The sequence below is a fragment of the Cetorhinus maximus genome, chromosome 1 (genome assembly GCF_964194155.1).
Source record: "Cetorhinus maximus chromosome 1, sCetMax3.hap1.1, whole genome shotgun sequence".
Classification (NCBI taxonomy): Eukaryota; Metazoa; Chordata; class Chondrichthyes; order Lamniformes; family Cetorhinidae; genus Cetorhinus; species Cetorhinus maximus.
The window spans coordinates 240219008-240291096 of NC_135879.1; positions in this window are offsets into that span (position 1 = coordinate 240219008).

Here is a 72089-nt window from a genome sequence, read left to right on the forward strand (position 1 = left end):
GGTGGATACATTATTTTTTTGTAATTGCAAAGCTCTGAGCCAGGCCCCTGAGGTGCTTGTCTGATAGTTGGCTTCCTAATTGTATTATTGTGCCAGGGAGGTTGTCTACGTCAGCTTTTTTTTTTCAATCTTTCTTCTGTTTAGAATGCGTTTGTTTTTATTTTATGCCTGGTTATTTGCTGCTCGCCTTTCTCTGTTTCAGCCCCCTCACTCCCAGCCCCGACCCCACCACCCCCAACGCAGGCTTTCCTGAAGGAGCCGATTGCTCATACACAGGGCTGTTAATCCACCCCAACTCCCAACACACACACACCCAGCTCGTGTACCCCCCTCCCACCCCCCCCCCACCCCAGCCCCGTGTTACACACTAGCCCATAGGTCAAGCCCTGATGGTGAGCGTTGTTCCGTTTTGTGACACGTCATGGCTACAGGAACAGGAGGAGGTCATTCAGCCCGTCGAGCCTGTTCTGCCATTCAGTTAGATCTTAGCTGTTCTCTGCTCATAAAAAGGATCAAGAACGAGAGGGCACCGATTTAAAGTGATTTGCAAAAGAAGCAAGTGTGACGTGAGAAAAAACTTTCTCACACAGCGAGTGGTTCGGGTCTGGAATGCACTGCCGGGTAGTGTGGTGGAGGCAGATTCAATCGAGGCATTCAAGAGGGCATTAGATGACAATGTGCAGGTGTACGGGGAAAAGGCAGGGCAATGGCACGAGGCCATAATGCTGATTTGGAGAGCTGGTGAAGTCATGATGGCTGAATGGCCTCCTTCTGTGCTGTTAAACTTCTGTGATTCTGTATCTTAACCCGACTCACTTTGCATTGCCCGTCCCTAAAGAGCTTTTCCTATCAAGAATTCTATCTGAAACTTGCAACTGATCCCAACCTCCCCCATCCAAGACACCAAAGGCCTTTTCGGGAAGGGAGTTCCAGATTTCCATAACTCTCTGTGTGTAGAAGTGCTTCTTGATTTCACTCCCCAGAGGTCTAACTCGCAGGTTAGGACTTTGTGTCCTGAAGTTTCTCCATCAGAGAGATTGGTACTTCTCCTGCACCTATCCCGTCAACTCCTTTAACTACCCGAGTCTAATCCAGTGCCCATGAGCACTGGGCTCCATGGCTCACCATCAGGAGTTACGAAGCTGGTTCTCCCCACCAACCATCCACCGCCGCCCCCCCACCCCCGCCACACCGCTCCCCCACCAACACCACCCCCCCCCACCCCCCACCCCACCCCATGCCACCTCCAAGCTGCCCATCTTGTAGTATGCCAACTGCTACACATGCCTATAGCTCGCACTTGCACTCACCGTTCACCCCAGTGGTCCATCAGCTACCATAAGCCATTGGTAAGCCATTGCAGGACAATTAGGGATGGGCAACAAATGCTGGCCTAGCCCATGGATGAATCAAAAAAAAATCAGAAGGTTGTGGGTTCAAGTCCCCACCCCAGTGGTTTGAGTGCAATGTCTAAATGGTTATGTCTTCTTGGCCAGAATTTTACGTTGATCAGGCAGGCGTGGGCCTGACCCGAACGCACGTGAAATTGCGTGAAATGGCCGAGCAGCATTGAGGTCAGCGGGCACAAGTGGGAGTTAGTGCCCCACCCACCGACAATTAAAGGGCCAATTAAGGCCGTTAAAAAGCCTATTGTCCATGATTTTACATTGCCCGCACGATTTTGCGCTCGTCGCACAGGCAAAATGGACAGGCGGGCAGCCCGTTTTTAACCCAAGGGCAGGATAAAAAGGGTCTGGAGCATTGCCATTGTGATTATTGAGGAGTTTAGGAGATAGTTTGTTGCCGGTTGCTTAGTGAAACTTGACAGCTTTATCTCTGTTTTGAGCTTCAGTCTTTGCATTGCTAGCCTTCATTTTAGGATTCATTGCTGTCTCCAAGGCCCCTGGAGGATTTATACCATGTGGACCCTTTCAGTCACCAGACAGCCTCTGGTAATGGGGACTGTCTACGCCACTGTGGTACCTCCTCTGAGGAGGAAGAGAGGGGCAGAAGAGAGAGAGGGTCAGGTGTCCATGGGCGGCATCCAAGGGTGGAGAGGCACAGGGGGTATAGGGCCAGCAGGGAGTCCAAGGCGGAAGGAGCTGCAGAAGACGCCCCTATCGTGCTGCCAGGGTTTACAGGCAGCAATGCAGCTACCTCAATATGTCCGAGGTGCAGTGCCAAAGGAGGCTCTGCCTCTCCAGGGAGGCTGTGACCTCCATATGTCAGATGATTGGGCCTGAAATCATCTCCAACTGTGTGGGTGGACACCCCATGCCAGTGGCTCTGAAGATCACAGTGGCCCTCAACCTCTATGTCTCCAGCTCTTTCCAAGGGTCAGTGGGGGATCTGTGTGGAGTCTACCAATCAGCTGTCTACAGTTGTGTGAAGCTGGTCTGTTCAGGCAGGTACTGACATTTATTCATTTCCAGACAGACGAAACCAGCCACGCTGAGTGAGCCAAACACCTCTCTGCGATTGCTGGGTTCCCCCGCGTCCAGGGTGCTATAGACTGCACACAATTGGTCATATAGGCGCCAGTGGGTCAGCCGGGTGCCTTCGTCAACAGGAAGGGGATTCCACTCCATGAACGTGCAGAGATTGTGTGATCACAGGATGCTGATTCTATAAGTCTGTGCAAGGTAACCGGGCAGCTCCTATGACACATGCACTCACAGGTGCCAAGGCTGTTCATAGTCCCAGCTCGCCTGGATGGATGTCGCTGGGTGACAAGGACTATCCATTGAAAAGGTAGCTTATGACGCCTCTCCAGCACCCAATAACAGAAGCAGAGCAGAGGTATTGTAGAAGTCAGACCTCCACAAGGGCGGTGATAGAGAGGACCATAGGTCTGCTGAAGATGCGATTCGGGTGCCTGGACCATTCAGGGGGTGCACTTTAATATCCCCCAGAGTGTCACTGATAGTGGTTGCATGCTGTGCTCTCCACTATCTGGCTCTGGTAAGGGGGGACCCACAGGGGGAAAAAGATTTCGAGGCAGCTCCACAGGCCACAGAGGATGAATCCAGTGGGGGATCAGTAGAGGAGCCCGGGGAAGAACATGGTGAGGACGTGGAGGCAGAACTCTGGAATCTTCAGGGAGGCAGGGACACCAGGGGCGCCTTGATCCAGCTAGGCTGCCAAAGCACTGCTTCCACCTCATGCCAGGGGTGCCACCTCCATCCCAGATGTTGAAATGACCCTTTCCATTGAACCCAAAGTCCATTCAGTGCCTGTGCAATAACGTTCAGAGCCACTCACGCCCAGCAGGAGATCCAGGCGTGTCCTGCACCTGCAGAACAAAGTGAAGCCTACTCAGGCCATTAACACAAAAGCAAAATTTATGCAATGTTGACACTCACAGAAAATGAACATAACAATATCTGGTGTTAATGGTCACAGCAGCAAACAAATTAATGAAACATGGCAGAACAGAAGATCACCCGTGAAATGTCCCTCTTGTGCTCACAGTGCCTTAACTTTACGTTTGCAAGTGCTGCGTCTTGGTGCCCTCCCCACCCCGTGCTCGCTGGCAGCAGCATTGGAGACAGCCTGCTGACTCTGCTGTCCTATTGGCCTTGGTGACCTTGGCGGGCGTCCTCTGGCCAGTGGAGCCTGTGCTGGCCCCGCCTGAGAGGGAGCAGCCAGTGCCACAGCTGGCATCTCCCCAGCCGCCGCAGCCTCATCAGATGCCACAGTCACTGGCAGAGGGGTTGAGGAACTGCTGCCATCATCCGGAGCGCCCTGAGAGGAGCCCACAGAGACGACAAGAAGCTTGTGCGCCAACATGATGTCAGTCTGGACCTCCCTGCTCATCATTGATGGACAGGCACCTAGCAGAGATACAAGGTGTCTCATCCATCTCTCACACTGGCAGAGACCTCCTGAGGTCATTGCCCGTGTGAGGGATTGCAGGCCCGAGCGCAACCCTTGGAACCTCTGATCCTATTCCCGGAGCTCCCTCTCCATGAGAGTCACCACTCTCTCAATGGAGGAGGCAGTACCCTCGACCATGACGGTCAACACAGCACTCGTGCCTCCGCATGGACCCCTCCATGTCAGAGACAATGGGACGCAGACCCTCAGGAATCTCCGCCAGATTGTTCCGCATATCCCGCTGGACATCCAGCATCTGCCGCCCAATGGACAACTCCAGAGGCTCATCACCTGCCTCGGACTCAGCATAGTCCTAGTCTCTAGAAGTCCACTGACTGCCAGCGCCCTGGACACTCTCTGCCTCTGCTTGCTTCTCATGTGACTGTGCCGTGCCCTCACCGCTGAGCACCGAGAGTGCAGCTGACAATCTAACACCCACCGAGGTTCCGGCATCTGTGCGAATGCCGGGTGCAGAAAGGAAATGGGACGCAGATGCATCTGACGGGCACTGATCCTCTGGCGTCACGGGTAGGTCATTGAGGTCCTGCAGTTGTTTGCTGGATGGCAATTCTAGGGGAGGTAAACAACGTGTAATTAATATTAGTCATCACACTGTCACTGTGCATGCTGGGCGGGCTGCTGAGACAATGGAGATCTGTGTCACAGTGCCATCGTCTTTCAATGAACAATGGGGATTCCAGGTTTGAGGTTTCCATTGCCGACGAGATGACACAACAACATTTGCACACTCAGACACTCTCGTATCTGTGCACTGCACTCTTACCTTCGTCAGAGGCCCCCACCTCTCCATGGCTACTGGAATGAACTGGCCATGGGCACTCCATCTCTAAGGCATCCATCTCATTTCTCGTCAATATGAGCAGGTTTGGGGATACTCCACCTGTTCTTGACCTCTCGATGTTGTTATGGCTTTTCTTCTGAAAGGACAGAGGAGCGTTGATTGGTTCACTCTCTACCTGCAGCGCCCTCGCAGCCTGGCCAACCCCATCCTGAGTTACACCTTGCAGGGCACCCCCGAGTCGTGGCCCTCAACCTGCAAAGCAATCAGACCGAGCAGCCATAGCTCACCGCCTTGGCCGGCGCCAATGTCAGTGACAGTTGGCACTCAGGCTCTTACACCCCTGGGCACCACGGGAAGATGGCCAGCTGTTAACACTTCCCCACACAGACCCATGCCAACTCAGTACTCACCCTCGCCGAGCGCAGCAGATCATTGAATCTTTTGCGACACTGCGCTCATGTGCACTGCACTACATCATGGCCACTAGCCTGGGCCGCCACCTCTGCCCATGCTTTCTTGGTCAGGTGTGGTGGCCTCCTCTTGCCATCCCTGGGGGATGAGGGTGTCTCGCCTGGCACTGACCTCCTCCACGAGGATTCCCAGGCACTCATGCGGGGGAGGGCCGTGTGCCTGCAGGCCTTGCCCTCCTGCCTGGCGTGCCCAGCAGGTGCAGACGCCATTGCAGATGAAAAAAAAACGTTTCGTCAAACAACCCCAAAGCTACAACGTGTCTGGCAGCCTTCAGGGAGCGCTCAACCCTTTTAACCCCCCACCAGGTCACCATTGGACCTGGCGCCCAACAGCCTCCGGCCCCTGCCCAGCCCTTCTGACCGTTGAGCAGACACATTTCACGGCCTTTAATTGGCCACCCAGTGTGAAATAGGGTTGGAAACGTGACCTCGCCTGGGAGTGGATTATATGTCCGCTCCTGGGACTGGCAACCTGGCGCTAACGCCAAGCGTAAAATTCAGGCCCTGGCTTCCATAATTTTGAAATAACCACACTTTTAGACTCATAGGCCGGAATTTTCCGGCCCCTCACGCCAGCCGGATCTTCCGGTCCCGCCAATGGGAATGGAGATTTCAATGGCTTGGAGGCCCCGCCAAGAGGGAACCCACCACTGGGGCGGGGGTGGGGGTGGGGAGGAGGACAGGGGCTGGAAGATTCCAGCCATAACGCTGGAACTTAATTCATCGAGTATAGTCCTTGCCAATTTTGACTGATAGAATTGTTATTCAGTACATGACTGCAATGAATGTGGCAAAATAACAATCAGTTCCTTTTTACGAGCAATATCACAATTTATTTATTTACTCATGGGATGTGGGTGTCGCTGGCTAGGCCAGCATTTATTGCCCATCCCTAACTGCCCTTATTCAGAGGGCATTTAAGAGTCAACCACATTACTGTGGGTCTGGAGTCACATGTAGGCCAGACCAGGTAAGGACAGCAGATTTCCTTCCCTATGGGGCATTAGTGAACCAGATGGGTTTTTACAACAATCAACAATGGCTTCATGGGCATCACCAGGCTTGTTAATTCCAGATTTTTATTAAACTCAAATTTCACCATCTGCTATGGTGGGATTCAAACCCAGGTCACCAGAGCAATACCACTATGGCACCGTCTACCTACAAGGTAACTTTGACCAACACTTAGCTGTAGTGCAGTACTGAGGGAGTGCTGCACTTTCTCACCATAAGTTTCCCTGAAAGAAAGAGGCTCATTGTTGTGAACCTTTAAAGACCTCCTCCTCCAGCCTCATTGAAAGCCATGGGTCTAGGCCTCAGAAATGACACGTAGCTCCTGGACGTGGCCTCTTGCACGGGATGCAGCTCCTTCAGCTTGTGTCCAATTGTTTTGTTTTAACTTTGTCTCTCTCTCTCTCTATCTCTCTCTATCTCTCTCTCTCTCTCTCTCTGTCAGTGACCGAGCTCTTCGTTCTGTCTTTCACCACCTGTCCTGAGAAAGGAGGGTGGATGGGAGCTGGGTGCATCGATTAAGCCTGCAGTTTATCAACTATAACTTTTGTGAGCACTGATTAATGCAGGCAGACGGGAAATATTCAGCGTGGAGTCAAGGATCGTCCTTCCTTTAATCAGAAGGGAAAAGCCCCCAACAGATCACCATATTGACCTTAACAACTATTAAGACCTGACTGTCGAAGACCTGCCACACCAAGGGATAGGGAGTGGGGAAGAGGGGACGGGATCTCTTGTAGAGATCCGTGTGTTGGAAAATTCATTACCAGTTCATTCTTTTCATGCTGAGCAATCCAGTCACCCACGTTTGACCCCCTCTTAACCTCTCCCTCAGTTAACTCTAGGTTTGACAGCCCCCAAATAGTAGCCAGATTCCCCAGCCTGGTGCGATTCTGCACAGTGCAAGTGACAAGGTGGATTGTTGCTGGGCACTTATATATCCTTATATATACACTATGCATACACCAGCTCATTCTCTCAGTCCTTTTCATCCTCCCGCTCCAGCCTTCAGGGCAAGCCATTGTCCTGTACTTTCTTTCAGTGCCACACTGCAATGACATGCTCTCGGGCTGCAGAATCTTCCTTCCCACTTTTTAGAAGGAAGAGTCTTGCATTTATTCGTCCCAAAGCGCTTCACAACCAATGACGTTCTTTTTGAAGTGTAATCACTGTTATAATGTAGGAAACATGGGAGTCAAAATACACACAACAAAGTTCCACAAACGTGTCTCTCTGCCTGTGACCCTCTTGATGTTTTTTTTCTGCTCTCTGTGTCTCTTTCGTAGGCTGTTATCCTGAACTTTTTTATTACGGCGCTCTCTCTCTCTCTCTCTCTCTCCCTCTGTATCCATTTCTCTCTCTGTCACTCTACCTCTCTCACAGAATCACAAAATGCAGAAGGAGGCCATTCCGCCTGTCATGTCTGTGACTAGCTCTCCGAATGAACAGTTAACCTTGTACCATTCCCCCACCTTTTCCCCGTAACCCCTTATATTCTTCCTTTTCAGATAAGCAATAAATTACTTCACTGAGAGCCAATGTGGATCAACAAGTCAATAAGAACAAGTCAACCTGTGCAAAATTAGCAACAGTGTCCCTAAAAGGCAATGAGACAGGGCTGCTCAATATCCCCCAGTCAATCTGGAAGTCCAGTGTAATTTTGTGACTGACTAAAATCCTTTTTAGCAGGGACAGTGGCCAGCACTTAACCCTCAACCCAGAGCTTCAGTAAAAGTTGACCCTGACCAGGAGAGCTGCCTAAGCCCCTGCCCAATCTGTCACATACAAATTCAATGACAAGCCCCAGTAGGGAGATCAACTTTTTCCCTCAGACGTGCCTTGGGATTTAAAGACCTGGAGACTGTCGGGCGGTTCACAGAGTATCTATTCCACCCCAGCTGTTACCTATTGCTCAGTTGAAGGTGCCTGAACTCTGGCTAAGCCGCAGCACATACACAAGAAGGAAAGCGTCCCGTGCTGAAAGTGGCTGCTGCTAAATAGGCCTCGTGATATATGAGGCCAGGGGCGGAGGTCAGACTCGTTCAGGAGCTTTTGTTGGCCCACTTCGTTACATTCCTTATCCTTTGATGGTCCGCCAATGGGAAAAGCAGGCTGCAGAGAATAAACAGACATCCCAGTTGGAATCAAAACCAGAGGATCAGGTGGTTTTATCTGTAGAATAGTGGATACCTTGGATGGGGTTACAGGCTGGAATCTAATCAAGGGGTTCAGGTCATTTATATATAGATTAATGAACATCTGGGAGTGAGTTACAGGCTGGAATCTAATCAAGGGGTTCAGTGGGATTTATATATAGAATAATAGACCTCAGGAATGAGTTACACGCGAATCTAACCCAGGGCCCGGATCATTTATATATAGATTAATGGATATCTGGGACTGAATTACAGGCTGGAATCTAATTGAGGGGGTTGTTGGGATTTATATGTAGAATAATAGGCCACAGGGATAAATTGCATACTGGAATCTAATCTAGGGGTCCGGGGGTTTATATGTTGAATCATGTGATTGAAGGAGTCAAGCAGGGGGTTTACATGTAGGATAATTGACATCCTGGAGTGAATTACAGACTGGAATTTCATTGAAGGGCTTGGGTGTTTATATATAGAATAATAGATACCAAGGGATGAGTTACAGACTGGAATCTAATCGAAGGGGCCTGGGAGTTCATATATAGAATTACGGATACCCAGTGTAACACTGAGTGAGGCTTTAAGTGCCTCAGTCCTGTGTTCCTCCTTCACCCTCCAAATCTTCAAAACCCGAGGTTCGATGCCACTTCCTCTTCCAGCCTTCTTGTTGTTCTGTTCTATCTGCCCTTTGTACATTTCACCCTGTACTACCCAATAAAAAGAAATTCCAGTCCTGACCTCGATCACTCAATGAGCTTGAAAGCCAACAGTGCGCCTTTAAAGTCTGGGTGGGATTTGGGAGGGGGTTCAGAGGGCAGATTGGGTTGTTACAAGTTCTTAAACAAATAATCGACTATCAAAGGGTCCAGTAATGGAACAGCTGCTACGTTTGTCCAGGGTACAGTTTTTCCATAATTCCTGACAGATGGATTTCCTTCATCCCAAGCAATCAATAAGAGTATTATTTTATCAATGATCAGTTGAAGCCTTGGTCACCTGTTGCCCGCAGTCTGTCACCAGTTTTGGGACCAGTAGGCCTGTTGCTGGACCGGGACTTGTACAGGTCTGAATTAATGTTCGACACAAATCAGGGCTCCTGATGGGACATTAAAACCACAGACTCCTCTGTATGCACAGGAGAAAAGGTCCCACAATGTTATTGGGAGAAGAGGAGGGGGGTTTCCCCACTGACCTGGCAAACATTCCTACCACAGATAGAGCAGGTGCGGAGAAGATATTTCCACTTGCAAGGGAAAGACTGAAACCAGGGATCAATCAATCACCCTCCAAACCCATGACCTTGAACACCTAGAAGGACAAGGGCAGCAGACACATGGGCACACCACCACCTGGAAGTTCCCCTTTAAGCCACTCACCTTCCTGTCTTGGAACTATAAAGCCGTTTTTTCACTGTTGATGGGTCAAAGACTTGGAACCCCCTCCCTAACAGCACTGTGGGTGCACCTACACCACATGGACTGCAGTGGTTCAAGAGGTGACTCAAGATCACCTTATCAAGAGCAATTAGGAATGGACAATAATTGCTGGCCTAGCCAGGGATGCCCACATCCCGTGAACAAATAAATAAAAGAAAATATGGTCATTAATAAACCCAGCAAGGCGAGGCCCAGTGATTAGAATGTAGATAGATCTCACTAACACGGGGTTGTGGGGTGATAGGTTCATAATGGCATAGGAGGCCATTCAGTGACTGAGGCAAATGGTATAGATGCCTTTGAGTGGAAGTGAGGTAAGTACTGTAGGATGGGTGGAAGGTCGTGTGGAGTGTAAATGTGGGTATAGGGTGGATGGGCTGAATGGCCTGTTTGTCTGCTCTAAATTCTATACTACCAACAACAACCTCCTTTCAGGGAGGAGCCCAGAATTGACATTTGGCAAGTTAGTCAATGCCATCACAAACAACACTGCCCTCACAACGAATGCCAACGACCACATACTTTTCCAACAATTCCCATTAGGATTAGGAACCCTGGCTGATCTTTTTCTCCCTCCTTATTCCACGGACACTGAGGCTACAGCTGGGTGCCCTGCTGCTGTCCCAACTGCGATCAATGGCCAGGCAGAAAGCCTGAGGCCTGCTACAGCTCTGAGCCCCAAAGGAATCACAAAGGAATACATTAATGAATGTGTAATGAAAACAGAAAATGCAGGAAAAACTCAGTTTTTCCGCATTTTCTGTTTTTATTTCAGATTTCCAGCATCTGCAGCATTTTGCTTTTATTACAATAACTAATTTGCTAACATAACGATGACGCCATAACTGCAAGGTCACCAAATAATTACCACAAAATAATCACTTCATACAAATATACAACAACTTAATTTGAGCACTTAATCTTGCCATATTTCTTGTGCTCAAGTTGATGGATATCAGTACTCAGGAGTTGAGCCCTTTCTCATTTGATCATCCATTGTCCCATCAAACACTCCCAGGACAGGTACAGCACCGGGTTAGATACAGAGTAAAGCTCCCTCTACACTGTCCCATCAAACACTCCCAGGACAGGTACAGCACAGGGTTAGATACAGAGTAAAGCTCGCTCTACACTGTCCCATCAAACACTCCCAGGGCAGGTACAGCACAGGGTTAGATACAGAGTAAAGCTCCCTCTACACTGTCCCTTCAAACACTCCCAGGACAGGTACAGCACGGGGTTAGATACAGAGTAAAGCTCCCTCTACACTGTCCCCATCAAACACTCCCAGGACAGGTACAGCACGGGGTTAGATACAGAGTAAATCTCCCTCTGCACTGTCCCCATCAAACACCCCCAGGACAGGTACAGCACGGGGTTAGATACAGAGTAAATCACCTTCTATACTGTCCCCATAAAACACTCCCAGGACAGATACAGCATGGGGTTAGATACAGAGTAAATCACCTTCTACACTGTCCCCATCAAACACTCCCAGGACAGGTACAACATGGGTTAGATACAGAGTAAATCACCTTCTACACTATCCCCATCAAACACTCCCAGGGCAGGTACAGCACAAGGGTTAGATACATAGTAAAACTCCCTCTACACTGTCCCCATCAAACACTCCCAGGGCAGATACAGCATGGGTTAGATACAGAGTAAAGCTCCCTCTACACTGTCCCCATCAAACACTCCCAGGGCAGATACAGCATGGGTTAGATACAGAGTAAAGCTCCCACTACACTGTCCCCATCAAACAGTCCCAGGGCAGGTACAACATGGGGATGGATACAGAGTAAAGCTCACTCTACACTGTCCCCATCAAACACTCCCAGGACAGGTACAACACGGGGTTAGATACAGAGTATAGCTCCCTCTACACTGTCCCCATCACACACTCCCAGGACAGGTACAGCACGGGGTTAGATACAGAGTAAAGCTCCCTCTACACTGTCCCCTTCAAACACTCCCAGGACAGGTACAGCACGGGGTGAGATACAGAGTAAAGTTCCCTCTACACTGTCCCATCAAACACTTCCAAGTTTAGGGTTGGATACAAAGTAAAGCTCTCTCTACATCTGCCCCAACCTCAGAGAATTGCCCGTATTGGAGGACTGTAATTTTTTTTAATTGTCTATTCCAAGGCCCATCCAAGCCCCACCACCTTCTCAAGGGCAATTAGGGATGGGCAAATGCTGGAGTAGCCAGCGACACCCACATCCCATAAATGAAAAAGGAAAAGTCAGATTGCCAATTGAGCATCTGTTGGTGCCCATGTGTGGGCAGTTTTATATCAATGGGTCCTGCTCTCCCACAGCTAAACTGAGAAATGAAAATAAAATGCTGGGAATATTACATAATCTGTAGTAAACAGACAAGGTTGCAAACACACATCAGCTCAGGAAGGGTCTGAAAATGGGAAAGACCGGTTAACATCTTGGATGAAAACTGGAGGTGAATCCTAACAAACTCAATTTACATGGCACTTTTAGCCTTACTTTTTATTCATCCACAAAATGTCAGAGTCACTGGCCAGCACTAATTGCCCATCCCTAATTGCCCTTGAGAAGGTGGTGGTGAGCCGCCTTCTTGAGCCGCTGCAGTCCACGTGGTGTAGGTACACCCACAGTGCTGTTAGGAAGGAAGTTCCAGGATTTTGACCCAGCGACAGTGAAGGAACGGCCGATATATTTCCAAGTCAGGATGGTGAGTGGCTTGGAGGGGAAGTCAGGTGGTGGGTGTTCCCATGTGTCTTCGAGGCTTCAAGAGGGCTGATGCTGGGAGGCTGTTTACCCAGGCTGTGGAATCTAGAACTAGGGAGTCACAATCTCGCAATAATGGATTGGCCATTTAGGACTGAAATTTGGAAGCTTTTCATTCACCGAGAGGTTTGTGAATCTTTGGAATTCTCTATCCAGGGAGCTGTGAGTGCTCAATCAATGAGTATATTCAAGGCTGAGGTCAATAGTACTGTCCTCTGCCATTACTGTACCTAATATGCTGATTAATTCCTGGGATGAGAGGGATGTTTGATGAGGAAAGATTGAGCAGAATAGGTTTATATTCTCTGCGGTTTAGAAGAATGAAAGGTGATCTCATTGAAACATGTAAAATTTGTTGGGATTTTGATAGGGTTGATGCTGAGAGTCTGTTTCCCTGGGCTGGATAGTCTAGAACATGGGGTCATTATCTCAGGATAAGGGGGTCAATCCTTTAGGACTGAGATGAGGAGGAGTTTCATTACTCAGAGGGGTGTGAATTTTTGGAATGGTCTACCCAGGGGGCTGTGGTTGCTCCATTGTTTAGTGCACTCAAGGCTGAGGACGATAGATTTTTGAACACTAAGTAAATCAAAAGCGGCAGGAAAGTGGAGTTGAGGTTGAAGATCAGCCACCATCTTATTGAATGGCATAATGGACTCGAGGGCGTGTATGGTCTACCTCTATTCCTATTTCTTATGTTCTTACCACAGTAATGGGAGGAGGCCATTCAGCCCCTCAGGCCTGCTCCACCATTCAACTATTTGCACATCAACTAAAGCACACTTTAGCTCCATCGCCCTCGATCAACTAACCCAGCAAAATTCTATCGATCTTAGCCTGACCCCGAGTGGCTCCCAGCATGCCTTTTGTGGAGAGAGTTCCAGATTCCCTCTAACCTTTGTGTGGAAAAGGTGTTTCCTGATTTCACTCCAATGTGGCCTGGCTCTAATTTGAAGAGTTCTGGCCCCTTGTTCTGAATTTTTCAACCAGAAGAAATAGTTTCTCTCTGCCGACCTTATCAAATCCTTTAATCATCTTAAACACCTCTATCAGATCGACTCCCTCAATCTTCTAGACTCAAGGGAACTCAGGCCACGTTTACACAAAATATCCCCACAATTTAATCTTGTAAACCTCAATCTGTTTTCGTGCGGGTACCTAGCAAGCCGGGCAGTTTGACTGCGTGGGGCATCGCACAGCCCAGCTCAAGTTTGAGTATATTCAAGACTGAAGTCGATAGATTGTTGGGCACTAAGGGAATCGCGGAATATGGGCTCAAAGCAGAGATCAACCACGGTCTTATTGAAAGGTGGAACAGCCTCAAAGCGCCATACTCCTGTTCCTATTTCTCATCGCAATGCAACTCTCCGCGTTAGCCGCTGCCTTTCCTGATTTAAGCCCGTTCAGCTTCTCTTGTCTTACCAGTGCTTTTTTAAAAAAATATTTACTTATTCTTGGGATGTGAGCACTGCCGGCAACAACTGAGGGCTGTGTGAGCCTTTGCCTCGATGCCAAGGGTTAATACACCAAGGCTTTAGCTCCTCAGATATTGTAACCACAGCTGCAACGTGAGGCTCAAAACAAATAAGATTTAACTTTGAGCATCTCTGACCCTCCTGTCTGGGCTGCAACCTGATATTGACACTGCGATAAAGCGTGTTTCACTAACCGTTATGGCAGATTTATAAATACAGTGATTAATTTTTTGTAAAAACCCAATATTCTGGAGAAGTAATTAAAAGCGTATCAGAGAGATCTTTGCGTGCTTGACCCCAGCAGCCAGCGGTCGCGATGGGTGTATTTTTTTCATTCGCCTTTTATTTTGCCCCCAAGTGTTTTCACAGCAAAAATCTTTGAAGGTGGCAGGACACTTTGAGAAGGTTGTTTGAAAAAAAAAAGCATGCAGGTTCCTCTATGGCTGTATAAACAGAGCTACAGTCTAAAAACACCAAGGGAAGGTATATAACATTTTACCACTCAGTGGTTGGAGGTCCTGTGATGCAGGGGATGCAGTACCCTGCCTCTGAGCTCTGGGTTCAAGTCCCACTCCAGGACTCGATGGTCAAAGAAGGTGTGTTCATAATGTGGCCAAATTAAGTATCAACCTGTAAATCCTGCAGGCGGTAAGAGTGGGAGGGATTCCTGGTCAGTCATGTGATGGAAAGGAAATTGGAACCTCTGCCATCACTGTCCATAGTTCCAGATGACAACATATGTGTAAAAGTATATGTTGCCACAGCAACTTGGACCCCTTAGGGGTAAATGGGATTAGATAGGTAGGTCATGTGTCAGTGCAGACTTGATGGACTGAAGGGCCTCTTCTGCACTGTGATGGCCAGGTTAGTGCCAACAGCAAGGGGTTCAACCTCAGGGTGGGGTGGATCTTGGTGCTGTGGGGGTTGGCCTTGCCTCTGGGTGGAGAACTCAAGAAGCAATTAATTGTTAGGTCTCATTTGTGTCTGATCCTAGGCACTTTAGGAAGGATGTTAAGGCCTTGGACTGGGTGCAGAGGGGATTTGCTGAAATGGTCCCAGGGACCCTCAGTCATCTGGAGGGAATAGAGAAGTTGAGGCTCTTCTCCCTCGAGCACAGAAGGTTAAGAGGAGATTTAATGGAGGTGCTCAAAACCATGGAAGGGTAAATAGGGAAAAACTGTTCCTGCTGACAGAAGAGTCAGTGTCCAGACGTCAGGCGTAAAAAAAGCCAGCGGGGGATGAGGAGAATTATTTCTAACCGGAGAGTTGCCAAGATCGGGGATGCAGTCCCTGAAAAGGATGTTGGAAACAGATGATACCTTTCAAAAGTAGAACAAGGCTGGAAGCCATGCTTTAGGTCTGGCAGTGCCTGTGGTCAGAGAAGTGGGGAGGTGGTGGTGTAGTGGTATTGCCACCCAGCTAGTAACCCAGAGGCTCTGGTGATTGGCCGACAGACGAGTTTGGGGGAGGGTGGCGGAAGTCTCACCCTGAGCCAATTAATACCCCGCCAAGTGTAAAATGGCTGCAGGGCAGCCAACCTTTTGGTGGACGGGCTCCTGACTGAGCTTTTAGTTGGAGCACAGAAGGAAGGGTATATCCTGCAAAGTCCAGTCCCCCCCATCTCTCTAACCCCCTCCTAAGATCTCTGTACTCCTACAATTCTGACCTCTTGCACAATCTTGTTCACTCCACTTTGCCAGCCATACACCGCCTGATCCCCAGGGCAGGATTTTCTGTTTTGGGTCAGGACCCCCAATATCGGGGCAAACGTGGGACCTGAACCCCACACTGTTGGAGCAGCAGTCATCAGATATCGATCATGTTTTGATTGGCCGATCAATGGCAAGAGAACAGACTCGCCGTCCAATTAAGGACCATGTTGAACACTTTTTTTTATTCCTTCACGGGATATGGGCTTCGCTGGCTAGACCAGCATTTATTACCCATCCCTAGTTGCCCTTGAGAAGGTGGTGGTGAGCTGCCTTCATGAACCGCTGCAGTCCATGTGGTGTAGGTACACCCACAGTGCTGTTAGGGAGGGAGCTCCAGGATTTTGACCCAGCCACACTCTTGAAGCTGGACAGCCAATAGGAAGCTTTTCAGCACAGAAAGAGCTGCAGGTAAGGGAGAGAGAGAGCAAGAGAGAGAGAGAAAGAGAGCGAGAGAGAGAGAGAGTAAGCAAAAGAGAGAGAGAGCGGAAAAGAGAGTGTGACAGAGGGAGAGAGAAAGACGGAGCAAGAGAGTGAGAGAGAGAGAAACAACGAGCAAGAGAGTGAGAGAGAGAGAAACAACGAGCAAGAGAGTGAGAGAGAGAGAGAAACAATGAGCAAGAGAGTGAGAGAGAGAGAAATAACGAGCAAGAGAGTGAGAGAGAGAGAGAGAGAACCTCCATTTTTAGGCACCCTCTCAGCACTTTTAAAAGATTTGAATTAAATCATGGCCATAATTGCCAGACCATCATTGTGGAGGGGGACCCTCTCCAGGCAGCCTACAGCCAGAGCTGTGACCAGGTAAGTGAGAGCTGAAGAGTCATCCTGAAGCACTGACCTTTAACCCCTGTCTGCCATCAGCAGGCTGGCTGCCATCACGATGGGCGACCCACAGGCTGACTGGAAAATCCCAGTCAGCCTCCAATCAGTGGCCTTAATTGGCCTTTTAATCACCTTAACCTGCTACCTGTCCCTTGCGAGCGAGTAACCTTTCTGCCCCAGCCTGGCCTTTCTACAAAGGGCTTGGGGACAGGATGGTGTTTATAAACCCACTTGCCTGCCCCCCTCCACCTGCCCCCCCAACCCCACCACCTGTATCGGGGTGAAAATCCTGCCCCTAATGTCTGGAATTCCTTTCCTAAACCTGTCTTTCCTCCTTAGGTTGCTCCTTTAAACCCACCTCTTTGGCCAAGTTTTTAGTCATCTACCCTTGTATCTTCTTATGGTCCTGGGTGTCATATTTAGTTTTACAAAGTTTCTCTGGAGCACCTTGGGGCATTTTACTATGGTTAATGGCGCTATATAGATGCAAGTCGTTGGCTGTGTGAAGAAATTTCTCCTTGCTTACCCTTATTCTTTTACCAATGATTTACACCTATGACCTCTGGTTATCGACTCACTTGCTGGAGAAAACAGTTTCGCCCTCCTTGCTTGTGAACCCCTCAATCAGATCTCCTCTTAACCTGCTCTACTCAAGGGAGAACAATCCCAACTTCTTCAGTCTCTCTGTTAAAATTCACAATCCTCGGAAACCCCCTCTGCATCCTCTCCAGGGTCTTGACATCCTTTCTGAAGTGTGGTACCCAGAATTGGATGTGATCCTTCAACTGAGGCCTAAGCAGGGATTTGTGTCTCACTGAGTGTGACGTTGTGATGCTGTATTGTGCCGTCTGTCACTCCGTTAACGTGGCAGTTATGTGCTGACCCTTGACCTTCTGTCCTGCCCCAGGCCCTTCAGAAGAATCCGCGTGCTCTGAAAGTTAATGTGCTCCTGGCAATGCTGGCAGAGGACAGTTGGCCAAGATACCAAACAACATCCTTGTTTGCGCTCACCTCAGCTGCCAGCCAGGACCTCAACTTAACATCTCAACTAGAACTTGTCCTCCAACAAGGCAGCACTCACAGATTCCTTCTTATTCATTCATGGGATGCAAGCCTCACTGGCCAGGCCAACATTTATTGCCCCATCCCTAATTGCCCTTGAGAAGGGGGTGGTGAGCTGCCTCCTTGAACCGCTGCAGTCCATGTGGTGTAAGTACACCCACAGTGCTGTTAGGGAGGGAGTTCCAGGATTTTGACTCAGCAACAGTGAAGGAACCGATACATTTCCAAGTCAGGATGGTGAGTGGTTTGGGGGGGAACTTGCAGGTGGTGGTGTTCCCATGTATCTGCTGCCATTATCCTTCTAGGTGATAGAGATTGCCATTATCCTTCTAGGTGATAGAGGTCGTGGATTTGGAAGGTGTTGTCAGAATTGTTGCAGTGCATCTTGTAGATGGTACACACCGCTGCTACTGTGCGTCGGTGGTGGAGGGAGTGAATGTTAATGGATGGGGTGCCAATCAAGTGGGCTGCTTTGTCCTGGATGGTGTCGAGCTTCTTGAGTGTTGTGGGAGCTGCACTCATCCAGGCAAGTGGAGGGTATTCCATCACTGTGTTAAAGTCAGTATTAAAGCTGGAGAGTTACAAAGTGCTGAATGGATGATGTTCCCTGAACTTGCCCCAAGCCTAAATAAAAGCAAAATACTGCGGGTGCTGGAAACCTGAAATAAAAACAGGAAGTGCTGGAAAACCTCAGCAGGTCTGGAGAGAGAAACAGAGTTAACGTTTCAAGTCCGTCTGACTCTTCTTCAAGAAGCATTGGACTCGAAACATTCACTCTGCTTTTTTTCTCTCCGCGGATGCTGCCAGGACTGCTGAGGTTTTCTAGAACTTTCTGTTTTTTCTCCTTGCTCCAGTTTCATTGGAACTGCTGAGAAAATTGGATTGCGAGAGACAGAGCGAGAGAGAATTTGTGGTCAATAGTTGAGTGGGCAGCATCCTTGGCTCTACATCAGAAAGTCATGGGATCAATTAAATCCTCCTCCATGAAAATTGGGCACACAATCCAGGACATTCTCAGTACAGTACTGAGAGAGGGCAGCAAGTGTTGTCTTTTGGCTGAAACATTAAACTGAGGCCCCACCCAGCACCACCCCATCACTCGTGATTCCTGACTCTCAAATATCCTTCTTTAACCATCTCTAATATTCATCTTACCTAACAGGCTAACATTGTCAAAAGAAATTCGGGGGTGTTGAGGTGGGGGAATTATGGTTTTTTTCTCCTCAGAGTTTTATTCCTAACAGTACTCGCGGGACCACAGGTGAATGCACGGCTGGAGGGATGGTGCAGGAGGGAGGGCTTTAGATTTGTGGGAGATTTAAATCTGTTCTGTAGGAGATAGGGCTGCAGGCCAGATGTGTTGCATCTAAAGAGAGCCAGGACCAACTTCCTGTGCGGCGATTTGCTGGTGAGAATTTAAGCTAACTTGGTGGGGGAGAGGAACCAGGAGATAATATTAGAGGTGAATATCAAGGTACACAGAATATTGGTGGAAACTCGAGTAGATAATATTCGAGTAGGAAATAGGTATTTGATTCAGCCTAAGAAGGAAAGTAATAAAGTCTAAATTAGGGTTACAATGCACAGTGGCAGCAGTGTATACCATAAACACTGCAATCCCCAAAGTCTCCTGTTATGTCAATAAGGCATGAAAGGAAATACAAAACTGTATATATCAAAACTTTATTGCTATTTTTAAAATGAGCTTTCTGCTAAACCAAAAAGACGGGTGCTACAAGTCACATGACTACAGGATTGGCCCTTTGTTCTGGAAGCTGCCATCAGCAATTACAAGAACAAAGGAATCTCACATCAATTGTAAGGACATTATAATCACAAAACCCGGTGACTCACAGATCAAAACTCGCTGTTCCTGCAGAGTTGTTAACAGACCCATCTCACCCCCAAAATCATCCAGGTCTATTTCAAAAGAGGACTGTTGAGGGGACAATGGATGTCATTTGCATCTTGAGAAGCTCATCCCTCTAGCGGAATCAGAGGGCCTGCCTAGGCAATGGCTTCCCGACACAAGAACCTCAATATAATGGTAACTCTTTGGAAAGCTAATGGCTGGGATGTTATCAGCCCTGAAACCAAAGCCTGTCCCAGACAACAGATAAACATCCCTCTTGACATCATGGTGGAGAAAGGAAGTCACATGACTTGAGTGACCATTTTGAAATCTCAACATGTCTTTGAGAACTGAGGAGCCCTCGGTCTGCAGCTTTAACACCAACTGGAAAGAGCCCCAACAGCTCCAGGCTGAGCAAGCAGCCAGCCACCATCGCTCAATCCCTCAAAGCCACTTGGATTTTAAAAGTCTCTGGTCATCGCCCGGCAAGCAGTCTAAGCACAGAAAGCCCATCAGGCTGCAGGAACATTCATTTCAAGGATTTACATGTTGTCTCCAACCAGGAACTCTTCTGGACTGAACTCCCCACCAACGAAACATCCTCTGGGCTTTGACTTCTTGGACTCTGGAAATCACATGAACTAATATTCATTTCTGTGATTCTTTTACTGTTGCCCGCAGTTGTAAATCTTACTCACTCCTATCTTCCCTGTCTGTATATGTATATGTGTGTGTGTGTGTGTGTGTGTGTGTGTGTGTGCAAGGTTGTGAATTCTCCCGCCGCACCACCCCCACCCACCCCTGCCACCAACCCCCCCCACCCCCTCCCCACTCCCAACCCCCTGCCACCACCTCCCCACCCCCTCCCCACCCCCACCCCCCACCACCAGGTTTGAATGTAAATAAACTAGCCTTCTGGGTTAGTCATGACATGAGTTTGCTGTGAGTTGTTACTAAGTTGGATCACAGAGACTGAGGGTTTGGGGAAACACGCCACAGGCCGCTTTAAAAAAAATCAAAACACCTCTGCTTACGGATAGATGGGGAGAGGGTAAAGAAGTTCAATTTCTCTCTCCTGTCCGTAACACGCCTTTGACAGAACCTTACAAACCCACAACCATTACCATCTAGAAGGACAAGGGCAGCAGGTACTTGTGAACGCCACCACCTGGAAGTTCCCCTCCAAGTCACTCACCATCCTGACTTGGAAATATATCGCTGTTCCTTCACTGTCGCTGGGTCAAAATGCTGGAACTCCCTCCCTAACAGCACTGTGGGTGTACCTACACCACATGGACTGCAGCGTTTCAAGAAGGCCTCTCAAGGGAACTTAATTATTGGTAATAAATTCTGGCCTAGCCAGTGATGCCCACATCCCAAGAACGAATGAAAGGAAATCCTGGAGACTCCAGGGCAATCCCGGAGGATTGGCAGCCCTAGAGCTGGAAAAGAAGGGGTTTTACATGTAAAACTATCTCTTACATTCAGACCTATGCCCATACTGCCCCAGAGAACTTCAATTTGTTGTTTGACCTAAATTTGTACCATGTTCTGTGAAGTCCCTAGAGATTCAAATCTTCACCGGCCAGGGAGCTTCTTGTTATCCCTGTAGGCAGTGTAGGCAGGTAAAGAGAATAATCAGCATGAGGATCAGCTGTGGGCAGCATCACATTCATACCAAGCCTTACTCTCACTCACTGTTTACAAACAAGCACGTTTCCCAAGAGGAGAGAGATAAGGAGAGGCAGCAGCTGTTCTTTTCTCTGTACTTCATACAGAATAGCAACCCCTGTGTATGTTATACAGAATAGCAACCCTTCTGTATGTTATACAGAATAGCAACCCCTGCGTATGTTATACAGAATAGCAACCCCTGCGTATGTTATACAGAATAGCAACCTCTGCGTATGTTATACAGAATAGCAACCCCTGCGTATGTTATACAGAATAGCAACCCCTGCGTATGTTATACAGAATAGCAACCCCTGCGTATGTTATACAGAATAGCAACCCCTGCGTATGTTATACAGAATAGCAACCCCTGCGTATGTTATACAGAATAGCAACCCCTGCGTATGTTATACAGAATAGCAACCCCTGCATATGTTATACAGAATAGCAACCCCTGCGTATGTTATACAGAATAGCAAACCCTGTGTATGTTACACAGAATAGCAACCCCAGCGTATGTTATACAGAATATCAACCCTTCTGTATATTACACAGAATAGCAACCCCTGCGTATGTTATACAGAATAGCAACCCTTGCGTATATTATACAGAATAGCAACCCCTGCGTATGTTATACAGAATAGCAACCCCTGCGTATGTTATACAGAATAGCAAACCCTGTGTATGTTACACAGAATAGCAACCCCTGCGTATGTTATACAGAATATCAACCCTTGCGTATGTTATACAGAATAGCAACCACTGCGTATGTTATACAGAATAGCAACCCCTGCGTGTGTTATACAGAATAGCAACCCCTGCGTATGTTATACAGAATAGCAAGCCCTGCGTATGTTATACAGAATAGCAACCCCTGCGTATGTTATACAGAATAGCAACCCCAGCGTATGTTATACAGAATATCAACCCTTTTGTATGTTATACAGAATAGCAACCCCTGCGTATGTTATACAGAATATCAACCTTCTGTATGTTATACAGAATAGCAACCCCTGCGTATGTTATACAGAATAGCAACCCCTGCGTATATTATACAGAATAGCAACCCCTGCGTATGTTATACAGAATAGCAACCCCAGCGTATGTTATACAGAATAGCAACCCCTGCGTATATTATACAGAATAGCAACCCCAGCGTATGTTATACAGAATAGCAACCCCAGCGTATGTTATACAGAATAGCAACCCTTCTGTATGTTATACAGAATAGCAACCCCTGCGTATGTTATACAGAATAGCAACCCCTACGTATGTTATACAGAATAGCAACCCCAGCGTATGTTATACAGAATAGCAACCCTTCTGTATGTTATACAGAATAGCAACCCCTGCGTATGTTATACAGAATAGCAACCCCTGCGTATGTTATATAGAATAGCAACCCCTGCGTATGTTATACAGAATAGCAACTCTTCTGTATGTTATACAGAATAGCAACCCCTGCGTATGTTATACAGAATATCAACCCTTCTGTATGTTATACAGAATAGCAACCCCTGTGTATGCTATACAGAATAGCAACCCCTGCGTATGTTATACAGAATAGCAAACCCTGCGTATGTTATACAGAATAGCAACCCCTGCGTATATTATACAGAATAGCAACCCCTGCGTATGTTATACAGAATAGCAACCCCTGCGTATGTTATACAGAATAGCAACCCCTGCGTAAGTTATACAGAATAGCAACCCCTGCGTATGTTATACAGAATAGCAACCCTTGTGTATGTTATACAGAATAGCAACCCCTGCGTATGTTATACAGAATAGCAACCCTTCTGTATATTACACAGAATAGCAACCCCTGCGTATGTTATACAGAATAGCAACCCTTCTGTATGTTATACAGAATAGCAACCCCTGCGTATGTTAGACAGAATAGCAACCCCTGCGTATGTTATACAGAATAGCAACCCCTGCGTATGTTATACAGAATAGCAACCCTTTTGTATGTTATACAGAATAGCAACCCCTGCGTATGTTATACAGAATATCAACCCTTCTGTATGTTATACAGAATAGCAACCCCTGTGTATGCTATACAGAATAGCAACCCCTGCGTATGTTATACAGAATAGCAAACCCTGTGTATGTTATACAGAATAGCAACCCCTGCGTATATTATACAGAATAGCAACCCCTGCATATGTTATACAGAATAGCAACCCCTGCGTATGTTATACAGAATAGCAACCCCTGCGTATGTTATACAGAATAGCAACCCCTGCGTATGTTATACAGAATAGCAACCCCTGCGTATGTTATACAGAATAGCAACCCTTCTGTATATTACACAGAATAGCAACCCCTGCGTATGTTATACAGAATAGCAACCCTTGCGTATGTTATACAGAATATCAACCTTCTGTATGTTATACAGAATAGCAACCCCTGCGTATGTTATACAGAATATCAACCTTCTGTATGTTATACAGAATAGCAACCCCTGCGTATGTTATACAGAATAGCAACCCCTGCGTATATTATACAGAATAGCAACCCCTGCGTATGTTATACAGAATAGCAACCCCAGCGTATGTTATACAGAATAGCAACCCCTGCGTATATTATACAGAATAGCAACCCCAGCGTATGTTATACAGAATAGCAACCCCAGCGTATGTTATACAGAATAGCAACCCTTCTGTATGTTATACAGAATAGCAACCCCTGCGTATGTTATACAGAATAGCAACCCCTGCGTATGTTATACAGAATAGCAACCCCAGCGTATGTTATACAGAATAGCAACCCTTCTGTATGTTATACAGAATAGCAACCCCTGCGTATGTTATACAGAATAGCAACCCCTGCGTATGTTATACAGAATAGCAACCCCAGCGTATGTTATACAGAATAGCAACCCTTCTGTATGTTATACAGAATAGCAACCCCTGCGTATGTTATACAGAATATCAACCCTTCTGTATGTTATACAGAATAGCAACCCCTGTGTATGCTATACAGAATAGCAACCCCTGCGTATGTTATACAGAGTAGCAAACCCTGCGTATGTTATACAGAATAGCAACCCCTGCGTATATTATACAGAATAGCAACCCCTGCGTATGTTATACAGAGTAGCAAACCCTGCGTATGTTATACAGAATAGCAACCCTTCTGTATGTTATACAGAATAGCAACCCCTGCGTATGTTATACAGAATAGCAACCCTTCTGTATGTTATACAGAATAGCAACCCCTGCGTATGTTATACAGAATAGCAACCCTTCTGTATGTTATACAGAATAGCAACCCCTGCGTATGTTATACAGAATATCAACCCTTCTGTATGTTATACAGAATAGCAACCCTTCTGTATGTTATACAGAATAGCAACCCCTGCGTATGTTATACAGAATAGCAACCCTTCTGTATATTACACAGAATAGCAACCCCTGCGTATGTTATACAGAATAGCAACCCCTGCGTATGTTATAGAGAATAGCAACCCCTGCGTATGTTATACAGAATAGCAACCCCTGCGTATGTTATAGAGAATAGCAACCCCTGCATATGTTTTAGCGCAGCTGAGACCCAGCCGCCACTCACAAGGCGCAGGCAGCTCTTCTGACGCTTAAAGGGCGCTCCCGGAAAAATATTGGCTGAGCACCTTCTTTTGCGTCTCAATTTAATATAAACTGTTTTAACGGAACCCAAACTTACCTGCTCGTCAGGAGCAGAGGCTGGGAACTTCAAGCCCCGACAGTCTCCCGGCTTCCTGCACATGTGCAGCTCGGGGAACAAGCTGCACGTGCTCACATCAGCAACACTCTGCCAAAACCCGGGTCAGGAGACCAGCTGCCGAGCGCCATAGTCAGGAGTTGTCCCGGAGAGAGGGACAAGGTGTGCAGTGGAGGAGGGACAGGGAGAGGCCCCAAGTAGTGTCCCACAAGGGACAGGAACAGGTCCCATTTGAGTTAAGGAAAGGAGGAACTGCCTTCAATTAAACAAATGGGCTGCGGGGAGAGCAGGCTTTATTTGAAGTGGGCCCAGGAGAGTTCCTTGTAATCGAAGAGGGCTGAGGAGAAGCCCTGAAGATCCAGGAAGGCAGCCGGAGGTTGGTGACTCCATGCTGCGGGTTGTCGGGGCAAAGGGAGCACTTGGGAGCAGGAGTGTTCTGCTTGGCAAGGCCGAAGAGCTGAAATTGCGCTTCTCATTTGATGCTTGAGTGTGCTTGGGAATCCCGGGAAAGGACCCTCTGATGACGTCTCCTTCTGCTGCATGGTGAGGTGGTTGCCAACCCTCATGAGTAGGTTTGAGGAACTGGTGGAGCTGATCATTGCTTTTCTTGTAGAAAGGAAAAGATCCCATCCATAGCTGGAAGGTGATGAATGGATGCATGACCTGACGTTTCTCACTGATAATACACAGCATCTACAAACCCTCAACTTGGCACTCCAAGGGAAGGATAAGATTATTTCTGACCTCACTCAGTTTTCAGCTTCCAGAATAAAGCAAGGCTTTTGCAAAGAGACATACCGTCAAGAACCTTCAACCACTTCCCCTTTTCAAAGGGAGGGTAAACACATTTCCTGATTTTGAAGTAAATGATCACAAACTCCAGAGAATACGGGGATAACTGTATTCTTGATCATTTTCGAGCCGGGTCTGATGACTTGTAGAAGTTCAGATCCTGCTTCACCTTCCTAGTAAACCCATTCGTGGTTGATGTGGGTCAATGATGGTTGTCCGATTCTCCAACATCTGCTTACAGAAACATCTGCTGTAGAAATGGAACTATTGGACTTCCACAAGGACGAGGGTCTAAAGGTGATGCATAAATCACAATCTACAATCAAGTTCTGGAAGCAAGTGCTAGAAATAATATACCCTCAACTGAAGAAAGCTAGTGTACGGCTCATTTACAATTTTCAGCACAACCTATTCCAGTAAATCGCTTTACACCGTAGTGAAGCGTGTACAGTCGAAACACCATGCAGTCCTTACAAATGAACACCTGATGGAACTCTTTCGTGCAGCCTTGACAACATATCAGTCAAAGACTTAAGGCCAAGATGGGAACCCACAAGACCTCAATTAGCTGTAGTTAGCCTGTGCAAAGTTTGTTCATGCCTTGTGGCTCCCGAACATCTGAAGATTATCGAATGCAGCTCTTAGGTTCAGTAAGTTTGGCCACCCAGTTATGGAGAATAGCAGCCCCTGTGTATATTACAGAGAATAACAACCCCAGTGTATATTGTAGAGAACAGCAACCCCAGTGTATGTTATAGAGAATAATAACCCCAGTGTATGTTATAGAAAATAATAACCCCAGTGTATGTTATAGAGAATAACAACCCCAGTGTATGTTATAGAGAATAACAACCCCAGTGTATGTTATAGAGAATAACAACGCCAGCGTATGTTATAGAGAATAACAACCCCAGTGTATGTTATAGAGAATAACAACCCCAGTGTATGTTATAGAAAATAATAACCCCAGTGTATGTTATAGAGAATAACAACCCCAGTGTATGTTATAGGGAATAATAACCCCAGTGTATGTTTTAGAGAATAACAACCCCAGTGTATGTTATAGAGAGCAAGTCCTGTGTATATTGTAGAGAACAGCAATCCCAGTGTATGTTATAGAGAATAACAACCCCAGTGTACGTTATAGAGAGCAAGTCCTGTGTATATTGTAGAGAACAACCCCAGTGTATGTTAAAGAGAATAACAACCCCAGTGTATGTTATAGAGAATAACAACCCCAGTGTATGTTATAGAGAATAACAACCCCAGTGTATGTTATAGAGAATAACAACCCCAGTGTATGTTATAGAGAATAACAACCCCAGTGTAAGTTATAGAGAATAACAACCCCAGTGTATGTTATAGAGAATAACAACCTCTGTGTATGTTATAGAGAATAACAACCCCAGTGTATGTTATAGAGAATAACAACCCCAGTGTATGTTATAGAGAATAACAACCCCAGTGTATGTTATAGAGAATAACAACCCCAGTGTATGTTATAGAGAATAACAACCCCAGTGTATGTTATAGAGAATAACAACCCCAGTGTATGTTATAGAGAATAACAACCCCAGTGTACGTTATAGAGAATAATAACCCTAGTGTATATTATAGATAACAGCAACACTTGTGTATGTTATAGAGAATAGGCACCCATGTATATATTTGTAGGATCAGAATTCCCTCCAAATGGACGTTTATTAAATATAAAACCCCAAAGAAATCTTTGCTTCATGGACATGAACACTGCAAAAACAAGCAGGCCAAACCTCAACACACAGAGGCAGGCTGTACTGCCTGGGGTTAATCTTCAAAACATGTCAATACCAAATCCAAGTTGATGCTATGTAAAGACACTGGGACGTTATCATCTCAAAGATACAAAGCAGGTGCCATCAGACAATCCAATTAAAGAAGCTGGGAGGCCATCCTAGCAAATGGCTAAAAACAAAAAGCTAAAAGCTACTGCGGATGCTGGAAATCCAAAACAAAAACAGAATTACCTGGAAAAACTCAGCAGGTCTGGCAGCATTGGCGGAGAAGAAATCAGTTAACGTTTCGAGCCTTCATGGCCCTTCGGCAGAACTGGAGCATAGTTAGAAGAAGGGAGAAATATAAATTGGTTTAAGGTGGGTGGGGGGGGGGGGGGGTGGGGGGGTGTGGAGAGAGAGACATTGAGGGTGTGGTGATTGTGGAGATGAGCAGATAATCAAAAGATGTCACAGACAAAAGGGTCAAAGAGGTGTTGAAGGTGGTGGTATTTGTCTGAGAAAAGTGCTAATTAAGAATGGAAGACAGGATATTCAAAGTACAGCTCTAGTGGGGGTGGGGTGGAAAGACTAAAGGTTTTAGTTTTAGATTTAAAAATAATGGAAATAGGTGGGGAAAGAAGAATCTATATAAATTATTGAAAAAAAAAAGCGGGGGGGGAAAGAAACGGGGTGGGGATGGGGGGAGGGGGAGTTTAAGATCTAAAGTTGTTGAATTCAATATTCAGTCCAGAAGGCTGTAAAGTGCCTAGTCGGAAGATGAGGTGCTGTTCCTCCAGTTTGCGTTGGGCTTCACTGGAACAATGCAGCAAGCCAAGGACAGACATGTGGGCAAGAGAACAGGGTGGAGTGTTAAAATGGCAAGCGACAGGGAGGTTTGGGTCTTTCTTGCGGACAGACCGCAGGTGTTCTGCAAAACGGTCGCCCAGTTTGCGTTTGGTCTCTCCAATGTAGAGGAGACCGCAAATGGCCCCAGACAACAGCCATTATGCAAACAAACATCGACAACAGCTGAGGAGAAATGGACTTTATCACATACATATCAATGTGGGAGCCAGAGACATCACCCACCTGGATGGGGTTCATTGTTTCAGCTGCGGAAACAACATCACGATGTTTGGACCAAGGCAGGAACCAGACTAAAGAGATTAAAAGCACCGACCAACCAAACAGAATGCCTCCAGGAAATATGCTTTGATATTGTCGATAAGAGTTTGTAATAAAAAGGCCAAGGCCATAGGGTCTGGCACTGCAGTCACCAGGGAGGGTCAGGAATGGTGAACCTGATTCACGGACCGACAGCTCCCACTGGAACAACCAACCGTTTGGGGAGCTGTAAGTATCAGCCAGACCCTAGGGATATTGGGGCTGAGGTTTAAAAGGTAGTTTAAGGGCAACTACCAAATCCTGAGGGGGTTGGGTTGAGCCGAGGAAGGTTTCGGGTAGAAATGTGGGGTTTTCCCTGTGGCTTTTCTTGGAGGCTTTTTGATAAATCGTGGGGTTTTTTTGTGTTCCCGGGAAGCTGAGGTTAAACCGTGGAGGGATTTAAATCGGGCTAACCAATTAAATGTTGTGTTGTGTCATTTATACTAGTTTAGAGTTCTTGTATCAGTGCATTAAGAGTGTTTTAATAAACGAGCTTGTGGTTGAACCAAACCCCGTGTATGTGTAATTTTGTCCTTTATAAAATCCTAAAGTCAAGAACCAACAGTACTGGGAAACAGGAGTGTGGACCTCTTACACATTATAGAGAATAACAGCCCCTGTGTATATTATTGAGGATAGCAGCCCCTGTGTATATTATAGAGACTATCAGCCCTTGTGTATATTATAGAGAATAGCAGCCGCTGTGTATATTATAGAGAACAGCTGCTGTGTATATTGTGGAGTATAGCAGCCCCTGTGTATATTATAGAGAATAGCAGCCCCTGTGTATATTATAGAGACTATCAGCCCCTGTGTATATTGTGGAGTATAGCAGCCCCTGTGTATATTATAGAGACTATCAGCCCCTGTGTATATTGTGGAGTATAGCAGCCCCTGTGTATATTATAGAGAATAGCAGCCCCTGTGTATGTTATAATGAATAACAGCCCCTTTGCATATTATACAGAAAAGCAACCAACGTATATTGTAGAGAATAGCAGCCCTTGTGTATATAATGGAGAATAGCAACCCCTATGTACACTATAGAGAATAGCAGCACCTGTGCATGTTATGGAGAATAGCAGCCCCTATGTGCGCCATAGAGAATAGCAACCCCAGTGTATATTATGGAGAATAGCAAGCCATGTATATATTATAGAGAGTAACAAATCCTGTATATATTTTAGAGAAGAGCTGCCTCTGTGATATTATTGTGAATATAAAATAGATAAAGTAACCCAGGGTATATTATGAAGAATAGCAGCCCTTGTGTATATTATAGTGAATAACAGTGAACAATATGGTGAATAATATGGTATAGAGAGTAACAAATCCTGTATGTATTTTAGAGAACAGCTGCTGCTGTGTATATTACAGTGAATAACAGCCCCTTTGTATATTATACAGAAAAGTAACCCATGTATACTATGAAGAATAGCAGCCCCTGTGTATATTATAGGGGCAAAGTTTTCCAGCCCCACACCCCCACCCCGTGGCAGGTTTAATAGCAAGCGGTGGGGGACGAGCTGAAGAATTGGTTTCCCGCTGGTGTGAACGGACAGTGGGGACGTGTACTCTGGCCTGTCATGGTGGCTCACTATTCCCACCAGAGGCTGGCGTGAAACGTTTTACATCCGTCCGGATCGTCCATGCACATGTTGGACTTATCTGCAGGAAGGCCTGGGGAAGCCTGCGAAGATTGGAAGGGAAGATGGAGGCCCCCAGAGGCTATGGACCCTGGAACGTGCAGCAGTGGGTGCAGCATCCACCATATGGATCTTTCACTGCAGGATCGTCCAGGAGGTTGATATTCTACTGCAGGATCTTCCTGGAGGTGGATCTTCTACTGCAGGATCTTCCTGGAGGCGGATCTTCTACTGCAGGATCGTCCAGGGGGTGGATCTTCCACTGCAGGATCATCCAGGGGGTGGATCTTCTACTGCAGGATCTTCCAGGAGGTGGATCTTCTACTGCAGGATCTTCCAGGAGGTGGATCTTCTACTGCAGGATCTTCCAGGGGGTGGATCTTCTACTGCAGGATCTTCCAGGAGGTGGATCTTCTACTGCAGGATCTTCCAGGAGGTGGATCTCCTGCTGCAGGATATTCCAGAAGGTGGATCTTCTCCTTCAACGGTGGGTAAATTGATGGCCAATCACCTTTTAAATATGGCGCCCGGATAGGAGAGCAGGACCCGCGCTATCCAGCCCACCCCACAGCGCAAAACGTCGGGAACCCCCCCCCCCCACCAGCATAATTAATTAGGCCGGCATCACACGAAATGGTGTGAATTCCCACCAGCCTCCATGGCAGGAAACATTCCCGGTTCCCACTCCCGCCACGGAACTTAGCCCCGGAATGGAAAATTTCACCCACAGAATGGCAGTTCCTGTGTATAATATAGAGAATAGCAACCCCTGTGTATATTATGGAGAATAACAACCCCTGTGTATATTCTGGAGAATAACAACCCCTGTGTATATTATGGAGAATAACAACCCCTGTGTATATTATGGAGAATAACAACCCCTGTGTATATTATGGAGAATAACAACCCCTGTGTATATTATGGAGAATAACAACCCCAGTGTATATTCTGGAGAATAACAAACCCTGTGTATATTATGAAGAATAACAACCCCTGTGTATAATATAGAGAATAGCAACCCCTGTGTATATTATGAAGAATAAAAAACCCTGTGTATATTATGGAGAATAACAAACTCTGTGTATATTATGGAGAATAACAAACCCTGTGTATATTATGAAGATTAACAACACCTGTGTATAATATAGAGAATAACAACCCCTGTGTATATTATGGAGAATAACAACCCCTGTGTATATTATGGAGAATAGCATCCCCTGTGTATATTATGGAGAATAGCAAACCCTGTGTATATTATCAAGAATAACAAACCCTGTGTATATTATGGAGAATAGCAAACCCTGTGTATATTATCAAGAATAACAAATCCTGTGTATATTTTAGAGATTAACAGCCCTAGTATACGTTATAGAGAGAGTCAGTCTATGTGTATATTATAGGGAGAAGCAGCTCCTGTTTATATTGTAGAGAATATCAGCCCGGCTGTGTTTGATTCCTGCCTTTAGAAGCCTGACAGGATATTCAAGTTAATTCAAATAAATGTAAACAGAGTAAGTAGAACAATAACAATTGTCTTGTTTTCCCGAAGACACTGTGTTGTTATTGGGTGATCCTCTCTCCCGGACAAGCGGTAGGTTTTCCCGAGCTAATGAATGCTTCCTGCTGTTTAACAGTTTCTGTTCTCGTTTCATCCTGAACTTTGAAGTTCTGTTAGTCCAAGGGCAGCTTGTCGTGTTAGCAGCCTCTGACGGACAGCTTTGACAAGCCCAGCTTTCCTAACACGCCAAAATGTTTCTCTCCCCCAACCACAACCTCCTCCCCCAACACCAACACCGACCCCTTCATCTCTTTCCCCTGGCTGTTAAGTTTGTTCCTTTGCTTTTCTCGCCTCTCCCCTGGAGAGTGAGTGCTGGGAGGTCATTAAACTGTACAACCCAAAAAAAAACAAGAAAAAGCACAGCAAAGTTAAATAGTCCAACATATGGCCTTGGTGACACAGAGAGTGTAGCTACAGCCAACTGGGAAGACAGAGAAAGTGAGAGAGAGAGAGAGAGAGAGAGAGTCACACTGATGGAGCCAAATGGCTAGGTAGAGGCAGGCACACGTGGAAGAGGTGTTTTCTCTGCAGACAGCAGGTCACAGACTCACACAAAGTTAGGAGGTCCTGGATTCGAACCCCACGCCGGAGGCTTGAGAGTGAAATCTTGGCTGATGCTCCCAGAGTAGTATTATTGAGGGAAGGCCGCACTGTCCAGGTGCCCATCCTTCAGGTGAAAAGTTAAACCGTCTGCCCTCTCAGGTGGATGTAAAATGGCACTGTTTCGAGGTAGAACGAGGGAGCTACTCCTGGTGGCCTGACCAATATTTACCCCTCAATCAACGTTCGAAGAACGGATCAACCGTTCACTACTTGCCGTTGGCGGGAGCTTTCTGTGTGCAAATTGGCTGCCGTGCTCCCTATAATGAAACTGTGGCCACATTTCAAAAGCATTTCTTTTGCTGTGAAATGCTTCGGGCCGCCCTGAGGTCGGCGCTATCTAAATGCGGGACGTTCTTCGATTTCTTCCTTTTTTTTTGCGAAAATGTCAGTTCTCCTGAAGTTCTGAGTGGACTCTCTCACCCCAGCCGTCCCCACCCACCACCCACCCACCCACCCCCGCTCCCCCACTCCCCCACTCCTACACAATAAGACAGGGAGATATCTGTTTCTAATCCTGGGGGCCTGATTTTAAAAATCGACAGCAGCTGGGCAGCAGAGCCAATGATCCCGACGTGATTTTCAATCATCAGAAAGATCGGGCAGCTCCTTCAATGAGCTGCAATCCGCTCCGCCAGGCTTTTGCCAAAAAGTTAAACGATGGAAGAAATAAGTGCAGTCACTGTACACTGCAGCCAACCTCAACAAAGTAAACTCCCACACAACAGCAAAAGTGCAGGATAAGGACCCAACAAGCTGTTTCAGTGATGTTGGTTGAGGGATAAACATTGGCTGAGAACCCTGCGCTTTTCAGAGTGGCCGTCTGGGATCTTTTAAGTCCGCCCCGGTTTAACATTTCAGCCAAAATGGAGGTGGCACCTCCAGCAGTGCAGCACTCCCTCAGTGCCAATCTGCGGCTGATTTGAGAACGTGGAACTCGCTGTCACACCCCTGTTTAAGGGGCATTCTTGGTTATAGGAGGGAGAAGGGAATGGGGGGGGGTGGGGGACAGGACAGCAGGAAGCAGTTATAATGGAACGAGGCTTGAATGGAGGGTAAACGCCAGTAGAGACCACTTGGGCCAAACAGCCTGTTTCTCTGATGTTCATTCTGGTTCTAGAGATTCCCCGACAGAAACTGCAGGTCTTTAAAGAACACCGGTGACAAGATCTGCTGAACCCTTCTTAATAAATCCTAGCCAATGATCCAGTCTATCTGTTAAGCACCACAATGTTTGTCTTTGGACAGCTTCAACTTCAATCTTCCAGGAGTCAAGTATATTTGCAACCGAGTTCCTGAGACCTAAAGCGAGGTTCGAAGTTGCATGTCAGGCGGGAACAGGGGGATTATTTACTTTGTAAATGTTTTTATAGACGGGGAACATCAGGTCCCAGTGGACAGTGTAAGTGCCTCTGCTCTTGCAGTTGTGTTTTAAAGGAAAACTCAGAGGAATTGGCACAACAAAGCAAAAGCTGGAAGAATAAATATTATCACTGACATCATTGTAGGTGGGAAAAGCAGCAGCCGGGAATCCCGAGGAAATTGGATGATGCATTGGGATCACAAAGTGGCCTGTTCACTGCAGGGGTTGGGGCTCTAAATCAGCCCAGATTTATGGGATGGCTATCTGCTTTTCGCTACTGATCAGGGCTCGAGACAGAATGTAACTGCAATGGGCTCAGACTGTTCCCTGGTGCTTGTTACAGGGGTTTTGCCAGGGACTGGGTGGTTTTGGGACAAAGTCCCCGGATTACAGAGGCTCCAGTGCCATATTCCTTTTCTTGTTGCTTAAGTTTCCTTTATAAGTCATATTGATTACATCTGACCCGCCAGGGCTTGACAGAGCAGTGTAGAGGGAGCTTTACTCTGTATCTAACCCCGTGCTGTACCTGCCCTGGGAGTGTTTGATGGGGACAGTGTAGAGGGACCTTTACTCTGTATCTAACCCCGTGCTGTACCTACCCTGGGAGTGTTTGATGGGGACAGTTTAGAGGGAGCTTTACTCTGTATCTAACCCCGTGCTGTACCTGTCCTGGGAGTGTTTGATGGGACACTGGCCATCTCTAAACTAACTGAAGTAAGTGAGTATCTCTAAATTTGCTGCGTAGGTACCATCCCTAAACGTACTGATATAGGGACCTTCTCTAAACGTACTGATATAGGGACCTTCTCTAAATGTGCTGATGTAGGGTCCATCTTTAAACGTACTGAAAGAAGGGATAATCTCTAAACGGCGACACTATCATTGCACTGAACACACAAAGTGCCTTTTCTTTGTTTGAGAATCTAGGTGAAGGAGTGAGGCCCAGGATACAAGGAAGCCCACCAAAGTTGTAAAGCGCTAGCTAATGAGAGGATGTGATATAAGGTGAGGCGGTGATTACTTTTCCTTGTGTCCAGATCTCCTCCTGAACTTGGTATTGAATGGGTTAAGGGTTATGGGAAGGTCAATAGTGGCCACATGCTACCGGACACGGCCCTGGCCTAGGATACTGTGGAGCCAGTAGTAAACTCCTCGTCTAGTCACAGGCCCATTGCTCCCAGCTGACCCAATGTCAGGCCTCTCAATCAAAGTAATCCTCTTATTCACAAGGTACTAGCCTGACCTGTTTACACAGCCAATAGGCACCCCGCGGAGCTCACTTCAGCACACAGTACTTAACACCAACATTGTAAAGGTCATCAACACAGAAATCTGTTAAATGGGTGCAAGGAATGTGCTGGGGAAGGCAGGGGGAGGAGGGAGCAGATCAGGTTCACTGGATGCCCTTTGACCCTCTTCTTCAGGGGTCATTTGCCACAATAAATCCCTGGGTTGTTGAGAAGTGGCCAATTCTGAGTGCCAACTTCAAAATAAACTGAGTGCGGTTAATGTGTCCATTAAAATGGAAGGCTGTTTAAACGTGTGCATCTCTGTATGTGTATGTGTTTGTGTGTTCATGAGGTTGTGTGTTGTTCTACATGGCCAGGATTTTAATGATGGCGGGGTTTCCCTTCCTGCCATCCAAGGGGTCGGCAGCATACACGTTGCCGCCGACACTAGCTGCCCCGCAGCCATTTAACACTCCAACGTGCATCGATTGGCAGGACATGAGACTTTCGCCCCCTCAGTCAGGAGGAAGTCCCGCCTCAGAGGGCTGCCGACCAATCTGATTGGCCGGCAGCTCCCTAACACCAGCAGCGCCAGGAGCCTCAGTGGACAGGATCGGGACTGCAAGCAGCCTCCAGAGCCTAAGGTCTGGAGTTCATGGCCAGGTAAGTGTGGAGGTCTCAGGGCAGGGAGGGGAGAGGAGGGGAGGAGAGATGAGGGGAGGGAAGGCCTGAGGGTGTGTGGGCAGAGGTGGGGCGGGGGTGCTGATGGAGTGGTCGGTGGGGGGAGCGTGCACCTGCAGGGGCCAGACCTTATGGGAGGGGAGCACCTGATGTCGAAAGGAGATGGTGGAGGCAACCCCCCACCACCCCTCCCCCGACCCCTTAACTTCCCATCCAGGGCCTGAGCAGGGTTACTTTTTGGGCCCCCCCAACCCCCACCCCCACTCCCCACCCCCACTCCCCACCCCCACTCCTACTCCCCACCCCCACTCCCCACCCCCACTCCTACTCCCCACCCCCGCTCCCCACCCCCCCACCCCTCAGCTCCTCCTGCCAGCCTGAAATTTGAGGCTGGGCAGGAAACAGCCTCTAAGTGCTCAATAATTGGCTACTTCAGGGCCTCAGCAGAGGCAAGGGTGGGCTAGGCCTCACCTATCCCACCATAAAATTGCAGAGAGGTCGGGGCGGGCGGGAGCGCGGTGAGGAGGCTGTCCAAGAAATCCTATGGCCACTCCCCCACCTACAAACCTGCCGGCGGCGGAATTGTAAAATTCTGCCCATGGTGTGTGGGTTTGTGTTAGAGTTGCCAACCCTCCAGGATTGGCCTGGAGTCTCCAGGAATTGAAGGTCAACCTCCAGGACACTGCTGTGTGCAACCCTGCAGAGAAATCAGCAGGGCATTGAAAAAGAGTGGGTTTTTTGACATTTTCTTCGAATATTTCTCTTTTACCAAATATAAAAACTGGGATAAAAAGGGCTGATTGGCTGTCAGTCAAGCATCATCCAATTGGGTAATAAGTCTTTTTGCTTTGCAATTGGCAGAGGGAAGGCAGTGCGTCACAGGATGGATGTGTTGGCCGACTAATGGCAGGAGCCTGTGGGAAAGTCACATGATGAAACTCCCAAGGAATACATTTAATCACAGTTGGCAACAACACAGTGTGTGTGTTCATATGTTCTGCATGTGTGTGTGTGTGTGTTCATATGAGTGTGTGTTCATGTCTGTGTTGTGTTCATGTCTGTTTGTGTGTGTGTGTGTAGACATGCCTGCATGTAGATGATTTGTCAATTTTGGGATAAATACATACATGGTTTGCTGCAGTAATGTCTGAGCTGAAGATATGAGGTTGTTCTGATTTTTTTTTTTCCGAAAAATATACTTTATTCATCTGGAAGAACATTACAAAACATTTCTAAATGGCCATCACAAAAAGTGCAATCATTTTCAACTTTTACACATGGATCACAAGGTGCTTCAATACAATCAATGAACATTACAGTCATTTCAATATGGTCATTACAGACAGTCAGACAGTGCAATGGGATTGGAGTTATCGACATACATCACATTGCACTCTGCCGTGCTTCAATACAATTATGATACATTTAGTATTCACTACATACATTTATTGTGAGTCATACAGCCCGAGGGGTCTATACAAGTCCCAGCCCCTCGGTGTACTATGGCAGAAAGGTCTTAGACAGCGACCTTTCCCCATTGCGCCTTTGCGGTGGCTGCCCCAAGCTTTAGTGCATCCCTCAGCACGTAGTTCTGGACCTTGGAAAGTGCCAGTCTGCAACACCTGGTCAGGGACAACTCTTTGCACTGGAAGCCCAACAAGTTTCAGGCAGACCAAAGAGCGTCTTTCACAGAGTTGATGATCCTCCAGCCGCAGTTGATGTTTGTCTCGGTGTGTGTCCCTGGGAACAGCCCGTAGAGCACAGAGTCCTGTGTCACAGCACTGCTCGGGATGAACCTCAACAGAAACCACAGCATCTCTCTCCAGACCTTCTTTGCAAAGGCACATTCCACAAGGAGGTAAACAACGGCCTCTTCCCCATCACAGCCACCTCGAGGGCAATGTGCAGAGGGGGTGAGACTCCTGGCATGTTGAAAGGATCTGACAGGAGGGGCCTTTCTCATCACCAGCCTAGCTACATCTTGGTGCTTGTTGGAAAGTTCTGGCGATGAAGCATTCTGCCAAATGACTTTGACAGTCTGTTCAGGGAACCATCCCACAGGATCCACCCTCTCCTTTTCCCTCAGGGCCTCTAGGACATTACGTGCTGACCACTGCCTGATGGACTTGTGGTCAAAGGTGTTTCTCTGCATAAATTTTTCCATGAGGGACAGGTGGTACGGCACGGTCCAACTACTAGGAGCGTTCCGCGGCAGCGTGGCCAGACCCATCCTTCGCAACACCGGGGACAGGTAGAACCTCAGCACCTAGTGACACTTGGCGTTTGCGTACCCAGGGTCTACGCACAGCTTGATGCAGCCGCACACAAAGGTGGCTGTTCTGATGTAAGGAGGCTGTAAAGAGAGGGAGAGATGGACCAAACTTGGGGTCATCCATGAAAAAACTCTTGATATTAAAACCCTGTAAAGAGAGTCTAACCATTGAGACCATGGAACAGAACAGGTCACTCAACCATTGAGCCTGCTCCCCTACTCCATTGGGAGGGAGCTTATGAAGCCGCAAGAGTGGGAAATGTGGTGTTTGGGGTGACTGAATTAGGCAGGATGCAAAATTTCAATTTCCTGATGGTGGTTGAGATGCAGAGATTGAGTGAGTGGCGTGTTTGTCTGGGCCTCATGCTGTCCTGCAATAAGCTCACACTTGTAACACATTTGCATCCATGAATACTCATTAGCGTAGAACTATTTCTTAATTACATCCTACCTTCAAGACAAAGTCGGCGGTGAACGGGAATCTCGAGGCGCCCAGTTTGCGTTTATTTAAAGTTGGTGTCTTTCCATCAGCTTTGTGCGGTTGTGTCTGAGGTCAGCGGTTTCCTCTTTGTCGAACTTTGTGGCGCGAGGGAGGGGAGCAGGGAGAATGGCAGCTGGCATTGGAAACTTGAGAACAGCAAGGGTGAGCCAGTGGTTGGGGTGGGGGGTGGGGTTGGTGTTGTGGAGTGGGGTCGGGGGCATAGAGGAGCGAAATGGGAATGGCCTGGAGTCCTGTGTGTGGTGGGGATGAAGGGTAGTGGGGACAGTCGGTCAGGGTAAGAAAATGAGGGGCCTGAAGGACGGAGTCAGTACTGTCCAAATGTGGATCCATCTCAGCACACTGGCTGGCTGAGTCCTTACAGGGCTTTGCGTTCACCTACAACATTTCGATTGTGCCTGCTGAGATTGCTTTCGGACATTGTCCTTTACAGTGTAGTAAAAGGAGGGCCGCTGAGCCTGCAAGTTTCGCCTTGTCCCAGAGCGCTGAGCACAACACTGGACACTAACATGAACAGTCAATAAAGACTAAACAAAAAAACACAACATTGTTTCTTCCACAATAAAGAAAATGCCCCCAACTCCCCCCTATAACCATCAATGTGTGCCAACCATGAGGCACGCCAGTACATTTAGCTCTCTGACTAAACTGGTCCCAACAAATAATAACGATGCCCACATGAATAAAGTGAAACCAATGTAATGTGAAATACTTACAAGCGAAATTTAAATTTGTAAAACATCCGTGTCACCTTGATGCCCTCAACGTGTCTTACGTTAATTGGCAGTGGAGTTGGGCCGTGGCCGTGATGTCGAGACTCCCTGTTTGTCCAGGAGGCTCTTTAATAGGGGCCACCTGTAGCTACTGCATTGTCATCTGACGGTGGGTTTTGGCCAGTGCAAAGGTTCCCCTGCCGCGGAATCGCACGTGTCTCCCATACACGCGGCCGGCATTTTACATTTTAATTGTAACCATGTGGGAAATGGGGGAAGAGCAGAAGAGCAGATGTGGCACACGCTTCTGGTTCTGCTGTCAGGATGGGCCCATGACTGATGAAATCCTGCCCCATTGGTGAAAAAGCAGCTCTTTATGTTCTAAACCCAATTCCCTGCCCTCTCTCCGCATCCCTTAATAGCCTTTATTTCCCTTTTCATGGAACCAGAGGACCTTACAACAACAGAAGAGGCCATTCAGCCCATCGTACCTGCGCTGACTCTTTGGCAGAGCTCCCTGATTAATCCCATTCCCCTGCTTTTCCCCATAGTTCTGTAAATTGTCCCTTTAAAGTATCTATCCAATTCTCTTCTGAAAGTTGCTATTGAATCCACATCCACCATCCTTTCTGGTATTGCATTCCAGATTATAATTTGCAGCATAAATAAATATGTCCCCAGGACATCTCCGTTTTTTTGCCAAGCACCATAAACCTGTGTCATCTGCTTACCGATGTCTCCCACTGAAAACAGTTTCTCCTTATTTACAAACATGCGAATTAGGAGCAGGAGTAGGCCATTCGGCCCCTCGAGCCTGTCCCACCATTTGATAAGATCATGGATGATCTGATCGTGGCCTCAACTCTAATTTCCTGGTCTACCCCTTATAACCTTTGGCTCCCTCATCAATTAAGAATCTATCTAACTCAGCCTTAAAAATATTCATTGTCCCAGCCTCCACCGCTCTCTGGGGAAGAGAATTCCACAGACTAACAACCCTCTGAAAGACAAAGCTCTCCACATCTCAGTCTTAAATGGGAGACCCCTTATTTTTAAACTGTGCCCCCTAGTCTCCCTCACAAGAGGAAACGCCCTCCCAGCGCTCACCCTGTCAAGCCCCCTCAGGATCTTATATGTTTCAATAGGATCACCTCTCATTCTTCTAAATGCCAATTGAGACAGGCCCAACCTTTCCTCATTAGATAACCCCTTCATCCCAGGAATCAGCTGAGTCAACCCAGATCTGAACTTCATCTAATGTAATGATGTCCTTTCTTAAGTAAGGAGACCAAAACTGTACACAGAACTCCTGATGTGATCTCACCGTGCCCTGTACAACTGGGGCAAAACGTTACTTTGAGATTGTATTCCCCTTGCAATAAATAGCAACATTCCAATGCCTTCTTAATCACTCGCTGTACCTGCACACTAACCTTTTGTGATTCATATACCAGGACACCCAGATCCCTCTGTACCTCAGAGTTCTGTACTCTCTCTCCATTTAAATAATATGCTGCTTTTCTATTCTTCCTGACAAAGTGGACAAGTTCATATTTTCCCACATTATACTCCATCTGCCAAACGTTTGCCCACTCACTTAACCTATCTGTATCCCTTATGTCACTCTTCACAACTTACTTTCCTACCTGTCTTTGTATCATCAGCAAATTTAGAAGTCATACATTCGGCCCCTTCATCCAAGCCATTGATATAAATTGTAAATAGTTGAGGTTCCAGCACTGATCCCTGTGGCACACCACTAGTTACAGGTTGTCATAACCCATTTACCCCTACTCTCTGCTTCATGTTGATGAACCAACCCTCTATCCATGCTCATATGTTACCCTCCACACCATGAACTCTGATTTTTTGGAGTGACCATTGATGCGGCACCCTATCAAATGCCTTTTGGAAATCCAAGTACAGCACATCTACAAGTTCCCCTTTATCCACATTGCTCATTACTTCCTCAAAGAACTCTAATAAATTAATCAATTACAATTTTCCTTTCACAAAACCATGTGGATTCTTCCTGATTGCGCTAGGATTTTGCAAGTGCCCTGCTATAACCTTTGTGATAGATTAGCATTTCCCTTATTTACTTTATCAAAACCGTTCATGTTTTTTGAACACCTCTGTCAAATCTCCAATTAACCTTCTCTGATCTAAGGTGAACACCCCAGCTTCTTCAGCCTCTCCACATGACTGAAGTCTCTCAACCCTGGCAGCATTCTAGTAAACCTCCTCTGCACTCTCTCCAAGGCCTTGATATCCTTTCTAATGTTTAATGCCCAGAACTGGATACAACACTCCAGCTGCGGCCAGACCAGACTATACATATCCTGATAGAATATCCATTGATGTTCACTCCTGTAATATTTGGCAGGAGATCGGGCAATGAGATACATTAGAATATGATAACAAAATGGAGACTCAGCAGCAGGTAGGGGCAGAGACAGGTGATATCACAAAGACAGAAGTAGGCAGTCTTGGTGATGGAGAGGGCATGGGGTACATGAACATAGCATAGGAACAGTCAAGCGCTGCCTCATGGAGTGATCAGGGACCAGCTTCTCCAATCTATCCACTCAGCTAAATTCCCTCCTCTCTGGAACCATTCTCGTCAATCTTTACGCCCTCTCTCTGAAGCCTTCCTAAAGAGTGGTATCCACAATTGGACTCAATTCTCCAGTTGAGGCCAAACCAGGGTAAATCATCACTTCCATGCATTTTTTAATTCTTTCATGGGACGTGGGTGTCACAGGCAAGGCAAGCATTAGTTGCCCATCCCTAATTGCTCCTGAACTGAGTGTTTTGCCCATTTCAGAGTCAACCTGTGGATCTGAAGTCACATGTAGGCCAGGCAAGGGAAGGACGGCCAGTCAGATGGGGTTTCTACAGTAATTGATTAAAGCTTTGGTCACCATTACTGACCATTTTTTATTAAATTGAGTTTAAATTCCACCAGCTACCATGGTGGGATTTGAACCCCTATCAGAGAATTAGCCTAGGTCTCTGGGCTCATGAACCCTGTGACATTACCACTACACCACAGTCTCCCCTCCTGTACACAGTGCCCCTATTTATAAAGATGTATGCTTTATTAAACGTTTTCTCAGCATACCTTGCCACCCCTAAACGACTTGTCCGCATATACACCCACTTTAGATTTACAGACTGTGTAATAGAGGGAAGCTATGCACTGTGAAACCTGACCAGTGGAGTCGATAAATCAGGGTGCATCTTTCAGTTTCTGAGCAAACATTAACTCAAAGTGCCAGCAATACAACCGCACTTAATAAATATTTCAACAGCCCTCTGCCAAGCAGAAGCGACAAGAGACAACCAGACAGCAACTCAATCAAAGTCAGAGCCGGCTTCCGCTGTTTAGTGTAAATGAATATTTTGTGACAAGGCGTTGGGAGATGGTAGAGCTGCTTATACACTGCTGGCTGTTCTGCCCATCAATCTGTTTGGAAAAGTGGTGATAGGCTGAGCTCATTAAAGAATGAGGTGTAGAGAGAGAGAGAGAGAGAGAGACTAAGCGAAAGAGACAGAGGGAGAAGGCAAGAGATCGAGAAACAGAGGCACAGTGAGAGGGAGAAAGAGACAGAGACGATGCCCCACTGGCTGGTTCGAAGGTGGGGAGGGTTTCAAAAAATTCAGTGCCAGGCCTTTCTTCTGCCCACGTGCCCACCCTCGCCCACCCGACCTGTAATTCAAGTTAAGATGGAGAGCAAACAGGGGAGGAAATTGAAAGATGGAAGAGCAAGAGATAAGACATAGTCACAGAGACCGTGGCAGAGATAGAACAGAAAAAGGAGAGAGTGAATTACAAGCTAGATGACAAAAAGTGCAAAAGAAAGAAGGCTGAACAACATATTACATTTATATGGTGCCTTTAACATAGTAAAACGCCCAATGCACTTCACAGGAATGTTTATCAAATAACACTTGACACTGAACCACATTGGGAGATATCAGGACATGTGATCAAAAGCTTCTTCAAACAGAAAAAAGAAATATTGTCTTTAGATAGCACCTTTGTGACCACCCAGGTGTCTCAAAGTGCTTTACAGTGAATGCAGCACTTTATTAAAGTGGAGACACGCCTGTAAAATGGGAAACGCAACAGTCAATCTGCATCAAGCAAACTCCCAAAAACAGCAGGGTGATGATGACCAGATAGTACGCATTTTATGAGGTTGATTGAGGGATAAATAATGGCCAGGTCACTCTGAGGCAGATTTAAAGGAGTGTCTTCTTTAAATTCATTCATGGGATGTGGGCATCGCTGGCCAGGCCGGCATTTATTGCCCATCCCTAATTGCCCTTGAGAAGGTGGTGGTGAGCTGCCTTCTTGAACCGCTGCAGTCCATGTGGTGTAGGGACACCCACAGTGCTGTTAGGGAGGATTTTGACCCAGTGACAGTGAAGGAACGGCGATACATTTCCAAGTCAGGATGGTGTGTAATTTGGAGGAGAACTTGCAGGTGGTGGTGTTCCCATGTGTCCTAGAGGGTTCAAGAGGGTAGGTACTGATAGTCTGTTTCCCCTGGCTGGATAGTCTGGAACACAGTTGGGGGGGGGGGGTGCAGAATTTTACCCTAGCGTGATGGACTCAAGGGCGTGTATGGTCTACCCCTATTCCTATTTCTTATGTTCCTTTCACAGTATTGGGAGGAGGCCATTCAGCCCCTCAGGCCAGCTCCACCATTCAACTAGATGATGGCTGATTTGGGCATCAATTTCATTTTCCCACTTTAGCTCCATGGCCCTTGATCAACTAACCCAGCAAAATTCTATCGATCTTAGCCTGACTCCAAGTGACTCCCAGCATTTGTGGAGGGAGTTCCAGATTCTCACTAACCTTTGTATGAAAAAGGTGTTTCCTGAAGGAACAGCAATATATTTCCAAGTCAGGATTGCGTGTGGCTTGGAGAGGAACTTCCAGGTGGTGGTGTTCCCATGTATTTGCTGCCCTTGTCCTTCTAGATGGTAGTGGTCGTGGGTTTGGAAGGTGCTGTCGAAGGAGCCTTGGTGAATTCCTGCAGTGCATCTTGTAGATGGTACACACTGCTGCTACTGTGCATTGGTGGTGAAGGGAGTGAATGTTTGTGGATGGGGTGCCAATCAAGCGGGCTGCTTTGTCCTGGATGGTGTCAAACTTCTTGAGTGGTGTTGGAGTTGCACTCATCCAGACAAGTGGAGAGTATTCCATCACACTCCTGATTTGTGCCTTTGTGGATGGTGGACAGGCTTTGGGGAGTCAGGAGTTGAGTTATTCGCCACAGGATTCCTAGTCTCTAACCTGCTCTTGTAACCACAGTATTTATATGGCTAGTCCAGTTCAGTTTCTGTTTCTGGTCATTGGTAACCCCTAGGATGTTGTTAATGGGGATTCAGTGATGCTAATGCCATTGAACATCAAGGGGCGATGGTTGGATTCTCTCTTGTTGGAGATGGTCATTACCTGACACTTGTGTGGCACAAATGTTACTTGCCACTTGTCAGCCCAAGTCTGGATATTGTCCAGCTCTTGCTGCATTTGGACATGGACTGCTTCAGTATCTGAGGAGTCATTAGTGGTGCTGAACATTGTGCAATCATCAGCGAACATCCCCACTTCTGACCTTTAAGGAGGAGAGAGAGGTAGTGAAGGGGAGAGGTTGAGGGAGGGAATTCCAGCGCTTAGGGCCCAGGCAGCTGAAGGTAAGGCTACCAATGGTGGCGTGAGGGAAGGGAAAGATGTAAAGATGCAGAGGGACTTGACAGGAAGATGGGAGGAAACCAGATAGAGAGAGAGAGAGACGGAGACAGGCAAAGAAGGAAACACAGAAATCAAAACAGACAGAAGCAAGAAGAGAATGCAGAGAACCTGTCCATTGGACAGTGGAGCGTGGTTTATAACCACAAGAGCGACTCTATGTATCAGCACCAGGTGATGAAATCAGTAATGATTTATGATCAGTCACATGAATGGAAATGGGAATCATATTTCAGACTATCTAGGACATGTACTAATTATAACGCATGTTTCAAAATCTTACTCTGAAACTTATTTAAACAGCTTGTGGCTGTCTACTGTTACATTGGCACAGCATTAAAAAAACACTGAATAAGTCAGCCATCACTAGAAGTTTGCTTAGGTTGTTGACATGGGCCAGGACAATATGGCCACTCCCGCCCGGCAGGATATTACGGTCCCGCCGAACTGAATGGAGGTTTAACTCGCTCACCGTGTCCGCCAGGCGGAGACACCCCGTGGGGAGGAGGGTCTGTACAGTCCTGGTCATGTTAAACATCTCCAAGTGTTGTTGTGCTCGAGAACATGTAGTTAATGGAATAAAGGCCCAATCAAAAACTGGATAGCTGCGTGGGACAGCAGCACTGGATAGCTGCGTGGGACAGCAGCACTGGATAGCTGCGTGGGACAGCAGCACTGGATAGCTGAGTGGGACAGCAGCACTGGATAGCTGCGTGGGACAGCAGCACTGGATAGCTGCGTGGGACAGCAGCACTGGATAGCTGCGTGGGACAGCAGCACTGGATAGCTGAGTGGGACAGCAGCACTGGATAGCTGCGTGGGACAGCAGCACTGGATAGCTGCGTGGGACAGCAGCACTGGATAGCTGAGTGGGACAGCAGCACTGGATAGCTGCGTGGGACAGCAGCACTGGATAGCTGAGTGGGACAGCAGCACTGGATAGCTGCGTGGGACAGCAGCACTGGATAGCTGCGTGGGACAACAGCACTGGATAGCTGAGTGGGACAGCAGCACTGGATAGCTGAGTGGGACAGCAGCACTGGATAGCTGAGTGGGACAGCAGCACTGGATAGCTGCGTGGGACAGCAGCACTGGATAGCTGCGTGGGACAGCAGCACTGGATAGCTGCGTGGGACAGCAGCACTGGATAGCTGCGTGGGACAGCAGCACTGGATAGCTGAGTGGGACAGCAGCACTGGATAGCTGAGTGGGACAGCAGCACTGGATAGCTGCGTGGGACAGCAGCACTGGATGGCTGCGTGGGACAGCAGCACTGGATAGCTGAGTGGGACAGCAGCACTGGATAGCTGAGTGGGACAGCAGCACTGGATAGCTGAGTGGGACAGCAGCACTGGATGGCTGCGTGGGACAGCAGCACTGGATAGCTGAGTGGGACAGCAGCACTGGATGGCTGCGTGGGACAGCAGCACTGGATAGCTGCGTGGGACAGCAGCACTGGATAGCTGCGTGGGACAGCAGCACTGGATAGCTGGGTGGGACAGCAGCACTGGATAGCTGCGTGGGACAGCAGCACTGGATGGCTGCGTGGGACAGCAGCACTGGATGGCTGCGTGGGACAGCAGCACTGGATGGCTGCGTGGGACAGCAGCACTGGATAGCTGCGTGGGACAGCAGCACTGGATGGCTGCGTGGGACAGCAGCACTGGATAGCTGCGTGGGACAGCAGCACTGGATGGCTGAGTGGGACAGCAGCACTGGATGGCTGCGTGGGACAGCAGCACTGGATAGCTGCGTGGGACAGCAGCACTGGATGGCTGCGTGGGGCAGCAGCACTGGATAGCTGCGTGGGACAGCAGCACTGGATGGCTGCGTGGGACAGCAGCACTGGATAGCTGCGTGGGACAGCAGCACTGGATAGCTGCGTGGGACAGCAGCACTGGATAGCTGAGTGGGACAGCAGCTTTTATTATTTTTGGCAGCACTGGCTCAGCACACAAGCCAAACAGATCACTCACCATCCTGACTTGGAAATATATCTCCATTCCTTCACTGTCGCTGGGTCAATATCCTGGAACTCCCTTCCTAACAGCACTGTGGGTGTACCTACACCACACAGACTGCAGCGGTTCAAGAAGGCAGCTCACCACCACCTACTCAAGGGCAATTAGGGATGGGGCATTAAAGAGAGCAAGACCCACATCCTATGCATGAATTTTTAAAAATTAACAACTTGCATTTGTATAGCACCTTCAATGTAGTAAAAATGTCCCAATGTTCTTCACAAGAGTGAAAACCAGCCCAAACAAAGCTGACACCAAGCCATGTAAAGAGCCGTTAGGGCAGGTGACTAAAAACCTGGACAGGGATTTTCCCTGCCCGCTGGCGTCGGGCATGTTCGGTGGCACGAGCAGACAATACGGCGAGATGGTCAAGAAGCAGTTCCACAACGACCTGAAACCAGTTTGCAATCGTTCGCTCAGCCCTTCGATGGTGGGCCACGTTCTCCACCACCGGACGTCGGGAATCTCACTGGGATGCGTCAGCAAATCATTATAAGAGCAGCTCGCCGGGCTCACCCCACCACCACCAACCCACCGCCAACTGGATCATCCGCCCACGTCCGTGGGAAAACAAGTCGGTGCAGGACATGCCTGGACACGTGTGTGTGACGTGCAGAGGTCGGGACTTACCCGCCAGGGCCGTGCTCACATTGCGGACACCCGAGGAGCAGAAGGTGCTGGAGCCCAACAGCAACAGGATCCTGGATGAGCGACCATGGTATGCTGGGTGGATTCTCATGGATGTGGCTCCACCATGAAGCAGCTCACGGAAGGGGGGAGGTCACCGTTGATGCTCATAACAGATGGTGGTCAAGGGGGCGGGAGAGGAAGGGCTAGGGTCAGCTGGGAGAGAAAGAGGCGTCTGGGGGGGTGGGGAGTGAGATTGGGAAGGGGGGAATAAAGGTGTCGGAGGGGAGGTTGGGAAGGGGGGAATGAAGGTGTCGGAGCGGAGGTTGGGAAGGGGGAATGAAGGTGTCGGAGGGGAGGTTGGGAAGGGGGGGGATGAAGGTGTTGGAGGGGAGGTTGGGAAGGGGGGAATGAAGGTGTCGGAGGGGAGGTTGGGAAGGGGGAATGAAGGTGTCGGAGCGGAGGTTGGGAGGGGGGAATGAAGGTGTCGGAGCGGAGGTTGGGAGGGGGGAATGAAGGTGTCGGAGGGGAGGTTGGGAAGGGGGAATGAAGGTGTCGGAGCGGAGGTTGGGAGGGGGGAATGAAGGTGTCGGAGGGGAGGTTGGGAAGGGGGAATGAAGGTGTCGGAGCGGAGGTTGGGAGGGGGGAATGAAGGTGTCGGAGGGGAGGTTGGGAAGGGGGAATGAAGGTGTCGGAGCGGAGGTTGGGAGGGGGGAATGAAGGTGTCGGAGGGGAGGTTGGGAAGGGGGAATGAAGGTGTTGGGGGGGAGGTTGGGAAGGGGGGGGATGAAGGTGTTGGAGGGGAGGTTGGGAGAGGGAGGGATGAAGGTGTTGGGGGGGAGGTTGGGAGGGGGCAATAAAGGTGTCGGAGGGGAGGTTGGGAGAGGGGGGAATGAAGGTGTTGGGTGGGAGGTTGGGAGGGGGGAATAAAGGTGTCGGAGGGGAGGTTGGGAGGGGGGAATGAAGGTGTTGGGTGGGAGGTTGGGAGGGGGGAATAAAGGTGTCGGAGGGGAGGTTGGGAGGGGGGAATGAAGGTGTCGGAGGGGAGGTTGGGAGGGGGGAATGAAGGTGTCGGAGGGGAGGTTGGGAGGGGGGAATGAAGGTGTCGGAGGGGAGGTTGGGAGGGGGGAATGAAGGTGTCGGAGGGGAGGTTGGGAGGGGGGAATGAAGGTGTCGGAGGGGAGGTTGGGAGGGGGGGAATGAAGGTGTCGGAGGGGAGGTTGGGAGGGGGGAATGAAGGTGTCGGAGGGGAGGTTGGGAGGGGGGAATGAAGGTGTCGGAGGGGAGGTTGGGAGGGGGGAATGAAGGTGTCGGAGGGGAGGTTGGGAAGGGGGGAATAAAGGTGTCGGAGGAGAGGTTGGGAGGGGGGAATGAAGGTGTCGGAGGGGTGAGGTTGGGAGGGGGGAATGAAGGTGTCAGGGGGGTGGGTTTGGGAGGGGGGAATGAAGGTGTCGGAGGGGTGAGGTTGAGAGGGGGGCATGAAGGCGTTGGGACGGTAGTGTGGAGGGGGGAATGAAGGTGTCGGAGCGGTGGGTTTGGGAGGGGGGAATGAAGGTGTCGGAGGGGAGGTTGGGAAGGGGGGAATGAAGGTGTCCGGGGGGTGGGTTTGGGAGGGGGGGAATGAAGGTTTCGGAGGGGAGGTTGGGAGGGGGGAATGAAGGTGTCGGAGGGGAGGTTGGGAGGGGGGAATGAAGGTGTCGGAGGGGAGGTTGGGAGGGGGGAATGAAGGTGTCGGAGGGGAGGTTGGGAAGGGGGGAATAAAGGTGTCGGAGGAGAGGTTGGGAGGGGGGAATGAAGGTGTCGGAGGGGTGAGGTTGGGAGGGGGGAATGAAGGTGTCGGAGGGGTGAGGTTGAGAGGGGGGCATGAAGGCGTTGGGACGGTAGTGTGGAGGGGGGAATGAAGGTGTCGGAGCGGTGGGTTTGGGAGGGGGGAATGAAGGTGTCGGAGGGGAGGTTGGGAAGGGGGGAATGAAGGTGTCGGAGGGGTGGGTTTGGGAGGGGGGAATGAAGGTGTTGGGGGGATGGATTAGGGAGGGGGGAATGAAGGTGTCGGAGGGGAGGTTAGGAGGGGGAATGAAGGTGTCCGGGGGGTGGGTTTGGGAGGGGGGGAATGAAGGTTTCGGAGGGGAGGTTGGGAAGGGGGGAATGAAGGTGTCGGAGGGGTGAGGTTGGGAGGTGAGGGAGTATGGGGAGAAGATGGTAACTGGGGAGATAGGTGAAGGGGGCTGGCAGGTGTAAGGGAAGGAGTTCAGTGGGGGGAACGAGTGCTGAGAGGAGAAGGAGCCCAAGGGAGGAAGGAGTGCAGAGAATGGAGGGAATCCAGGGGGGAGGAAGGAAAGCGGAGAGGTGGAGGAGCCCGGTGGGGGGTGGGCGGGGAGGAAGGAGTGCGGAGATGGGGGGAGTAAAGCTGGAGGAAGAAGTGAGGGTGCCTGAGGGAGTCAGGAAAGCGGAGGTAATAAGCAGGGGAGGGGTGTCCAGGGTAGATGGTGGGAGAACTAAGTTGGGAGAAGGGGTAACAGCGGGGGAGGGGTCCGGAGGGCAGGGGAGGTTCTGGGGGGGGGGAAAGGATTCCGGGGGAAGGGGCTCTTGGGAGAAAGTGGTCCGGAGGGGGGAAGGGGTTCTTGGGGAGAAGGGGCCCAGAGGGGAGAAGGGCTTCCAGGGGGAAGGTGTCCGGAGGGGGGAAAGGCTACTGGGGGGGGAAGGGGTCCGGAGGGGGGGATGTGGGGATGTGCAGGTGGGTGTGCAAGGGAGAGATCTGACGGGTCCATGACAGCCTCCTGGGGAGTGAACTGAGAGTGGGCATGGTGCGAGGGAACGGTGAGAATGACCGAGGGCAGAGTGAGGCGGGAGGGTGGGAGGGTGAGGGTTTGACAGTAGCGGTAGAAGGGACAGTGAGGGTGGTCGGTGGGTCTCAGAGGCAGACACGGATCCCGGGAGTGGGAAGGAGGAGGTTGGGGAGGTGAATGTGGGGGCGGATGGGATTTTTGGGGAGGAGGGAACGTGCACATTCACCTGGACACCCCCAGTGGAAAAGGGATGTGGCTGGTCGGTCACAGGGGGCAGGCGGAAGGTGATGCCGGGCGGGGGGGATGGGAGGGGTCAACAGTGATGGGGGAAAGGAAATGGGTGAGTGGGGGAGGGGAAAAGACAGAGGAGCTGAGGGAAATATGAACCCAGACCACACTGTCCAAATCGAAAGCGAAAGGAGAGTCATGGTGAGCGAGATCAGGCTCTGCATGGGAGTGAGGTCAGTGGGTGGGTGGAGATGCAGGTCAGGCTCAGATGGACAACTGAAAGCGACCCCCAGCAGGCAGCATGGAAAACGCTCGGGACAGTGAGGTGAGTGTGATACGCGAAGGATCCACATGTGCGTGCACGAGGCTCCGAAAGGCCCTGCCACACACACGCTTCTCCCTCCAGAATCACTCGTTGACCAGCTGCTCCCTCTGCAGTGACAGAGGACGAGGTTGAGGGGCTCACAGGCAAAGGGGACTCAGAGGGAGAGGGCGGCCTCTGAGATTCCTGAGTGGATGACCCAGGGGTGTCCAGCTGCTGCTCCTCCCTTCGGGTACCCGGGGACCCGGCCTGACTCCTTGAGGTGAAAGAGCACCTGGAGGGACATCGAGGTGCCCCGTTTCCCTCTCACTTTGCCACTGCAGGAACTCACCCAGGGATCCCCCGATGGAGTGCAGGTCTGCACACATCTCCACATTCTGCTGGACCAGGGTCTTCATGGCATCACCATCCTCCCCATGGAGACCTCCATACACACACACGTAGACACCACTTCATCAGAGAGCAGGTGGACTCACTCCTCCAACTCGCGTGCCACTCTGTTGAGGGCTTCCAACAGCTCTGAGTGATGTTCCCCCTTCCCTACCTTCTGCTGACTCTCCAGGATCAGTTGGAGGGCCAAATCTAGAGGCTCATCACCTGACTCGGACCTCGCAGATGCCTGAATCAGAATCACAGAATCACACAGTGCAGAAGAGGCCCTTCGGCCCATCGAGTCTGCACTGACGCGTGAGAAACACCTGACCTACCTACCTAATCACATTCACCAGCACTTGGCCCATAGCCTTGAATGTTATGACGTGCCAAGTGCTCATCCAGGTACTTTTTAAAGGATGTGAGGCAACCCGCCTCCACCACCCTCCCAGGCAGCGCATTCCAGACCGTCACCACCCTCTGGGTAAAAAGGTTTTCCCTCACATCCCCCCTAAACCTCCTGCCCCTCACCTTGAACTTATGTCCCCTTGTGACTGACCCTTCAACTAAGGGGAACAGCTGCTCCCTATCCACCCTGTCCATGCCCCTCATAATCTTGTATACCTCGATCAGGTCGCCCCTCGGTCTTCTCTGTTCCAACGAAAACAACCCAAGTCTATCCAACGGACACAGTGGTTCCCAGTGATTCCCAGCAGCCCTCCGAGTGCCAGGGAATTCGGCCGAACCTGCCCCCTCCTGCTGTGGACACGTGTCCGCGTGGTGACCACCAGATTGTGAACCCGAGCCTGCTCTAGATCTAGGTCCCACCATGGTGTGTGTCTCTGCGCTGGTGGAGGGTGTGGGTAAGCGCTGTGATGGGTCTTCCAGGCTGCTTATTTCCAGCTCTTCAATGGAGGAGGTGTCCTCTTGGCTGGAGGTGAGGACCTGGATGGAGCTGAGGGACTGTCTGAGGGTGTTGGTCGCTTGGCGGAGCTCCCTGTGAACCGACATAGAGATAATTAGTGCAGGGCAGCAGAGTCAGAAACAGGAGAGAGAGCACTCGCAGTTACATTGAGAGAGGGATGATGTGGTGCAGGATCCTCAGGTGGGTGTTCACCGCTGACCTCACCATCACCACCCGCACGGTCCACATCCTCACCAGTCAGTGCAAAGGCACACTCCTCAAAGTGAGTGAGGGGCCTAATGTGGGCCACTGCACCCCCCGGTCTGGGACCTGTCCCTGCTGATGTGAGCCAGCTTCTCCTGCATGAAAACAGATGGAGAGAGTGTGAGCAGGACACAGGGCACTGTGTGGAATGTTTGTGTGGTGAGCGGAGACATGGACAGGATGAGGAGGTGAGCTCGAGAGGGTATGAGGCTGATGGAGATGTGAGGGTGTGAGTGAGAGTTAGTGGTGTTGTCCCTTGAGGTGTGAGATCCCCGTGGATGTGTGATGGGTTTGTGAGTTGCGAGTGATGAGAAGATTGAGTTATCTGGCAGAATAAATGAGACCATTCACCCACTTGTGACACTGGGTGGCTGTCCTCTTTAGCAGGGCATTGGCACTGACCACCACTGCCACCGCCTCCCATGCTGGATTGGTGATGTTGCTGCCCCTCCTGTGGCCAGAGCAGGGGTAGAGAACATCATGGCGATCCTCTGCTGTGTCCAAAAGGCGCTGGAGGGTTGCATCATTAAACCGGGGGGCTGCAGTCTTTTTGCCTTTCGGGGCCTTGTCTTCCGTGGTGTAGTCCCAGACTGGAAGCGCTGAGAGGTGTGCGCGCGGCTGCACTTTAAGATGGTGCCCGGCGTTATGAAGCGGCGAGGCGATGGCGTGGCAGGCGAATGAGAGCCCGCCCACCGTGGAAACGCCGTGTTCCTCAGGAATGTATGATTAATGAGGTGGGATTGGGACAATACGGAGTGATTGTGGCCGGCAGGGAGAACATCGTTTTACCCACCCGCTACCGCACTTAGTGCAAATCTGGGACGATTCCGCCCTCCGTCAAAGAGGTAGATTTTTAAAAAAGGATCAAGGAGAGAGAGGAAGATGGAGAAGTTTAGAGAGGAAACTCCCGAGTTTAGGGCCTTGGCAGCTGAAGGCACGGCCGCCGACGGTGGAGTGATTAAAATCAAGGTTGTTTGAAGAGTCCAGAAATAGTGGCTGGGGAATGTAGAAGTAGGGGGCATAACCCCAATATCAAGGGTCGGCCATTGAGGACTGAAATATGGAGAAATCTCTTCATTTAAAAGCTTGTGAAGATGGTAAATGGGATACTTGCCTTTATTAGCCAAGGCATAGACTATAAGAGCAGGGAGGCTATGCTGGAACTGCATGAAATGCTAGGCAGGCCACAACTGGAGTACTGTGTGCAGTTCTGGTCACCACACTATAGGAAGGATGTGAATGCACTGGAGAGGGTGCAGAGGAGATTTACCAGGATGCTGCCTGGGCTGGAGGGTCGGAGCTATGAGGAAAGATTGGATAGGCTGGGGTTGTTTTCCTTGGAGCAGCGAAGGTTGAGAGGGGACCTGATAAGGGTGTATAAGATTATGAGGGGCATAGATAGAGTGGATAGGAAGGCACTTTTTCCATTAGTGGAGGGATCAATAACCAGGGGGCATAGATTTAAGGTAAGAGGTAAAAAGCTGAGGGGAGTTGAGGAGAAATTTTTTCACCCAGGGGGTGGTGGGAGTCTGGGACTCACTGCCTGAAAGGGTGGCTGAGTCAGAAACTCTTGGAACATTTAAGAAGTATTTAGATATTCACTTGCGTTGCTATAGCCTCCAGGGCTAGGGGCCAAGTGCTGGAAAATGGGATTAGTGTAGTCAGGTCTTTGCTGGCCGGCATGGACACAATGGGCCGAATGGCCTCCTTCTGTGCTGTAGGCATCAAAGAGTCTTTGGGCAGAATCTTCCGGTCGGCGTGTGGGGGTGGGCCCGACATGCCGACGGGTAAAATGATGCGCGAAGATGTCAGGCGTACATCCCGACGTCATCGCCACATTTTGTTCAGCGGGCGTTTGCCAGAATTGGCTGCGTGCCCACTGAAATGTTTAGGGCCTATTAAGGCCATTAAGGGATTAATTAAAGTACATAAGAGCACTGCCTTGAGCGGCCTTGGGATGAGGTTTCCTGAAGCTTTTATAAAATAAATAAATAAAATTCCCCACCTTTACAAACATGTCCCAACTCGTGTGACACAGTCGCGTGAGGAGACCTGTTTGAATAAATGTTTCAATCGATTCTTTAATTATTTTCATAGCTGTTCAATCTCCCCGAGGTAGCTCTGTGCCTCAGGGAGATTGCTGCGCTCGTCCACCTGCTCTTTCACACGCACATACCCTGCTTCTTATGTCCTTATGTATGAAGTGCACTTGATATCAGCCGATAACTTATATTTCTTCAGTTTGAACCTTGATATTGGAAGTAGCCTTGACATCAAAAGGCAAATAAGGGTCAAGATGGTGATTACTAAAGAAAGACTGCATTTTAAAAAAATTCACAACATCAGGACATCACATTGCACTTACAATGATGTACATGCAGGTACTGGCCCCGTCTCTGCTGCTGTGTAGGCTCTTGCACATGGATTAGCTGAACTCCAGGTGAAATGGGTAAGACCATTGTGACAATCACACCCCAAGCTGAATTTGGCAGAATATTCTCGGGGGCCCAGTCATAAAAGCCGTTAGCTGTTACCATATCAAGGTGCCGTATTCATTCATTCTGACACCCGCAAGTGATGCGGCTTGTAGGTAAGGGAGAGGGAGGACAAAGGCTAGATCCTTGAGAAACTCTGAGGCAGTGATTTAGGGAGAAGGGATTGAGGGATTTGAGGAGCAGGGGTTGAGGGACAGCATGGTAATGGATGGAGGGATCTTCAGAACAGCGTTAAGAGATATAGAGGGTAAGGGTTTTGGGATTGGGGAGAAGGGATTGATGGATATTCTGATATTGGGTTGTGGGATATAGTGATAATGGATTGAGGGATATGGTGATAATGGATTGAGGGATATGGTGATAATGAATTGAGGGATATGGTGATAATGGATTGAGGGATATGGTGATAATGGATTGAGGGGTATAGTGACAATGATTGAGGAACATGAAATGGGGATGTGAAAAAGCGAATGCAAGAAGCAAAGAGAGATTATGAAAAAAGACTGGCAACTAACATAAATGGAAATCCCAAATTATTCTATAAGCACATTGATAGTAATAAGGTGGTAAAAGGAGGAGTAGGGCCGATTAGGGACAAAAAGGGGATTTACACATAGAGGCAAGAGGCATGGCTGAGGTGTTAAATAAATACTTTGCATCTGTCTTTAACTATGAGACAGATGCTGCCCAGGCCATGGTGACAGAGGAGGAAACTCAGTCACTAGAAGGGTTTAAAATTGATGAGGAGGAGGTATTGGATAAGCTGTCGGTATTTAAAATTGATAAGGCACCAGGACTGGATGAGATGCATCCAAGAATATTGAAGGAAGTGAGAGTGGAAATTGCAGAGGCACTGGCAATAATCTTTCAATGTTCCCTGGATTCGGGGGAAGTGCCAGACGACTGGAGAATTGTGAGCATTACACCCTTGTTCAATAAAGGTTGTAAAGGTCTGCCCTGCAATTACAGACCAGTCAGTTTAACTTCAATGGTGGGGAAACTTCTAGAAACAATTATTCGGGATAGAATTAATAGTCACATGGAAAAATGTGGACTGATTTGGAAGTGTCAGCATGGATTTGTTAAAAAAAAATCATGTCTAACTAACTTGATGGAGTCTTTTGAAGAGGTAACAGAGATGGTTGATGAGAGCAAGGCTGTTGATGTAGAGTATATGGACTTCCAAAAGGCATTCGTTACAGTGCCACACAACAGACTTGTGAGGAAAGTTATAGGTCATGTATACAAAATTGGCTGAGGGATAGTAAGCAAAGAGTAATGGTTAATGGGTATTTTTCGGGCTGGAAGAAGGTTTGTAGTGGAGTTCCCCAGGGCTCAGTGTTGGGTTCCTTGCTTTTTCTGATATATATAAATGATCTAGATCTTGGTGTGCAGGGGACAATTTCAAACTTTGCGGATGACACAAAACTTGGGAGAATTGTAAACTGTGAGGAGGAGAGTGTAGAACTTCAAAAGGCCATTGACACATTGGTGGAGTGGGCAGACCGGTGGCAGATGAAGTTCAATGCGGAGAGGCGTGAGGTGATGCACTTTGGTACAAAGAACATGAAGAGACAGTATAAAATAAAGGATACTATTCTAAAGGGTGTACAGGAGCAGAGAGATCTGGGTGGATATGTACATAAGTCATTAAAGGTGGCAGGACAGGTAGAGCTGTTTCTAAAGCATACAGTATTCTAGACTTCATTAATTGGGGCATAGAGTACAAGAGCAGGGAGGTTATGATGAACTTATATAAGACACTGGTTAGTCCTCAGCTGGAGTATTGTGTACAGTTCTGGGCACCACACTATAGGAAGGATGTGAGCACATTGGAGAGAGTGCAGAAGAGGTTTACAAGAATGGTTCCGGGGATGAGACACTTCAGTTATGAGGAAAGATTGGAGAAGTTGGGACTGTTTTCCTTGGAGAGGAGAAGGGTAAGAGGAGATTTGATAAAAGTTTTCAAAATCATGAGGGGTCTGGACAGAGTAGATCGGGAGAAACTGTTCCCGCTCATAAACAGATCGAGAACCACAGGGCACAGTTTTAAAGTCTTTTACAAAAGAAGCAAATGCGAGGTGAGAAAAAACTTTTTCACACAGCGAGTAGTTAGGGTTTGGAATGCACTATCTGGAAATGCGGTGGAGACAGATTCAGTTGAGGCATTCAAGATTGAGATATATAGTGATAATGATTGAGGGATGTGGTGAAAATGACTGAGGGATATAGTGATAATGATTGAGGTATACTGATAATGATTGAGGGATGATTTTTTTAAATAGAAACAATGTGCAGCGTTACAGGGAAGAGGCAGGAGATTGGCACTAAGTTAAAATGCTCAGAGAGCTGGTGCAGACACAATGGCCCAAATTGCCTCCTTCTACACTGTAACAATTCTGTGATTCTTCTGTGATATAGTGATAATGGATTGAAGAATATAGTGATAATGATTGAGGAATATAGTGATACTGTTTGAGGAATATAGTGGGTAATGGATTGAGGAATATAATGATAATGTTTGAGAGATATAGTGATAATGTTTGAGAGATATAGTGATAATAATTGAGAGATATAGGGATAATGATTGAGGGATATAGTGATAATGATTGAGGGATATAGTGATAATGATTGAGGGATATAGTGATAATAATTGAGAGATATAGTGATAATGTTTGAGAGATATAGTGATAATGATTGAGGGATATAGTGATAATGATTGAGGGATATAGTGATAATGATTGAGGGATATAGTGATAATGTTTGAGAGATATAGTGATAATGATTGAGGGATATAGTGACAACGTTTGAGAGATATAGTGATAATGATTGAGGGATATAGTGATAATGAGTGAGGGATATAGTGATAATGTTTGAGAGATATAGTGATAATGATTGAGGGATATAGTGATAATGTTTGAGAGATATAGTGATAATGATTGAGGGATATAGTGACAACGTTTGAGAGATATAGTGATAATGATTGAGGGATATAGTGATAATGAGTGAGGGATATAGTGATAATGTTTGAGAGATATAGTGATAATGATTGAGGGATATAGTGATAATGTTTGAGAGATATAGTGATAATGATTGAGGGATATAGTGATAATGTTTGAGAGATATAGTGATAATGATTGAGGGATATAGTGATAATGATTGAGGGATATAGTGATAATGTTTGAAGGAAAGAGGGTACGGACCCCGGAAGTGCAAAATGTTTTAGTTGACGGGCAATATGATCGGCGCAGGCTTGGAGGGCCGAAGGGCCTGTTCCTGTGCTGTACTTTTCTTTGTTCTTTGTTCTTTGAAATATTGATAATGATTGAGGGATATAGTGGGGAATGGATTGATGAATATAGTGATACTGATTGGGGAATATAGTGATAGGGGATTATATAGTGATAATGATTGAGGGATGTGGTGATAATGAATAAAAATATAGTGATAATGATTGAGGGATATAGTGATAATGAGTTGATGGATATAGTGGTAATGATTGAGGGATATAGTGATAATGGGTTGAGGGATATAGTAATAATGATTGAGGGATACCGTGATAATGAGTGTGGAATATAGTGATAATGATTGAGGAACATGGTGATAATGAGTGAGGGATATAGTGATAATGATTGAGGAACATGGTGATAATGAGTGGGGGATATAGTGATAATGATTGTGTGATATAGTGATAATGGATTGAGGGATGACTGAGGGATATAGTGATAATGATTGAGGGATATCGTGATAATGGGTTGAGGATATCGTGATAATGGGTTGAGGGTATAGTGATAATGGGTTGATGGTTTTGGGAAGAGGCGACTGAAGGATATTGAGAGATATTGGGAGAAGGTATGCTGGGGGAGCTTGGAATCGATCAGAAAGTTACAGCCGTGGTGAGTCTTTTGGCCTCTTCCTGTGCATCGTCAGACTTGACCCCTCCCCCCAGTAGCACAGATGCCGGAGTTGAACGAGAGATCGGATGTGTGGCGTGGAAATTGGAATTAAGATGCAGGCTGCATTGATAGGGCTGGTGCCATAGGGAGGGGAGGGCGAGGCGGTGAGGGGCGTGGTAGTGGAGGCTTTAACCGTCTGACTGGCTCTCTGAAGAGAATAAATTGGTAGCAATGGATTTAGGGGCAGTGGTGCTCAGTGAGGCAGGAAGCAATCTGGGATCAGGCAATCAATCATCCTCACTCTGTCAGGAAAAATCCAGGAACAATGGGAGAGAGGAGCGCAGCCTGACTGCCAATTATGCAGCTGTGAACAAAACAGATCAGGGCGATGATGGTTCAGTGGAGCCCTTGGTCTCTGTACAGCTCCTGGCAATGTTTTTTAAATCCTTTCCCTTTAACCCATTGCGTTCGGCGCACATTAGGTGGGTTGATCCTCATTATCTAGATTATTGCACCCGGGGGACTTTACAGTCAAACTCATAACCGAGAATCGCAGACGCCCTCTCCCCCAGCCCCTAAGCATTACAGGAGACCCTTTTCCCTCCAAACAACAGACAACCCACACCCCCCAACCCAAACATTGCAATCGACCCCCCCACCCCCCGCACCCCCATGCTCCCCCACCCAGCTCCCTAACTTCAAGGTGCAGTGAATGAAAGAAATCACTAGCGCTGAACTAGTGCATCCATTCACAGGGAGAACAGGAGTGGATAACAGAGGCTGGGATTTCATCAAAGGAGCTGGGTGGCTTATGAATAGAGGAATATAGGATAAGGGATCCTTTGCAGTGAGACTGAAATCTAAACAAAGGTTTCGAGTGGCTTACATGGACTTTTATAGAATAATACATCAGGTGGTGAGGGAACCAACAAGAGGGAGAAACATCCTTGACCTCATCCTCACCAACCTGCCTGCCGCAGATGCATCTGTCCATGACTGTATCGCTAGGAGTGACCACCGCACAGTCCTTGTGGAGACGAAGTCCTGTCTTGGCATTGAGCATATCCTCTATCGTGTTGTGTGGCACTACCACTGTGCTAAATGGGATAGATTTCAAACAGATCTAGCAACTCAAAACTGGGCATCCATGAGGCTCTGTGGGCCATCAGCAGCAGCAGAATTGTACTCAAATACAATCTTTAACCTCATGACCCGGCACATCCCCCACTCTACCATTACCATCAAGCCAGGGGGTCAACCCTGGTTCAATGAAGAGGGCAAGAGGGTGTGCCAGGAGCAGCACCAGGCATACAAAATAATGAGGCTCCTCAAAATAGCAATCTCCACAAGGTAAGAAATCGCAAAACCAACGGATTAGATCTAAGCTCTGCAGTCCTGTCACATCCAGCCGTGAATGGTGGTGAACAATAGTGGCACCCCTAGCCAAGCTGTTCCAGTACAGCTACAACACTGGCATCTACCCGGCTATGTGGAAAATTGCCCAGGTTTGTCCTGTACACAAAAAACAAGACAAATCCAACCTGGCCAATTACCGCCCCATCCGTCTACTCTCCATCATCAGTAAAGTAATGGAAGGCTTCATCACCAGTGCTATCAAGTGACACTTGCTTAGCAATAACCTGCTCACTGATGCCCAGTTTGGGTTCCACCAGGGCCATTCAGCTCCTGACCTCATTACAGCCTTGGTTCAAACATGGACAAAAGAGCTGAACTCCCAAGGTGAGGTGGGAGTGACTGCCCTTGACATCAAGGCAGCATTTGACCGAGTGTGGCATCAAGGAGCCCTAGCAAAACTGGAGTCAATGGGAATCGGGGGAAAACTCTCTGCTGGTTGGAGTCATACCTAGCACAAAGGAAGATGGTTGTGGTTGTTTGAGGTCAATCATCTCAGCTCCAGGACATCACTGCAGGAGTTCCTCAGGGTAGTGTCCTCGGCCCAACCATCTTCAGCTGCTTCATCAATGACCTTCCTTCCACCATAACATCAGAAGTGGGGATGTTCACTGATGATTGCACAATGTTCAGCACCATTCACAACTCCTCAGATACTGAAGCAGTCCATGTCCAAATGCAGCAAGACCTGGACAATATCCAGGCTTGGGCTGACAAGTGGCAAGTAACATTTGCACCACACAAGTGTCAGGCAATGACCATCTCCAACATAATCCCTTGATGTTCAATGGAATTACCATCACTGTATCCCCCACTATCAACATCCTTGGGGTTACCATTGACCAGAAACTGAACTGGACTAGCCATATAAATACTGTGGCTACAAGAGCAGGTCAGAGGCTAGGAATCGTGCAACGAGTAACCCACCTCCTGACTCCCCAAAACCTGTCCACCATCTACAAGGCACAAGTCAGGAGTGTGATGGAATACTCCCCACTTGCCCAGATGAGTGCAGCTCCTACAACACTCAAGAAGCTTGACATCATCCAGGACAAAGCAGCCCGCTTTAATGGCACCCCATCCACAAACATTCACCCACTCCACCACCGACACACAGTAGCAGCAGTGTGTACCATCTACAAGATGCACTGCAGGAACTCACCAAGGCTCCTTCAACAGCCCCTTCAAAACCCATGACCATTACCATCTAGAAGGACAAGGACAGCAGATAGATGGGAACATCACTACCTGGAAGTTCCCCTCCAAGTCACTCACCATCCTGACAGGGAACTATATCGCCGTTCCTTCACTGTCACTGGATCAGAACCCTGGAACTCCCTAACAGCACTGTGGGTGTACCTGCACCACACGGACTGCAGCAGTTGAAGAAGGCAGCTCACCACCACCTTCTCAAGGGCAACTAGGGATGGGCAATAAATGCTGGCCTAGCCAGCGAAGCCCACATCCCGTGAATGAATAAAAAAAAATTAAACAACTCACTAGAGGTGGAGGCTCCACAAATATCCCCATCTTCAATGATGGGGGAGCCCAGAACATCAGTGCAAAAGATAAGGCTGAAGCATTTGCAGACATCTTCAGCCAGAAGTGCCGAGTGGATGATTCATCTCAGCCTCCTCCGGAGGTCCCCAGCATCAGCCAATTAAATTCAGTCCACGTGATATCAAGAAATGGCAGAAGGCACTGGATGCTGCAAAGGCTATGGGTCCTGACAATATTCTGGCAACAGTACTGAAGACTTGGACTCCAGCTTTAGCCGTGCCTCTAGCCAAGCTGTTCCAATACAGCGGCAACACGAGCATGAAATCATCTCAGCCATAGGCAACCAATGTAGGAGTTCCTGAAGAAATTTTCCTCAGCCCAACCATCTTCAGCTGCTTCATCAATGACCTTCCTTCCATCATAAGGTCAGAAGTGGGGATGCTCACTGATGATTGCACAATGTTCAGCACCATTCGCGACTCCTCAGATACTGAAGCAGTCCATGTCCAAATGCAGCAAGACCTGGACAATATCCAGGCTTGGGTTGATAAATAAAAGCACAACAAGCCCAATAAATAACAGGTACAGGAAATAATCGAAAATGGTAATGGAATACTGATCTTTAAATCCAGATACAAAGGAAGAGAACTCAGGTTTCAATGATACAAAGTTCTGGTTAGACCTCCTTTGTAAGCAGTTCAGGGCATCACACCTCAGGAAGGATTTATTGGCCTTGGAGGAAACACAGCCTGGGTTTTCCTAGACTCCGAGGGTTTCTCCGAGGAGAAATTAAACAGAGTAGGTTTGTAATCTCGGGAATTTAGAAGGTTAAAGTGTGGTTCGATCAAAGTCTTCATGGTATCAAAGGGAATCGATAGGGTTGATAGAGAGAAACCATTTCACTGGTCGGCAAGTCCAGGACTTAGGGGCAGATTCTAAATATTGGAGCCAGACTTTTCAAGAGTGAAATTAGGAAACTCTTCTTCATACAAATGACAAGTGACGTTAGATCAATTGTTAATTTTAAAACTTAAGGTGGATAGATCCATGATAGTCAAAGGTATTAAGGGATATGGAGAAAAGGTGGCTATCTGGAGTTAGGTCACAGACCAACCAAGATCTCAATGAATGGCGGAATAGGCTTGAGGGGTTTGAGTTCACAGAGAGTGACTTGGCGAGTCCTAATCTCACCACAGGTACACTGCACTGGCACGTGTGATAGGACAGCTTGATGCATCTCATTACCAATTATTACCATAAAAGCAAAATACTGCAGATGCTGGAAACCTGAAACAAAAACAGAAATAGCTGGAAAAACTCAGCAGTTAACGTTTCGAGTCCGTATGACTCTTCATCAGAGCTAGAGAGAAGTAAAAATGTGGTGAAATATAAACTGTTTAAGGGGAGGGGGTGGGGCAGGTGGAGCTGGATAGAGGGCCAGTGATAGGTGGAGGCAAAGGAGAGATCGCAAATGATGTCATAAACAGAAGGTCAAAGGGCTGTTGAAGGTGGTGATATTGGCTAAAGGAGGTGCTAATGGTGACATTAAGAGTAGAAAGCAGGATGAGCAAGTGATGGATGGCCCTAGTGGGGGTGGGGTGGGGTAGGGGAAGGGGATGGTGTGGGGAAGAAAGATCGCGATAGGCTAAAAGGCAGGGATAAAACAATGAATGGAAATAAATTAAATTTATTCCCATTCATTGTATTATCCCCACCTTTGAGCCTGTTGTGATCTTTTTTCCAACACCTTCCCCTTCCCTCACCCCACCCCCACCCCCACTAGGGCCATCTGTCGATTGGAAGCCTGATGGTGACCACAAAACCATTGCCGATTGTCATTAAAAACTCCTCTGGTTTCCTCATATCCTTTAGGGAGGGAAATCTGCCATTGTTACCTGGTCTGGACTCCATGTGACTCTAGGCCCACAGTTAATGTGGTTGACTCTTAAATGCCCTCTGAACAAGGGCAGTGAGGGATGGGCAATAAATGCTGGCCGAGCCAGCGATGCCCACGAACGAATAAAATAAACACTTTCACACTCGTTGAATTGCAGTGGCTGTTTCTTTTCCTCACGTTGAATCTTTAAATGGATTAAATAAATGTCCCTATACGATGGAGTTAAAGTCAGCAGCCCAAATTAATCAGATTTATGATCCCGCTCATTTGTGCAGCTAACAATCCCCGGTGAGACCTACTTCTTGTGAATGATGCCATAAGGCTGCAAATTACAACTCATTACAGCTAACAGTGAAACAATCAGCTCTCCCTTCATCTCTCAGCCACTCACTCACCGCTAGGCCCTACCTCCGCATTTAAAGGGACAGCGCCGTCAAGCTCGAGGGCAGGAGGGGTCCAGGAATTCACGCCTTGAGCCCCACTTGGCCGTTCGGGGATGCGTCGATATTTTTCGGAAGAGAGGCTGAACCGCCTTCCCGCCCAGGCCGAGGGTCCCGTGGCCCCCTATCTGAAGGAAAGCAGAGAGCCCTCGCAGGCTCCTGGCCCATATTCTAAAAGCAGGTGACGTGATCGGAAAAAAACCAGAGGATCGAACAGCACGGGAGGAGGCCATTCGGCCCATCATGCCTATGCCAACTCTTATGATAGAGCTCCATTAATTCCCCTTCTCTCTCCACACAGCCCTGCCTTTTCAAAGAGGATTGAATTAATACTTAAACTCTCACGTGCACACAAATCCACACACTCATTCACACACCCAGCATCACCCAGCGCTCAATCACACACACAGAATTTTAGGTTCCCCCTCCCCACACCCACACACAGGCAGCAGGGTGTAAAATGGGGTGTGATGGCATGGGGAGGTTGTAGGGAGTGGGCACCATGCCCATCAACAATACACCTCCATTGATATTTTACCAGTGGCCAGGTGGGTATCAGGCAGTCCACCCACCTTTGGGCAAAGTGAGGGGCTGGAAGCCGGACTGCGGGCTCAGTGGGGGTGGGGGAGGGTAGTGCTCTCCCACTTGATCAGGCCCCCTGTGTGCTTAGGAGAGCCTCCCCCAGGAAACTCTGCACCACACCCCGGACAGGAGCAGTGGTTGGTGCAAAATTTCCAGGTGGTGGGCTTTCTGGCCCCATCACTCTCAAACAGACCCTCTCTCACACACTCTCTCACTCTCCCTCACACTCTGACAAGCAAACACACACTCATACCCCACTCTCACTCACCCATAAAGACACTCACACCACCAATGACCCGAATACACAATAACACACTCACTGGCACACAGATACACACTCAAACACACTCACACTGCAGCTACACACACGTGCACACAGCAGGCTCACACACACGCGCACACACACACACACATACATATATATACACACAGCAGCTACCCACACACAAATACACAGATTCCCATTCTCTTGCACACAAAACATATGTGCACGACTCACATTTCTGACAGCAGCAGTTCAGGATAATATTAAATCCAACCAGCCAGTTCCTCATTTTTATTTAATTGAAAAAGAGCTATGTTTGACTCAAAACTTTAATCCTGTTTCTCTGTCCCGTGGATGCTGCCCACAAAGTATTTCCAGCACCTTCTGTTTTTATTTTAGATTTCCAGCACCTGCAGGATTTAACTTTTATCACTAAATTTTATTTGTGGAGCAGGCTTGCCCCCTAGTGTTCATACACAGTTATTACAGGAACATACATGCTGACATCTTGGCATCTTTCCTGCAATGCTGAACATTTTTAACATTGGCCAGGATTTTCCGGCCCTGTTGTAGATGAGGCGACGCCCCATCCAGAAGTCCATTGACTTGCAGCGGGACCGGAATTTCACGGCAGTGGGCGGGTGAGGAAAATCCCGCCGATTGTTTGCTTTTCCTCTGTTAGTGACTTTAAGGGATGGAAAAAAAATACTTTCATTTCCAGCTCACCTATCAGCACCAAACACTCCCAGGACAGGTACAGCACGGGGTTAGATACAGAGTAAAGCTCCTTCTACACTGTCCCCATCAAACACTCCCAGGACAGGTACAGCACGGGGTTAGATACAGAGTAAAGCTCCTTCTACACTGTCCCCATCAAACACTCCCAGGACAGGTACAGCACGGGGTTAGATACAGAGTAAAGCTCCCTCTACACTGTCCCCATCAAACACTCCCAGGACAGGTACAACACGGGGTTAGATACAGAGTAAAGCTCCCTCTACACTGTCCCCATCAAACACTCCCAGGACAGGTACAACATGGGGTTAGATACAGAGTAAAGCTCCCTCTACACTGTCCCCATCAAACACTCCCAGGACAGGTACAACACGGGGTTAGATACAGAGTAAAGCTCCCTCTACACTGTCCCCATCAAACACTCCCAGGACAGGTACAACACGGGGTTAGATACAGAGTAAAACTCCCTCTACACTGTCCCCATCAAACACTCCCAGGACAGGTACAGCACGGGGTTAGATACAGAGTAAAGCACCCTCTACACTGTCCCCATCAAACACACCCAGGACAGGTACAGCACGGGGTTAGATACAGAGTAAAGCTCCCTTCACACTGTCCCCATCAAACACTCCCAGGAAAGGTACAGCACGGGGTTAGATACAGAGTAAAGCTCCCTCTACACTGTCCCCATCAAACACTCCCAGGACAGGTACAGCACGGGGTTAGATACAGAGTAAAGCTCCCTCTACACTGTCCCCATCAAACACTCCCAGGGCAGGTACAGCACGGGGTTAGATACAGAGTCACGCTCCCTGTTCCAGAATACTTGGTGTCTACTCAGATTTTGTACTTATTAAAATTCCTCCACAGGATGTGGGTGTCGCTGGCTGGGTCAGCATTTATTGCCCATCCCTAGTTGCCCTTGAGAAGGTGGTGGTGAGCTGCCTTCTTGAACCGCTGCAGTCCATGGGGTGTAGGTACACCCACAGTGCTGTTAGGGAGGGAGTTCCAGGATTTTGACCCAGTGACAGTGAAGGAACGGCCGATATATTTCCAAGTCAGGATGGTGAGTGACTTGGAGGGGAACCTGCAGGCGGTGTTGTTCCCATCGATCTGCTGCTCTACAACCAAGAAGGACGAGTTTGGGAGGTGCTGTCGAAAGAGCGTTGGTGAGTTGCTGCTGTGTGCCTTGTCCACTCCTCCATCACCCCCTACTCCTCAACCCCCACCTATGGCACCTCCCCATGCCCACGCAGAAGAAGCAACACCTGCCCCTTCACTTCCTCTCTCCTCACCGTCCAAGGGCCCAAACACTCCTTTCAAGTGAAGCAGCATTTCACTTGCATTTCCCCTAACTTAGTCTACTGCATTCGTTGCTCCCAATGCGGTCTCCTCTACATTGGAGAGACCAAACGCAAACTGGGCGACCGCTTTGCAGAACACCTGCGGTCTGTCCGCAAGAAAGACCCAAACCTCCCTGTCGCTTGCCATTTTAACACTCCTCCCTGTTCTCTTGCCCACATGTCTGTCCTTGGCTTGCTGCATTGTTCCAGTGAAGCCCAACGCAAACTGGAGGAACAGCACCTCATCTTCCGACTAGGCACTTTACAGCCTTCCGGGCTAAATATTGAATTCAACAACTTTAGATCTTGAACTCCCTCCTCCATCCCCACCCCCTTTCTGTTTCTTCCCCCTCCCTTTTGTTTTTTCCAATAATTTATATAGATTTTTCTTTTCCCACCTATTTCCATTATTTTTAAATCTATAACTGTAATACCCTGTCAGTCTTTCCACCCCACCCCCACTAGAGCTGTACCTTGAGTGTCCTGCCATCCATTCTTAATTAGCACATTCTCTTAGATAATATCACCACCTTCAACACCTCTTTGTTCCTTTATCTGTGACATCTTTTGATTATCTGCTCCTATCACTGCTTGTTTGTCCCCACAACCACCCACCCCCAACTTCTCTCCCCCCACCCCTCCACCTTAAACCAGTTTATATTTCACCCCTCTCCTATTTTTACTTAGTTCTGCTGAAGGGTCACGAGGACTCAAAACGTCAACTCTTTTCTTCTCCGCCGATGCTGCCAGACCTGCTGAGTTTTTCCAGGTAATTCTGTTTTTGTTGTAAGTTATTGAGCGTTGTTAACGTCCCCGCCGTCTGCGTTTTTTTTTGTTGCCAGCTGCATCTATCGGGCATCAAACAGGAAAAGGTTTGGGACTGTTTTGCTGCAGTTATAGCCGGGCGACACCAGGCTGGTAAAAATGGCCTCTCCCGCTGGGGACCATGGCTGAATATAGCAGCAGATTCCACCGGTGAGCGAGCTTTATTTTTTAACTCTTTTTTTAAAAAAACTTTTTTGAACTTTCAATTAAAAATAAAGACAGATTTAGAGAGCAGGGGGGACCTTTAATGATGCAGCTGTGACCAACGTCCAGTAAGCAGCGTGAGCCCTCTGCCACACGACGCCCCTGCAGTGCCGACTGGGTGCAGAGCCCTTCGCACCTGTAATCGGCCTCCTACCCATCGGACAGCCATCGATCGGCCACCCCATGGTCGATTCGACGAGCTGTGGGTGGTGTGGGGGGAGGGCGGCGGGTGGTGGTGACAGAGCAGACCAATGACTCCGTTCCTACCCGCCTCCCTCACTCCACCTGAAAATCAGAAAGTATAACCCCTTGAGTTTTTTGCTGAGGTGACAGAAATGGGTTGACGAGGGGTTATATGCGGCTGATGTTGCGTTTGATAAGGGCTTGTGAACAAAATTAATGCTCACGGGGTATAAAAAGGACAGTAGCAGCAAGGATACAAAATGGACTAAAGAATAGGAAACAGAGCTGTGGTTAGTGGCTGTTTTCAGAAGAGTACTTTTTTTATTCATTCACAGGATGTGGGTGTCGCTGGCTGGGCCAGCATTTATTGCCCATCCCTAGTTGCCCTTGAAAAGGTGGTGGTGAGCTGCCTTCTTGAACCGCTGCGGTCCTTGAGGTGTAGGTACACCCACAGTGCTGTTAGGGAGGGAGTTCCAGGGTTTTGACCCAGGGACAGTGAAGGAACGGCCGATATATTTCCAAGTCAGGACGGTGAGTGAGTTGGAGAGGAACTTCCAGGTGGTGGTGTTCCCATGTGTCTGCTGCCCTTGTCCTTCTAAAAAAGTGTGTGGTGGTTTTCCCCAGGGTTCAGTACTGGAACCGCTTGTGTTTTCGATGCACATTAATGATTTGAAACTGCGTGGAACAGGGCACAATTTTGAAATCTGTGGATGACACGGAACTCAAAGCTGCAGTGAACAGTGAACAGTGAGAAAGGTAGTGATAGACTTCGAGAGATCATAAACGAATGGGTCAACACATAGAAATCTCTCATGCACCATCTCTAAGGCTTGATATCCCAGAATTGGACACAATATTCCAGCAATGATTTAGAAGATTTGAATGTAAATTCATTTGCTTTCACATCAAGCCCCCATCACCCCTGAGCTCGCTGACCTACATTGGTTCTTGGTCAGTCGCACATCAACTTTAAAATTCTCCATCTTGTTTTCCAATCCCTCCATGGCCTCACCACTCCCTATCTCTGTGAGCTCTTCCAGCCTCACAACTTTCCGAGAGACTGTCCCAGGAGCGACTAGGGATGGGTAATAAATGCTGGCCTAGCCAGTGATGCCCACATCCCTTGAAAGAATAAAAAAAAATCGGAGCTCCTCCAATTCTGGCATCCTGCAGGTACCTGATTTTAACCTCACCGCCATTAGTGGCCCGGCCTTCAGTTGCCTAGGCCCCAAGCTCTGGAATTCTCTCTCTAAACCTCCCCACCCCCTCTCCTTCATGAAAATGTTTCTTCAAACCTACCTCTTTGACCAAGATTTTGGTCACCCTCACTAGTATCTTCTTACAGAGCTTGGTGTCAAATTTGAGCCAATACCGCTCCTGTGAACTAGCTTTGGGGCGTTTCTCAATGCTGCAGCTGGCACACTATAAATTCAAGTTGTTGTTATGGCCGACATTTCCATTTATAAAGCTAAGGATTCGGAACGCTGGTTTGAACAGGGGTGGATAGTTTTTCAATCACTGAATTTCCACACTTCTCCTTGAATCATGGGTAATGACAAAGGGCTGCCACTCGTCGCTGCTAATCAAATGAACTTTACAGGCGAGCAACCATAGAAACTAGCCCGGAACCAACCTGGCTCTTACTGACCTCATCTCACCAAACCTCATCAAACAAATCATCCCAATCTCCCCAACTCTGTGCTCTGCCCCCATGCTCAATCCTGAGTGCGAGAAGGTGGGTGTGTGAGCAAGCCTCGGACTGGCAGCAACTGTGCTGGGTGCTGACTGTCCCCCTGTGCCACCAAGAGGGAGCTGGACTGGGTCTGAGCTGAGACAGAGGTAACAGCAGATAGGAGGAAGGAGAGTGACAAATGGTGAGCACATGTTCCAAATAACCTCTGGGATTGCCTTCACTCGCTTAGCAGGTCAGGGGGAATTATCCAGATTTCTATTTTTCCCATAGCTTTAGCCTCTCTCTGAGTTCACATGGCTGTAGATCGGGGAGGGGCCAGAAAAAATATCTGGTCACAATGCCCCAGTCTCCAACTCTCAGTGAACTCCACTCATCAGTCACTCTCTCTCCCCATGAATCTCCAGTCTCCCTCTACCTAGAGTAACATTCTCCATCATCCCCTGAGACCCCAGTCTACCAATTCCCCAGTCCCTCTCTCTCTCTCCCCTCGATCCCCATTCCCCAGTCTCTCTCTCTCTCTCTCCCCTCAACTCCCATTCCCCAGTTTCTCTCTCTCTCTCCCCTCGATCCCCATTCCCCAGTCTCTCTCTCTCTTTCACAATCCCCATTCCCATCTCTCTCTCTCTCTCTCTCCCCATTATCCCCATTCCCAAGTCTGTGTCTCTCTTCCCACGATCCCCAGTCTCCAGCCTCTCTCTCTCTCCCCCGATTCCCATTCCCCAGTCCCTCTCTTTCTCTCTCTCCCCTCGATCCCCATTCCCCAGTCTCTCTCTCTCTCTCCCCTCGATCCCCATTCCCCAGTCTCTCTCTCTCTCTCCCCTCGATCCCCATTCCCCAGTCTCTCTCTCGATCTCCCCTCGAACACCATTCCCCAGTTTCTCTCTCGCCATGATTACCATTCCCGTCTCTCTCTCTCTCTCCCCTCGATCCCCATTCCCCAGTCTCTCTCTCTCTCTCTCCCCTCAACTCTCATTCCCCAGTTTCTCTCTCTCTCTCCCCTCGATCCCCATTCCCCAGTCTCTCTCTCTCTTTCACAATCCCCATTCCCATCTCTCTCTCTCTCTCTCTCCCCATTATCCCCATTCCCAAGTCTGTGTCTCTCTTCCCACGATCCCCAGTCCCCAGCCTCTCTCTCTCTCCCCCGATTCCCATTCCCCAGTCTCTCTCTCTCTCTCGCCTCGATCCCCATTCCCCAGTCTCTCTCTCTCTCTCCCCTCGATCCCCATTCCCCAGTCTCTCTCTCGCTCTCCCCTCGAACACCATTCCCCAGTTTCTCTCTCGCCATGATTCCATTCCCATCTCTCTCTCCCCTCGATCCCTATTCCCCAGTCTCTCTCTCTCTCCCCTCGATGCCCATTCCCCAGTCTCTCTCTCTCTCTCTCTCCCCTCGATCCCCATTCCCCAGTATCTCTCTCTCTCCCCTCGATCCCCATTCCCCAGTCTCTCTCTCTCTCCCCTCGATCCCCATTCCCCAGTCTCTCTCTCTCTCCCCTCGATCCCCATTCCCGTATATCTCTCTCTCCCACGATCCCCATTCGTGTCTCTCTCTCTCTCCCCACGATCCACATTCCCTAGTCTCTCTCTCGCCATGATTCCCATTCCGATCTATCTCTCTCTCCCCTCGATCCCCATTCCCCAGTCTCTCTCTCTATCTCCTTGATCCCCATTTCCCAGTCTCTCTCTCTCTCTCCCCTCGATACACATTCACCAGTCTCTCTCTCTCTCTCTCTCCCGCGATCCCAATTCCCCAGTCTCTCTCCCTCGATCCACATTCCCCAGTCTCTCTCTCTCTCTGCCCTCGATCCCCATTCCCCAGTCTCTCTCTCTCTCTCTCCCACGATCCCCATTCCCCAGTTCTCTCTCTCTCACCCCTCGATCCCCATTCCACAGTCTCTCTCTCTCTCTCTCCCCTCGATCCCCATTTCCCAGTCTCTCTCTCTCTCTCTCCCCATTATCCCAATTCCCAAGTCTCTCTCTCTCTTTCCCTCGATCCCCATACCCCAGTCTCTCTCCCGCCATGATTCCCATTCCCGTCTCTGTCTCTCTCCCCTCGATCCCCATTCCCCAGTATCTCTCTCTCTCCCCTCGATCCCGATTCCCCAGTCTCTCTCTCTCTCCCCAGGATCACCATTCCCCAGACTCTCTCTCGCCATGATTCCCATTCCGATCTATCTCTCTCTCCCCTCGATCCCCATTCCCCAGTCTCTCTCTCTCTCTCTCTCTCTCCTTGATCCCCATTTCACA